The sequence below is a fragment of the Telopea speciosissima genome, chromosome 2, assembly GCF_018873765.1.
Source record: "Telopea speciosissima isolate NSW1024214 ecotype Mountain lineage chromosome 2, Tspe_v1, whole genome shotgun sequence".
NCBI lineage: Eukaryota > Viridiplantae > Streptophyta > Magnoliopsida > Proteales > Proteaceae > Telopea > Telopea speciosissima.
In genome coordinates this window covers 51,614,657-51,686,745 of record NC_057917.1, presented here as the reverse complement: position 1 = coordinate 51,686,745, position 72,089 = coordinate 51,614,657, and the positions used below count along the sequence as shown (strand labels likewise).

Sequence of the window (72,089 nt, the reverse complement as noted above, 5' to 3'; positions counted from 1 at the left end):
AAATCGCACTATATAAAAACGATGCGATTATGATTTCATAGGTTCTATTACCAGTTCAATTCAAAACCGAAAAGCCGTCGGTTAACTGAATAGAAACCGGGTAGAAAACCGAGATTAGAAATATTGAGATTTGTTTAAGAATGAGATTAAGCACTCTAAAATAGTTGGACTCCTTACTTAGATTTTTTGAATTTCAGTTTGAGCGCCATATTCATGAAGGGACGGAATGTTTTAGTAATCACTCTAAATTTCATTGCAACACGCATGTCTTAGTGGACTTTGTCAATGAATTGAGGGGGGTATGGATTGGTGATGTCCTCAAGTTGACTTCCGATACCTCGTGGCTTTGAGTAATCACTTAAAAGTATCATTGCAACTATAATGTTTAAGTGAGCTTTGCCTAGAGTTAGATGCATATGAAACAATATAATTTTTCCCGCATAACAAGAATATGGAAAATAAAATTACATGATACAAAGATGAAACCGGTATTACAAACCGTATATAAATCGGATAACGAAAACGAATAGAAATCGTTAAAACCGCATGATAAAACGATTCTAATTTTAGATGATTTTTATCTGATGCGGTTTTGATTTCTACCTTGCAAAATGTGCACCAAACCAGAACCGCACTGCATAATCAAAACCGCATCGTTTGATACCCGTAGTTAGGGGTGTCAATACCCAACCCGAACCGATGAAACCGGCCCGAACCAGCCCAGACGAGCCCGGACCACACCGGATCGAACTCTTAATGGTTCGGTTCGATTTGTGGATCCAAAAGGCAAACGGTTTGGTTTGGTTTGGGCTAGACCCAGATTGCCCCTAAATGTGTTGTAATAGTTTCCTCACCCTTTATCTCATATCCTTTGTTAGTGATTACCCAACCAATTGTATCCATAGGCCATAGGACATAGGATACAAAGATGCATTGTATTTGAAATATTTTATGTACTTAGAAGAGAAAGAGAAGAAAAATTAGCACTAACCGGACCTTACTAGTTATATAAAACCGGTACCAAATCGAATCCAAACCAATATCAACCCGTTATCATAAACCAAAACCGACACGAAACCAAACCGCACCGAAACCGAAACCGCATCAAAACCGAATATTTCTTAATGGTTTGGTTTCGGTTTCTATAAAAGTCACACCGAAACCGAAAAGCCCGAACCGGCCCGTTGACACCCCTATCCGTAGTGTAGCAATCCAATGTTTCGGTCCGGTTTTTGAATGTATGATGGATCAAACCGTTAAGCCAAAGTTAAGATTCAGGTTCAGTTTTGTCTTTTGCCGGGTTGGCTTAATGCCCTGCCAGCAAATATTCAATTAATTATTGATGTATTAGTTAACGTAATAATTATTACTGTATTAATTAATATTTTTCCTTTGGCTTGTTTTCGTCCAGGAAGTTAATTGGCGCAAAATACTTCAATAAAGGCTACGCAGCGGTCGTGGGCCCATTAGACTCATCCAACGCCACCGCGCGCGACAGTGATGGCCATGGAACCCACACCCTATCGACGGCGGGAGGCGACTTCGTCTCAGGTGCCAACGTCTTTGGATACGGCAATGGCACGGCCAAGGGAGGATCGCCCAAGGCCCGAGTGGCGGCTTATAAGGTGTGCTGGCCACCCGTCAATGGCAACGAATGCTTAGATGCTGATATCATTGCGGCCTTCGACGCCGCCATCCAAGATGGTGTTGACGTGATCTCCGTGTCCTTGGGCGGCGACCCCTCCGATTATTTCACCGATGGCATCGCTATCGGCTCATTCCATGCTGTCAAGCAGGGGATCGTCGTTGTAACCTCGGCGGGCAACTCCGGCCCGACCGACGGCTCTGTCTCCAACGTTGCTCCCTGGTTGATCACTGTCGGCGCCAGTACCATGGACCGCGAGTTCCCGGCCTACGTGGACCTGGGCAACGGCACGAAGTTGATCGGTCAGAGCCTCTCCCCCGATTCTCTTCCAACCGGAAAGATGTATCCTCTGGTGAGCGCCGCCGACGCGAGAGCGTCAAACACTTCGGCCGAAATTGCCCTGCTATGCGAGTCCGGTACGCTGGACCCGAACAAGGTGAAGGGGAAGATATTAGTGTGCGTGCGGGGTGTAAACGCGAGGGTGGACAAGGGAGAGCAGGCGCTCTTGGCAGGGGCTGTGGGGATGATTTTGGCCAACGATGAGGCAAGCGGTAATGAAGTGATCGCTGATGCTCACCTGCTGCCCGCATCCCATCTAACGTACAGCGACAGTCTTACGGTGTTTGCCTACATAAACTCAACGGGATCACCCACGGCTTACATCACCCGCCCCACTACGCTGCTGGGCACGAAGCCGGCACCTTTTATGGCTTCTTTCTCCTCAATAGGTCCTAATACCGTGACGCCTGAGATTCTCAAGCCCGACATCACCGCACCAGGGGTGAGCGTCATCGCCGCCTACACCAACGCATCTGGGCCCAGTGGTATGCCATACGACAATCGACGGGTTGCCTTCAACTCCGAATCAGGAACCTCAATGTCCTGCCCTCACGTTTCTGGTATTTCCGGCCTCCTCAAGACACTCTACCCCAGTTGGAGTCCCGCCGCCATCAAATCTGCCATCATGACCACCGGTCAGCTTCCCTTTTCTTTTTGATTATTCCATACTGAAATGCATATCACCTGTTTGATAATTTGTTTGTGTGGTGCAGCTAGAACAAGGGACAATAATATGGAACCAATACTGAACGCATCGTTCGTGAAGGCAACACCATTCAGTTATGGAGCCGGACACGTCTTTCCTAACCGTGCCGCAGACCCTGGCTTGGTCTATGACTTAACCACCAATGATTACTTAAACTTCCTTTGTGCTATTGGCTACAATGACACCCGAATCAGTCTCTTCTCCGACTCGCCAGTCCCTTACAAATGCCCCAAGTCCGCCAATCTCTTGGACTTCAACTACCCTTCCATCACTGTCCCCAGCCTCTCCGGCACCGCCACTATTACTCGGACCTTGAAGAATGTAGGCACTCCAGCTACATACAAAGCCTATGTTCATGCACCTTCAGGAATTTCAGTTACAGTCGAGCCATCGAACTTGACATTCAACTCTATCAACGATGAGAAATCTTTCAAAGTCACACTTAGCTCCAATGGTGCCGCTAAAGACTACGTGTTTGGTCAGCTTTTATGGTCAGATGGTACACACTACGTGAGAAGTCCCATTGTGGTTAAGGTTGCAGCATAAGCATGGAGCATTGAAAGAGAAAGCTATCAAACAAAGTAAACAAAATCAGTTAACTTGCATTAGTTCTTAGCCAAGACAGGAATCAACCCTCTCAAAAGCAGAGAAATTAAAGGGATCAGTTTTTTAAGTCATATAAATGATTTTTACCAGCTGAAATAGTGTAATTTCATTTGTCATTTGATTGAATAAATTCCATTTGACGTTCCTTTCAGTCTTGATGGTTGATAGTACCACCAAGAATGACCGTAATGATTGTTCTGTTGATGCTCCCCCAAAGTTTGAGCATGTATAGACTGGGGGAGTGAATGTAATTAATTGAATTATGTTCTAAAATTTGACGTGTGGTTAATAAAGAACATGGCACTTCTCTATTCAATGGTCAAAACTATCACACCATTCTTTCACTTGACAAAAGAAAATCAGTGGCTAACCCTACAAGGGTAGCTCAGTTGGCAAAGACCAACAACTTAAAAGTAAAGGGTCATAAGTTTGACTCTCCATGGGGGCTTATCTAAAAAGAAAAGTGAGTACTTTAAGTTGGCATTTCTCATTAGGCTGCACCAAGGCCTTTTTTGTGAGTTCGGTTCCTCTCCATGTACCAACAGGTGAACGTATATGTGAGAGCCAACTATCTCTCTTATTTTTGCCATTTATAAGGGGAGGATGGGTTATGGAAATAAAATTAAAATGTGATTGGCTCTCACATGTACGTTCGGTCACGTATTAGTACGTGCAGATGATCCATCCTCCTTTTTTGTGGTATTGTTACTTGTTAGTAAGGGGGAGTGATCCTCCCTCATTTTTTCTTTTGATTAAAAATCCCTAATAAATAAGAAATTAATGAATTAAAGCATAAATGAAGAATGTGAACATTAGGGGCTCATGTTCTCTGTGCGCAGCGCAAGCTGCGCCCAGACACATGGGCCTGCCACTCAGGGGGCAGGGTGGTCATTGCACCCACCCCCATGTGTTTGGGTGTAGCCTATGCCCCAGGCACAGAGAACATTCTCCCAAAAAAAAATATAACTTCTAAAGTTAAACAAGTAGTCGATGACAACCAAAACGAATGTGAAGAAGAAACTCTTGACAATCTTTTAGGATCTATAAAAAATGTAGTGATTCAAAAGATGTTCTAAAGTTTGTAAAGAAGGATTACTCCCTCCAAAATTCTTTGTATATACTAAACAATCCATCCATGAGGGTTGCTAACAATGAATCTTTGAATATAAATTTCAGATTCTCTTTGTACGTTTATGCAATAATCCTACTTGTTTAAATACTCCATTTATTTGTTACCAAAAAAAAACTCCATTTATTGTAATTAAAAAAATCTTAGGCAAGATATAATCTTAGAACATCCCTTTAATGAAAAGATACAACCATTATATGTACAAACTTAGGTATACATACAAAAAACAGATAATTCAAAAATAAATTTTAAAAAAACAAATTATTTCAAGTAGAAATTAAATTTCTCAATTTTTATATCTCTCATGATACAATATATCCATAAGATAGGACAATTTAGTTCATTGATAATTTTGGCGAAGAAATTACTGATATACAACAACTTCAATGATTTCTTAGTTGTTTAAATTATGTTTTTATTTTCAATAAAAATTTAGCTTTTGATATAAATCTTCTTATTCTACATTTACCGAAAATCCTCCTCTATGGACCTCTACTCAAAGTCAAGCAATTCGAAGAATCAAATCTCATGTCAAAACCCTCCTTGCCCGTTCCTTCCTATTCTTACCCTTCTTAAAGTCATTTAAACCAACGCTTATGATATCGATTATGGTGTTGTTCTCAGACAATTTTCCTATGAAGAGAGAGTAAAGTGGTAAAGTAAAAAAAAAAAAAAAAAAAAAGAGAGAGAGATAGTACAGTTCATTTCAAAGCTTTAGAATTTGCTAAACAAAAATATTCTATTCTAGAATGAATTTCTGCAATAGTTCTTGCTCTACTAAAATCTTAAACTGATATTATTTCAAATAAATATATTATAATTGATTATAAATCAACTAAATTTGTTCTTTAAAAATATGTTAAAATTTTGGTTTCAGTTTTTTTTTTATTTTTTGCTACATGAAAAGTTTTACTTTCAACTTTTAAATTTGAAATTTAACACGTAAATAGTTTTAAAATTTTCTTGAACTAATTGTCACCAAAGAATTCTTGTAGGCAGATGGTCACAAGCCAAATACCTTCGTTCTCCAAAGGAAAACCTCCCCAACAAAGTATGAACTATATTTCAATCCACCTTTACTTCCTACACCTTTTCCTTCACCATCTCAATCTCCTACATTTTTCCAATTAAAAGTCCAACCTCAGAACAAAGCTATTTATTTTGTTATGAAACCTTGAATATTTTGAAACTTTATTGTCACCAAATTGTATTGAAAATATTATCTCTCACCTAAAGATTTATATTTCAGAATTACTAATGACATCCCTAAACTTATTATATATGAAACCTAAAATGTCCAGTTTGATCACATGTACAAAAAGATTGGTGAAACTGATGATTGGGCATATTTCTCTTTCAAAACCTTTCAAACTCACTACGCAATGAGGTACAAATGTTTATGAGAATAAAATGATAATAAAAAAGTCATCAGTTCATTGAAAGACTTTTCAATTATTGGGACTATGTTAGAGCTTGGCAATTAACATTTTATGATTTTTATCTACACTTTTGAGATTGATGATATTTTTGGATTAATAAAATTCAATAAGAGGATTATTTGGTTTCTAGCATGGTTCTATGACTGGTGGACAATGTTTGACCTTAGTCCATAAATTTTCCCTTAAGATCTCCAATTTGATTTCACCAAATTTCTGTAACATTATCAAAACATATCTATTGCTCTCTTTAACTTGTGTTCTAATCTTAATGTGTCTTGGATTAAACAATGGCAATTCAAGGTGGTCATAGATGAATATCCATCTTTTATTCAAGAAATTAACTTATAATTGGTGGTAAGACAAATATGATATTTCGACATTCTTCATCAATTACTGGAGCCATCATCTTCACCAAAGAATTCAAAGGCCTTCAATGATTATTACGACTCTGTTTCTAATGTTTTTCATTCAATAATTCAAAGGAATCATCATGAGTGATCTCCTCCACAAAGTAATAGGCAGATAAAAAAAATATTTAAAGAATGTTTTTATTCTCAAAATACGACTGACGACAAAGAAAGTGATGAAGCCAACAATGTCTTTGTATCTTTTATGATTCAAGGCAATGATTTTGAAGACAAATGAATATTAGCTTGTATATAAAAAAAAAAACACGGTCACTACTTGTCACCATTCTCACACTAACATGTATCATCACGTGACAACAACAAAGAATCTTCTAAAAAAACCAAATGTCATCACTGTCTACTTTTTTAAAAAGCAACTATTTTCTCCGAAGTAGGTTACCATTTTCCTCACACTACTAACCAAATGGCAAAATCTCCACACACAAAAATTCTCACCCAACAAGTGAGTTGTCCACCATCACCAAAAAAGATTCTCTCATCTAATTATGAGCTAGCCAGCATCACCAAAGAAGAATCCCATCCATCTGTGGGATAAATTTTTCAATCACATCCGGTTTATTATTTATTGGAGCGTTTAGATATTTTGGTTTAATATAATCACATGTGATATAAACTTTTTGAGCATTATGTGTCTTTAAGTTTACACTTAAAAATGGTAGTCATGACTAGGGTTTGGGTTGGACACCCTTATCATACGGTCATCGCATTGGGTACGCCTACACATTTGATCTAGGGTACGAATGTGAATACACATATTGATGTGTAATGGCAAAGAATCTAATTATGTCGATTCCCTTATGTGTTATTGCTAAATGTAAGTTTAGGATAGATATGTGTTACCGAGACCTAGAACCTGAGAGGGTCTTGTCATTGCAAAATGTGAACGCATTATTTGATTTATTAATGACTGAGGTTTATAGAACCAAAGCCGATATTCTTGGAATGTGCAGACTTTTTCTGAGTGAAAGAGTCACTCAACATGGTCTCTATTGCCGATTGGAGAACATCAAAGAGAGGTTGTTGTGGATGGTCCGATGAGAATCAGGATCCTATACCGTTTTGAAAATGATTTGTAAAACTTATTTTCACATAAAATTATAGAATATATGTACATTTTTTATTATATATTTAATCGTATTTTGTGGATTTCGATCATGTACACAGACGCTTTTATATGCACATGTACTATGGAATGGGGTTTGTAGTATTTGTATACATGCCTAGATTCCATAATGACGATGCTGATTATGGAGGGTTGGTATATAATAAGATGTTATTATGTAAGGATATTTTTTGGGATTTGTTAATAAAATCATTTTATTAATTTAATGGATATGATGTAATTATTTAATTATCCATTTAAGTTAAATAATTATTTATTTACTTTCTCTTTAAGATTTTGCTTCTTCACCAATTAGAAACACACTGGGAATAGAAAGTGGAATTAAAGTCAACTTGGAGGAGTAGACTCTCACAAGGAATACAATAAGAGCCCCGCCTATTTAAACCAACTGGGGGGGAGTTGGCCAAGAAGCTTGGCCTAATTTTCTCTCTCCCATCCCCTTGGTCGAACTTCACTCTCTCTCCTCTCTCTTATCTCTTATTGCTATCTTTCTCTTGAGAACTAGGGTTTGTTGAAACCCTAGGTATTTTTTAAGTTTTTGAAAAGATCTGTTATTGGCTTAGAGAACCTTGGCTACACTAAGAAGGTTCATGATTGTCTTACCTGGTGTGCTTGTTAGAGGGAGAACCACTATCTGGAGGATGAGCAACACTTGAGGCTCTTCAAATTAGCAAATCTAATCAACTCTTTCGTAGTTAATATTATATGATTTGATATTCATGGAATGCGAAAGAAATCCGAATCGATCTTTTTTCGTTGTGCATTCGGGTGTAGGATGTTTTCCTCTCTTCCATGGGATGGTTGAAGAGATGTTTTTCTTTTATTGTATTTTTCCTAATTCTTATGGGACAAGAAAGATATTTGGTTTTGGTAAATATTAAAACAAAAAACCAAAATTTCTTGTGATTGATTTCCTATGGGATTCAATTGAGATGATCCCACGGCTTCCAGCATCATCTAATTAGTTGTCCACCTTTTTCTCGAAACATATACAAGCTACTTTTTTATATGTATATACAAACTACCTAAATAGTCTATGAATAAAGAAACTCTTCCCCAAGCATCAACATAAAAAAATAGAGCTAAAGCAAAGTTTGTACTCTAGTTCTTCCCTTTAACAATGTTCTCTTTTTTTACTTCCTTTGTTGTCGTTCATCTGTAATAGTTTTCTTTCTTAGTAAATGCTGATTTTTAAGTATATTGTATTACTATATCATTGACTATTCAGTGAGACTCCGATTGTTTATAGGATTACGGTGGATTGAAATTTAAGGAATGAGAAACTTATAATTATTGTCTCATTTTTAAGAGAAAGTGACGTGTTTAGTTATGGGGTGGAAAAGTTACCAGACAAACTTTTTTTCTTATCTGTTGATGTGTCCTTTATTCCACCTCTTTCCAAAGTCACACCAAATTGGTGAGATTTTTGGGCTATTCACGAAATGAAAAAGTCTATTTTATGTGCTCCATAATACTCCCTCTCCCCATAGAGCCAACCAAAATTTGCATTGTTTATGGGAATGAAAATGTCTACTAGTCCTCCTACTTTTCATTCATGTCTTTCATCTCACCAACAGATGAGACCGATTTGTCAAGTTTTCTCATTCTATAATCATTATAAAAAAAGGGACCATGGGTATTTTATTCAATACCATAAACTTCTTTCATCCTTTGGTGTGTGCTAACACTTTTGTATCAAAGTATTTTACATAAAATATTTGTTATTATATTTTTAATTATTTTCTTTGTAATTTATAGTTGGAGAGAGGTTCCCCACGATGCCAAAGTGCAGTTTTGCACCAATAGGGGGTGGCTGATGAATCGTTCAATAAGGAGGCATTTACTGAGAAAATAGGGTATGAGATCCACTTGTGGGATGTGTGCAAGAACCTACACACTGATGTCGTGCACTTTTTTATTCTTTTGTATTTTATATTTTATTGTAAGTCTTTGATGTTGAATATTTTCAGTCATTAAAATAAATTTGTATCTCTTTTTTTTATTCTTTTGATATCTTTCACTAATAGTTTGTTCTATATATCTCATGGGTGCACAGTCTTATGTAGATAAGCATCTTCTTTATGTAAAGAATCTACTAGAAAAATATTATAACATCATTGGTTGGAACCTAGTAGGTGTACCTTCGATTTATGTACAGTTTCGTGTAGATGGACTTTGATACCAAATTCTCTTATAATATTTTTACAGTTTCATATAAATAGGCTCTGATACCAAAATTCTCTTCATGATATCTTTAGATTAAAAGAAATAGCTTTAATAAATATAGGTGTTGATTTTTTATATAGTTCAAAAATAACTCTCCAATTAAGGTCAAAATTGAACCAGAATCGAGTACCGAAACTAGAACCAGAATCGATCGTTTATGATCGAACGAAAGTGCAACACAAAAAAATGATCCGATTTTGATTTCATAGGTTCTCTTACTGGTATAGTTTTGGTTTATACCGCAAAACCAATGGTTTTAAACCGAATTGGAATTGGAAAAATCAAATAGAAACTGGTACCTCTTACTCGAATACTAACCCATACATCAATTAGATTAATTAATAAAATAACAATTAATTTAGTGAATAACAATTGTTGCATCATATGTGAAACATAAAATAAGTAAAATATCTTAGGACTAACTATATAATATATATGTTCAAGTACATATTAAAAATGATTGGGTCATGTTAAAATGAATTAACAAAATCCTACTTGTTTATCATGTGACAGTGAATGGGGAAATAGGATGAGTGGGGAGACTAGGAGCGAATGGGAAAACGCGAAAATATATGGGGTTTGAAAAGCAGAAGTTGTCTTTGTTACCGTTTCCCAAAATTGATACTAGAAACTACATGTAAACCGATTGTGAACCAGAGAACACAAACTTAATAGAAACTGGTAAAACTGGACTAATGCAAAATGATTATTATTTTGGTTGATTCGTATCCGATTCAATTTTGATTTCACCTTGTCAAAATGTAAACTGCACCGATTGACAACTTTTATCTCCAATATATATAAAGTAAACTACCAATGGAAGATACCAAAAGATAGAAAAGAGAGACATATATTCTATTTTATTGATTGAAAATATTTAATATAAAAGACTTACAATAAAAAGAAAAAGGGTAAAAGATTTACAGACATTCATGTTTAAATGAATTTGCATGCCAAAACACATAAATGTATTGGTGGACATGTGTCATCAAAGTGGGCTCACTACATTGACTAGGCATGGACGTGATAGTTTGAATTCAAACTTGCATGTCCCATATGGAGGGGATTTGATCCCCACCACTTTTAAGTGGTTATATTGAAGGAAAATTGATCCCCAACAAAGAAGAATAGAGTTGGTGTATTTAGGGAACTTGTCACCTCCCTCCCTTATTGTTAGGATTAAACTCCTATTTGAGATTTAATCTTAATATTCTTGTTAGACGGGCAAGTAGACTCTCTCTCTCTCTCTCTCTCTCTCTCTCTCATCTAAAAGTGAAAATAATTCTCACTTCATCTTCTCCAGTGAACTTAAAGAATGGATTTTGATCCATGATAGCAGGAATTGAATATAAAACCAACTCATTGTCATGGAGGGTAAACTTGCTAGAGAAGGGCTAAGTCCACACGGAGGATTTGTGACAACAAAGTTAAAGATAACCTCCATTTTCCTCTGTTAATGTTTGAATGATCATCCCCACCAGTGGGTCGATCCCGCCTCAAGACTGACAAATGGTATTAGAGCCTCCCTACTAGTGGGGAGACTTTCAAATTAATTTTTAATGTTTTTATGTGTTTGGTCCAATTTTTTTATTTCATAATATATATATATATTTTGACTATAAGCTCAAAAGAGGGCCTACAACAATGATGCACATATTGTATACATGTATAGTTCTTGTTCAACCTGCTCTGAATAGGTTACTTAAGAAAAAATAGCCTACCCACATGTAGGCAAGACAATAGGCCCACCTGCATGCAGGCATGATTTCCATACATGCACGCACCCAGGTTCATCATGCACCCACATAGATTTGGTACCACACGCACCCATGCCTGCACATGCAGGTACCTCAAGCACCCATAGAATAGTACTCGCACAAGCAGGTGCTTTGCGCACCAAAGACCAACAGCCCTCTCGGCTGCACATGAAAACCCCCACTAGCCATCGCGGCAGTACCCCTAGGTAGCTTTGTGGTTGCTTCACACCCAACGCCCATAATGTCCCTACCCACATAGCCCTCCATCTCAAAATCAATGGCCTCAAGTTTCGAGGCCAACCTGCAGCAACAGCAGGGCAGCCACTACCCATGGGCATGCGATGCCCCTGTTCAAGCGATTGGCTGCGGCTAGTTGTGGCCGACTGCTACTGGCCTTGGCCGAAAACAACCAATCATGGTTAGGCCAACAAAATTTAAAAAAAAAAAAAAAAAATGTAATTGTTGCAAAAGTTAAAGTTTTGTGCGGCCAAGGAGGAGGAAGATGATAGGATTAGGGTTATTTTGTTTTAAATGTGAAATGGCGTTATTGCCCCTGTGACTTAAGTCGTGGGCTTATTTTATGGATTATGCTTCCTATCATTAAATGTTAATGTTTTACGGACCCTCAATACAATTTTGACTCATGTGGGCTTGAAGTTTTTGTGGGGGTTGTTAATATAATGGTGCATTTAATATGAATTTAAAATCTAGTGTATGGTGACAGCCCAAGTAGGACTTTTGCATAAAGGGTTGTGCATTGGTTTTATAACATTGATTATGTACTCTTGGGTTTGAGAAAACCATTATGGACCCAACGTTTTATGATGTCTGATTATATTGAAAATGGTTTAATGTTGGGGGACATTGTGTGCATATATACATGAGATGTATATATGAGATAAATTGCATATATAATATGTACATGAGATGTACATTGGTCTTTTGGGTATTAAATGGGCATACACATGAGATGTGCACATGTTATATATGTTAATATGCATTGCTTGATTAAATGTTAGTTATATCATAGTTTATAGATACAAACTAAGATTTAATATATTGATCCTTGGGTTGTTCTCTCTCTCTCTCTCTCTCTCTCTCTAATAAAGCTTAAGTTGTTGTTGTTGTTGTTGCCGTTGCTTACCAATGGAGTCCAACATGAACACCACCGAGGTTCATCATGTTCTTATACTCTTGCATTGTTATGGATAAATATAGGCTTACTCTTGAGGAAGTCAATAGGTTGCCTATGAGTTGTTCGATGAAATGCTAACATGCATTCTAAAATTGAGAATGCAATATAGCCAACATGTGTCTAAATAGTGTTTTCATTCTTAGTCAAGAATGCATTCTGCAATCCAAGAATGAAAATGCATACTAAACATAGCTTAAGATTGAAGTTATTACCCTTTTGATCGATGACTCAAATAGAGGAGTTGATCTGCAATGTTGCGTTGTCGATATTGTCGCTGTCAGAGTAGAAAGATGTGGGGAGATGTTAGTAAAAAATGGTATGTATCGCATCTTCTTCTTTGTGGCCGGATCAAGTGATTCTTCGATTTATAAATTGCTTTTTGGAGGAGATAAACAATAATCCATAAGGCACTAAGAGAATTTGTTTCCGAATAGCTTACCAACTTGGGTGGAGAAGGACATTAGCCTTTACCTAGACCCATCACTCCATGGGTGGCATTAAAGCTCTCACCTAGAATACTCATGCCAGAGACGTGAAACACACACCCAAAAAGGAGGCTTTTAAGCTTAGTTGCTCATTCCAAGCTCATGTTTAATGTGGTGGCTTCTCTAAATAAAAAAGGGTGCTCTTTCACAAGTCCAGATCAGCTCCCCACGCAGGGAGAGGAATTATCCTCCCAATATGGGAGCCCACCGCCCATTGGGTGACTGGACCAAGAGTGTTTTGGAGAGCAATTAATGCACCATTGACTCGGGGTCTGATATCATATGAATGGTGAGATCCGATGCAGGGAGGTCACCACATGGGGAGAGGAAAACAATTAGATTTAGGACTCCAAACAATGCAATCTTTCCATTAAGGAAGGCAATTAGATTTAAGATTTCACTTATTAACTTAACTATTATGAAATAATAAATAATTAGTTAGAATCCAAGCTAGTAAATCAAATCTATGAGATATTTGGTAGGTCAATAGCTACTTAATTTATCATGTGGACCATATTAATAGGATAAAATCCCTATAAGTTCCAATAAACTTGTCAGAACAACCCAAGTTTCTACCATGTGGCAGATTAGATGAGTCTCAGAATTTATAGACAAGTATACATCAAGGTTCTCATAAATATTTTCAACCTAGTAGTAAAGTGAAGTTGTTAATATCAAAAGGACCGAGTTTCCCTCCACCCATGGTGAATGGTATCCCATTCACCGAGGGTCTGGAGAGGGCAGGTATGGGTATCAAGACTGTATTTTGGAACATACGAAAACCCCCTGTCCTTTATGGGTGGAGGGAAACTTTGTCCTTACAAAAAAAAAAAAGGTGAAGTTATGAAAATATAGGGACTACATGGGCTATTGGGAAGGGAGACACTAGAGACAGTCCTAACCTTAAGCCTTTTTTTGTGTGCAAAGTGGCCGCATTCATGATTAAAACTTGTGCATTTGCCCTGACAACTTGAACCTTTTATCATTACTCCAAGCAATGGCCCTTGGGTACACATGCATATACAGATGGCTGAAAAATACAAGATGTGTACGAATACAACAGGAGGTTATTTAATTGATGGAGAACAATTCTCTATGGGGGAGTGTCCTGCCCACACCCAGACACAGTGGGGGGAAATGACCTCCCCACCCCTTGTGAAAGGCAAAAATCATGTCCCCAAGATGCCTCTGCGCCCCCTCTCATTGGTCCTTGTGCGCACACAGAGGCCATGCTCCCCCACAGAGAACGGTCTTCCTTGATTGAATTGGGACCTGCAATTTGACATATGATTAACCAATCCTGGATTTATCTATTTAATGATTAGAATTATCGCATTATCCCACCATGAAGTTAAAATTTGGTGAGCCACCCCGATAAACTTATCATCATACTTGTTTCACCATGCACAGAATTGGGGGAGCTGCGTGTTGTATTCCGTGATTCCATCTTGTTGAGTTGCTCCTTCTATCGGTCTATTTCTCTTTTGGAAAAGAGTTTCTGTCCGGGAGCACCGCCCCTGTGTTAGCATGGAGGCCAATGGGAGTGCGTGAGAAGGCATCAACGTGGGTGGGATTTCTGTCTTTCATGGGGAGGGGGCATTCATTTCTGGCCATATTGTCTGTGCGCAGGAGCTACACTCCCAGATTAACCCTTTTCCCCTTCTCTTTTATTCGCTGTTTTCTTTGAAATTCCAAGCCATTGGTTGGGAGTAGGTATGTAAATAGATAACCAAAAATCCGAATTTGATCTGCAACCATATCCGTTTAGGGACATCTGTATTTGTTTATAAATATCCAAAAAAATTCCGAATACTTCGAAAAAAATCCGCCCGAAAAAAAATCCTAATACTTAATAATAAAAAAATAAGTAAATAATGATCTTGAGGGTTTTTGGATCCATTTAGGGACATCCGTACTCTTTTAGAGATATTTGAGAAAAAAATCCGAATACTTAAGAATAAAAAATTAAATAAATAATGATCTTGAGGGTTTTTTAAGATTCAACAGATTCTAGAATATGAGGAAAAGAGAATCATGATGTTGCGTCAAGAAATCGCTCAGCGGTCCTTCGAATGCCGTAACCTGCAAAAGACCCTGGGTGACAAAGGAGAACCGGTGTGGTTCCGGCCTAGGACTCTCCGATGCCTAAGTTAGATCTCTCTGAGCAAACAGATGAATAGTAGTATTCAATATGAGTTTAGACGTCCCCTGATGGGGCTGTGTACCTTGCCTTTTATAGTAGAGCATGGCGGTGTGGAGAGTCCCAGTTGATGTAGAGTGTTTACCGTAGGTGATAGAGTCCCTGAGTAGCAGGGCTTATCCTTGATAGGTTGTCTTCCCATGAGACGTGGTGTCACGGTAGACCTAGTAGTCGTCTTCCTATAAGAAGTAGTGTCATGATAGACTTAGCATCCTTGGTGGATAGACCTCATCTACGTGGTAGATGAGGTTCCTAGTATATGAGTCCGTTCAGACTACTTGACTTGATAGGTGGTGGCCTAGAGTCCTTGGTGATGCGATCCGTGTCTTGTTGATGGCCGTGGTGACTGCCGTGTTTGAGGGAGACTGTGCCTGGGGATGACGTGTTCGGGGAATCCAATTCCTGGGGTCTTCGCCCAAGGGGGTTGGCGCCCAAGGAGGTCCAAGCCCCAAGGGGGGTTGGCGCCCAGGGAGGTCCGCGCCCCCAAGGGGGTTAGCACCCAAGGGTGGCCACGCCCGATGAGGTTGGCACCCGTGGGCGTTGGTGGTCAGCGTCTGTGGCCGGTCCTTCTCGACTCTGTGTTGGCCCACATTCCTGGGTCGTGCCACATGGCGACCTCTGATTGGTTGGTGTGAATTTGGGTTCATCATTTGCCCCCCACTCTCTTGGAACGGAGTGCTCAAGAGAGTATCTCTTCATTCTTGTCTCAATTAGGGGGTCCCCTACGAATAGTTTCTTCTATGAGAGTGTGCTTGTAAATAACTTGGTGAGGGAGAGGTTATGGGTTCAAACCTCTCCTCTCCCATTTTTGTCTCTTTTTCTCTTTCCCTTCTTTTTGGAGATATATGCCCTTGTCTCATTCTCCCTTTTCACTTCTCCCTTTTTCACTTCTCTTCCTCTCTCTCTTGGTTTTGCCCTCTTGTTTTTGCTCTCTTTCATTTTTACTTGGCTTTGAATTTTGTCACTATTCCTTATGCCCCCCATGTGTTTGTTCTTGGGTCACAACGAGAAGTAGTGTTCTCCCTTTGCTTGCTTAACACCTCTTGGCTACCCGCTTTGACTTGGCTTGCTTCGACGTGCATGGCTTAGTACTTGGCCTTGGTTGATGCTCGTCCCTTGCTCGCCATCCACAATCTACACCCGTCGATCGATGCTCATTTCGATCTGCGTAGAGCTCTGATTCGCGCCCATCACAATCCGGGCCCATCACGATCGACGCCCGCCTCGACCCGCACCCAACTTTGATCAGTGCCCTTCTGGTTCGCGTCAAGCCTGGTCTGCGCCCTTCTCGATCCATGCTTCTCTAAGTCCGTGCCCTTTCTTGATCTGCGCCCTTCCTGGTCTGCGCCCTTCTCGATCCGCGCCCTTTCTTGATCCACGCCCTTCCTGGTTCGTGCCCTTCTCGATTCGTGCCCCCTGGTTCACGCCCTTCTTGATCCGCACCCTTTTGGTTACGCCCTTCTCAATCCGTGCCCCTCTTAGTCTGCGCCCTTCTTGATCCGTGCCCTTTTGGTTCGCGCCCTTCTGGTTTGCGCCCTTCTGATTCGCGCCTTTCTGGTCTGTGCCCTTCTGATTCGCACCCTTCGATCGGCGCCTGGTATGTTCCTTTCTTTCTCTTCTCTCTTTTTTTTTATTTTTTTTTTATTGAACCCGCATTGTTGGTTGCAGGTTGGCCTCCCTCACTTCTCCTTGGTTGCCTTGCTTTGGGAGACCGTCATTCTGAGTAAGTAGCTAGTAGCTAGTCCGCTTCCTTGTTTATCCATGTCTTCATCTGATGACTCTGATCTGACTATGGTCGTTGTTGGATCTGCTGAGGAGTCTTCTTCGGGGTCGTCATCCCCCGCAGATACTTCCTCTTCGTTGCCTTCCCCTGTTGCTAGTGATGGGGAGGAGGAGGTTTTTGGAGGTCCAGCCCCTAGCAGGGGTCGTAAGGCCTCCAGAGCTTTTACTTCAGTTGGTGACCCAAGGTGTTATACCCGTACCCCGGGATATAATTAAATATCATTTCTTCTCGTGACGTGTAGATACCGCTGCCATGTATGCTGGTGACCTGTTCTCCATGATGGTCAAACCTAGCTACAAAATCGTTGACCACAGCACGGGTTTGCCTGTGGAGGAAAGATTCCTCAACCGCCAGTGGGGAAAGTTCGTTGACGGCGACTTCGTCGATTACCCTCCAAGTACCAGCCCGGGAAGCGAGGAGTTCAGGAAAGAGCATCCTGGACCGTCACCTCAGTTGGATATTTCGTTCGGTGATGAGCTTAGCATTGCCGTGGCGAGGCTGTTCGGGGTCATGGGTAATAAACCATGACAGGGGGAAAAGTAAGTTCTAGCCTCAAGACTTATTAATTATTCTTCCCTTGGTAACCTCGAAGTGCGGGTCCGGGCTTGAACCGCTCGAGCTATTTCATGAGAGAAGGGAATAATTTAAGTTCGGGTCCCGCGTACCTTTAGGAAGTACATTGGGGACTTAAACCCATCTCATATGAACCCATCTAAGAATGGGCTTTTCCCTAATTGAGGTTGTGGGCAGGCCCATTTAACCTATTGACCCAATGATGGGTTATTCCATCCACTTACCCACATAGGACTAATGGGTTGACCCATTAGGCCTCATGACCCATTTGACTAGAGGTACCCAAAGACCCATTTATTATAAATGAGTCCATGAGGGAGAGAGAGAACATCACTTCTCCTTCAACATCCTCTTCTACCCTAAATCGTGGAGGAGAGAAAGAGGAGAGAAAGAGGAGAGAAAGAGAAAGAGGAAGGAGAGAGAGGCTTGGAGGAAGGTGGAGACCCCATCTCTTGGGCTAGAAATCGTGGAGCTCTCATCTTGGGGGAAGGTAAGCTATTGAACCTTCTTCTTTCTTCTATTTTGGATTTCAAAAAGGGGTTGGGTAATGGGAGAGATTGACCTAGATCTCTCTTGGAACCTAGGGAGTAGATGGAGCTTTAAAGCCAAGCTATGGTGGAGTTAGTTCACTCCATTATGAGCTCTAATGTGAGGGTTCTCATTGCCATTTGAGAGATTTAAGGTTGGACCCTAATGAGCTTAGGATGGAGTTTTCTTGAAGTCCTTGTGCTTTAAAAACCACTTGAAATGGGGTCCTTGGAGGGGAATCCTTCGGATTTTGGACCTGAAGGTGTGAGGGTTTACATGTGGGTTCAGACCTGCAAGAAACCACCCTGAAATTACCTTCCCGAGATGGATTCTGTGAAGGTCGGATTTACACTCGGATTCAGTTTTTCTGAAACCACATCTGCATCCGACCTTGACAAAAATTGTCCTGAGCCCCTGTGAAGCTCGGATTTACACTCGGATTCAGTTTTTCTGAAACCACATCTGCATCCGACCTTGACTAAAACTGTCCCGAACCCCCGGTTTCCTAGGATTTACATGTGGTTGTAGAATTTGGGCATGAAACCACTCCTGCAACCACTTCGTCTCTGAAACCTTATACTTAAGTGTTTATGGGAGACCTTTTTGGGGATCCGTTCCTTTCGCTCGTGTAACCTTATTCCACTCTTTGTATAGGTTAAAATATACACTTTTGTGGCTTATTGCTTGATCGAGGCGACAACTGATAATCGTGGTGCTTGGCGTATACGTTGTGAGTGGGTTGGTTGTTTGGGCTTGTTATTATTATTGCATTATATATTATGTAATCATTATAATTAATAAGCATGTTTGCGCATATTGCATAATTTTATATCTATTTGTTATAATGTTGATTGGTAATGTTGTATCTTGATGGGTCTCGGTGCTGGTGGTACCGTGCTTAACCCCGAACTCTATAAACATTTATGAAGAAATTATGTTGAATGTCATGTTGAATCGATGCGCCGTGTCGTCTGGTAACCGGGCACTAAACCGGATGAAAAGTTGATGCGCCCGGATTACCTCTCGGGACGATAGGACTTGCATGTAGTATATTGTGGCTAGGATTTCACACCCTTATGCTACGACCCTTACCAACAGGGGTTTAGGTGTTGGGTAATCAGTACACCGGATTCTGTGGAGGTGGGAGAGGCCAGTCATGGTAGTATTGGTTATCAGGGGTCTGCCACTGAGTGGTCTTGGAGGCTTCGATCGGCGTAGGTCCCACGTGACAATTGAGGTTTCATTGTGGCGATAAGTTAAGTGACCCACAGTGTCTCCCATTGTCACAGTAGCATATGCCATTGACTTAGTTGTTTGATAGGTGGAAAAATGAACTTAACATGTGCATGCATCATTGGACTATGTGAATTGCGTGTTTGTGCATTCCCATCCCCTCACTGGCTCAGTGGAGCTAACCCCCTCGTGCGCACATTTTTTTTAGATTATGGTGCAGGTGACGGATATCTCGCGGGACTTGGAGTTCAGCCCTCGGGATACGATGAGATCGGTGAGGAGGAACCGGAGGCCGTGATTGAGGAACATGGCGACGGGTGTCCTTGCGATGATTGTGCCTACGGGCCGTGAGGATATTCGGGACTCGATCCCTTTTGATTACTTTTGAGGCTAAGGCCTATGGTGAAATACTTACTGTAATACCATTTTTGATAGTTATTAGATGATCATTGGAAATGTAACTAATTACTGTATTTATCATCTAGCTTTGAACATCTTGTAACTATTCGATTTATACGCTTCCGCAATACTACTGATCATTGGAATGTAATATTCCTCTTTTCTGCATTCTAATATTATATTGTGTTAATATTGGATATGACTGTGCGTTGGGACACTGTGTCAGTGATCCGGGCGGTTTAGTAGGATGACACGCGTCGTCCTAGTCACCCTTTATATGATATTATATCCCTTGTTGGGATGGGGGCGTGACAGCGTGGTATCAGAGCGAGATGCTCTGCACCAGCCACAGTCTAGCGGATTTGTGATTTACTCTCCACAATAGGTTGCTAAGTTAAAAGCTTCCAACAATGCATAATTGGAATGTGTGTGAATGCTAGGGAGAAGACTAGCTTAGGGAGAAAGCCGAAGACAATAGCAAATAATAGACAACAGTGGAAGGAAAGACATGTGTATATATTTATATATATATTCCTTAATTCCAGCTGTGAATACATTTTCCATAAGCCAAACGAGTGATTACAACAAAATTCAGCTGAACTGTAGACTTCAAATTCTTACAACCAAGAAAAAGAAAAATAAATTTGCTGCATGGTAAGACAAAATGCTAGGGGTCCATTGAGAGTATGGTGGGAATGGACAGGAGGTCTACTGCTCCATCTCATCATCACTACTGGGCTCGTCCTCTGTGCCCTCATCATGGAGGTAGGAGTGCAAGTCCTCCATCTGCTGCTCGAGGCTCTCCATGCGTCTGTCTGATGCATCGAGCCTAGTGTTCACTCCTTCAAACCCCTGAGCCATGCTGGTGCTCATCTGGCCCAGAGTTGCAAGAATCCTGTCGATGTCAGACCCACTAGGAGCAGTGCCGGATGAAGAGGCCGCATGCACAGCCGGCTGAGGAGGAGGCTCCTGTACCTGAGGCTCAGGCCCGTGACCCTCTGCTGGGACCAATGGCTCCCCATCACTATATGCATCCATCGCAATTCGCATCCTCGCCACTGCGTTACGATCTAGAGGTGGATCTTCGGTTAAGTCTTGATCCTCCTCACTCAAGTCAACTCCAAAATGCTGGAAAATAGTAGTGAGCTGCTGCGGTCGAGAGCTCATCTAGAATTCGTGCCCTAGAGGAGGAGCTTCGCGCTTTGAGGCTTAGTCATGAGGTTGAGGTGTCCGAGGCCCGGGAGCGAGCAGTGGCAGCTTATCGGGCATCTCCTAAGATCACTACGTACTTCTACAAGTACAACCCGGATATATATGATATCGGCATCCGAGACTTGGCGGTCTACATTCTGGAGATGACCCCCGACTATGATTTCTCAGGATTTTCGGAGGTCACCATGTTGTTGCCCACGACTGCTGTTGTGGCTCGTGCTTCTCTGGAGGGCGACGCTATGGCTACGGAGGAGGGGGTGGTCTTGCCAGAGGAGAGTATTGCTCGTGCTGCTGAGGCTGATATGATGTCCCCCGCTGGGTTGGATGCCGCCCCTCCGTCTGATGCACCCTGAGTTGATAAGTGTTTTTTGGATGTTGAACTTTGGATTGTGATCTCTTTTGGATTGTATGCATTAGACTTTTTTATCTTCTTCAATGTGGATGTTGCATATATGTGATCTTTGTTGCATTGATGGTTCTCTTACCTTTGTAATCCTCGGTGGTATGTAGTCCTTAGTGATGTTCACGTCTTGGCGGTCTACGGACCCAGGTGGCCAATGGGCCTTGGTGGCATAACGCCTTGGTGGTCAACAGACCTTGGTGGCCAATGGGCCTTGGTGGTCAGTGGACCTTGGTGGCCAACGGGCCTTGGTGGCATAACGCCTTAGTGGTCTACGGACCTTGGTGGCCAACGGGCCTTGGTGGTCAACGGACCTTGGTGGCCAAAGGGCCTTGGTGGTCAACGGACCTTGGTGGCATAACGCCTTGGTAGTCTACGGACCTTGGTGGCCAACAGGCCTTGGTGGCATAACGCCTTGGTGGTCAATGAACCTTGGTGGCCAACGGGCCTTGGTGGCATACCGCCTTGGTGGTCAACGGACCTTGGTGGCCAACAGGCCTTGGTGGGGTGGCAGTGATCCGATCGAGTAGTAGAAGATGAGTATTTTCGAAACCAACTCTTTACTAAAAAATTTCAAATTGTTCTTGAAACAGTGATGCCATCTACTGCTACTGCTACTACTACTGTTTCCACTACCACTACTATTTTACTGCTACTGTTGGTGGTGGTGCTGCTCTGCTACTATTGCTTCTACTGATAGTACTTCTTCAGGTGTTCTGAGTTCTAGGTACGGTCTACCTTCTTGCCTCTTGGAGTTTTTAAGCGGTATGTCCCTAGACGTATCTGCTTGGAAACTATGTAGGGTCCTTACCAGTTGGCATATAGCTTCCCTTCCTTCCACGGCTGCGATGCACTTGCCCTCCTTAGTACTAGGTCCCCCTGATGAAATAACCTTTCTCACACCCTGGCGTTGTAGTACTTGGCTGTTCGCTGCTAGTATGCCACGTTCTTCAGTAATGCCTTCTCTCGTACCTCATCCAGGAAGTCCAGGTTTGCTCGCAGTCCATCTGTGTATGTCCTCTCATTGAAGTGCAACACTCTATGGGACATGGCGAGGACCTCTACTGGTGCCAATGCTTCTGTGCCATATGCCAAGCAGAATGGGCTTTCACCTGTGGGTGTTCTTATTGTGGTACGGTATGCCCACAGGACATTCAGTAGTTCTTCGACCCACTTCCCTTTGGCTCCTTCTAGTTTTTTCTTTATGCCATCCAGTAGGGTGCGGTTTGTGACCTCCACCTGACCATTGGCCTGTGGGTATGCTACCGAAACAGGCCAATAGTCAATGTTGTAGCTTTGGCCGAAGGCTTTGAACTTGGGGTTGTTGAATTGCTTCCCATTGTCGGAGACTATGATTTTTGGTACCCCGAACTTGTAGATGATGTCATCACGGACGAACTTCTCCATTTCATTCTCTGTAATCTTGGCCAATGGCTTGGCCTCTACCCACTTGGTAAAGTAGTTGATGGCGACCATCAAGTACTTGCGGTTGCCTGATGCTGTTGTGAAGTCTCCCAAGATGTCTACCCCCCACATGACAAAGGGAATAGGGTTGAGGATCGATTTTAGTTTGGTGGCGAGTAGATGGGGTACTGGGGCGAACAATTGGCATTACTCGCAAGCCTTGACATATTGTATTACTTCCTCTTGCATTCTCGGCCAGTAGAGTCCTTGTCGAAGGATTTTGTAGGCTAGATGTCATCCTCCCATGTGGCTTCCACAGATCCCCTCATGTACTTCTGCCAGGGCATATTGGGCTCCCTTGGGTCCTAGGCACCGAAGTAGTGGTGTTGTAGCCCCCCTCTTGTACAGTACTCCATTCAGGGCGATGTACTTTGCAGCTCTCATCCTTCTCTTCCTTGCTTTGACCTTGTCTTCTGGTAAGACATCGTTCTGTAGGTAGTTGAATATAGGGTCCATCCAGCTAGAGCCTTCCTAAATTTCGTTGACTTGCTTCTCCTGGTATATTGGTTCATGCAATAATTGCACGTATGCTGCACTGGCCAGGTTTCTGAGTTCATCATTGGCTAGCCTAGACAGTGCATCGATGGTGGCGTTTTCTACCCTGGGAACTCAAACCATTTCGAACTTCAGGAACCCTTCGATCAATTCCTGAGCACATGATAGATATGACGCCATTCGCTCGACCTTCGCCTCATACTCTCCATTCACCTGGTTCACCACTAGCTAGGAGTCACTCCGGATGGATAGGTGTGTGACTTGAATGGCTTTAGCCACCCGGAGTCTAGACAGTAGTGCTTCGTACTCTGCTTCATTGTTGGATGCTGGGAAGGCAAACCTGAGAGCATACTGGATTCGAAATCCTTCGGGGCTGGTGAGTATGAAACCATCTCCGCTTCCTGTGGTGTTACTCAAACCATCCATGAACATCTCCCATGATCCTCGGTTTTGGTTCTCTGGTTCCTCTGCTTCTACCTCAGTCTGGGGTAGGGTGCATTCGGCGATGAAGTCCGTTAGAGCTTGGCCTTTAATAGCCATCCTAGGTTGGTACTTGATGTCGTGTTCGCTCAGTTCAATAGCCCAGGCTATCAACTGTCCGGAGATGTCTGGCTTGTGCAGTACCTTCTTTAATGGTAAGTTGGTGAGGACTGTGATGGTATGGGCTTAGAAGTAAGGTTTGAGCTTCCTAGCCGCGATCACCAGTGCATATGCAACCTTCTCAATCCTTGTGTACCTGGTCTCTGCCTCAATCAAGACATGACTAACATAATAGATGGGACTCTGTATCTCACCCTCTTCTTTTAGTAGCACTGTGCTCACTGCGATGGGTGTCGCCGCCAAGTAGATCTGCAACTCTGTGTTGGGTTCTGGGCGCCCAAGCAATGGTGGATTTTTGAGGTACACCTTCAGCTCTTTAAATGTTTTTTGGCACTCCTCTGTCCATGCAAAGTCTTTAGCACTGCGGAGGTTCTTCAATGTTTTGAAAAATGGTAGGCACTTATCTCCTGACCGTGACATGAACCTTGAAAGGACAGCGATCCTTCCATTCAATCTCTGTATTTCTCTGACTGTCCGAGGTGGTGCCATCTCTTGGATGGCCTTGATCTTGGATGGGTTGGCTTCTATTCCCCATACTGAGACCATGAACCTCAAGAATTTTCCTGACGTCACCCCGAAGGCGCACTTCGCAGGGTTTAGCTTCATCTGGTTCCTTCTCAGCACGACGAACACTTCTTCCAGGTCGGTCAGGTGTTGGTGGGCTTGGACGCTTTTCACGAGCATGTCATCTACGTATACCTCCATGTTGCGCCCAATCTGTTCCTCGAACATCCTGTTGACCATCCTTTGGTAGGTGGCCTCTGCATTCTTCAATCCGAACGGCATGACATGATAGCAATAGTTCTCCTTGTCCGTTCGGAAGGCGGTGTAAGACTCGTCATCCTCATGCATGAGGATCTGATTGTAGCCAGAATAGGCATCCATAAAACTCAGCATCTCATGTCTGGCAGTGGCGTCGATCAGCAGATCGATCTTGGGTAGTGGGTACTCGTCTTTTGGGCACACCTTGTTCAAGTCAATGTAGTCGACGCACATTCTCCACTTCCCATTAGGCTTGGGTACCATGACCACGTTCACGAGCCTGGTAGGGAACTTCTCTTCCTTGATGAACCCTGCTCGGCTCAACTTCTCGACTTCTTCTTTGATGGTTGCCTGTCGATCGAGGGTAAAATTTCTTCTCTTCTACTGGACGGGCTTCCTGGTTGGGTCTACATGCAATCTGTGCTCTGCCATGGATCTAGGTATACCTGGCATGTCTGTAGTTGACCATGCGAAGACATCCATGTTAGTCTGGAGGAGATGCCCCAGCTCTTCTTTCTGTTCATCGCTCAATAATGAGCCAACCTGTACGACCTTAGAAGGGTCGTCTTTGCTGAGTGGCCAGGGGATGAGGTCCTCCATCGGTCTTCCTCTTTTTTCTGTCATTTCATCTCATTGGTCACTGACTAGGTTCTCTACGCATAGTGCCATCTCCCGTGTGTTGCCATTGTTCTTCTTCATGAAGGTGGCATAGCAGTCTTTGGCCTTCTTCTGATCACCTCGAACTTCCCCCACTCCGTTGCCAGTGGGGAACTTCATCTTCAGGTCGAGTGGAGACACCACACCTCTAAGGGCTATCAGGGAAGGTCGCCCTAGGAGGTCATTGAACGACACCACCGACCATGAAGTTTACCATGATGGTCACCTGTCGAGGGTGCTCTCCAAAGGTGATGGGTAGCTCTATGATGCCTCTGATGGAGGCTGTGGCGCCCGAGAATCCATGGAGGTAGGTGGGCTCTGGCTTAAGTTAATCGTCTCCGAATCCGAACTTGCAACAGACTTCCAGTGAGAGTACATCCACGGATGCCCCTGTGTCTATCAACACCATGTGCACGGGTCGGTTGGCTATCTCCACCTGTACTACCAGGGCATCCTCATGTGGAAAGCTCACACCTTCCAAGTCATCATCCGAGAAGGAGATCACCGTCTCGATCTTGGTCATCTTGCTTGGCTTCTCTACTACTCCCGAGAACCTGGCATAGGCTTTGGCCTTCCTGGTTGATTGTTGGCCCGGTCCTCCAAGTATGGTGAGGATGGGGGCTCCCTTGGTGCCGCTGGGCTCTGCTACATCTCTTCTTTCATCAGTGCGGTCTCTTTCCCTATCTTAGTCCGCTCTTCTTTCTTCCCTCCTTGGTTCTCTTTCTCCGTCACGTCCTCGATCTCCTTGGCCCGAACGGCCATCACGTCTCCCCTTCACGTACTTGTTCAAGCTCCCTGCTTTCACAAGGCCTTCTATCTCCCTCTTCAGTTGGTCTTTCGTGTCATGCCCATAATCCTTGTGGAAGAGACAGTACTTGTTGGGATTGCGCTTCTCAGGTTCTGCTAGCATGAGTCTTGGCCATCGAATTAGGTCACGGTCCTAGATCTACATGAGGATTTGGGACTTGGTGGTGTTCAACGGTGTGAACTTTGGACTGCCTGCTCTTTCACTCCTCTCTGGGTGACGGTCACTTCTTCCTGTTGGGCGATCACCCTTCTCTTGTCGACGCTCAGTCCTCGACCTCTTACTCTCTTTATGGTCATCTGGTGCTGACCTCTTGCTGTCCTATGGCTTGGCTTCAATTGCCTTCTTCCGAGCTTGTACTATCTCGACCATGTTGGCAAACTCGTTGCATCGCTCCAGGAGCTCCTTCATAGTCCTGGTCTCATGACGCACCAGGTCCTTGATAAACTCCATGTCTCGGATACCCCCTGCCAAGGCGGCATGCTAGGACTGATCGTCTAGGTCTCTGACTTCTAAGGACTCCTTGGTGAACTTGCTGACATACTCCCTGAGGGACTCCTCAGGATTTTGTATCACGTTCAGTAGATTGACCGTGGTCTTCTTTTGGTTGACGCTGCTATGGAAGCTGGTCACAAACTGTTCGCATAGCTCTGCAAACGACCCAATCGACGGTGGTCGTAGTCTGGAGAACCATGAGGTCGCTGCACCCTTGAGGGATGCAGGGAATGCTCGACAGGATACCACATCCGATCCACCATATAGCGTCATCATGCCATTGAAATAGTTGATGGGGTCATTAGGGTCGGTGGTACCACTATAGAGTTCAAAGGTGAGTAGCCTGAACCTGGATGGGAGTGAGGTTGACATGATCCCTTCTGAGAAGGGGTGTTGTCCAGGGATTGAGTGTGTCTCACCGTTGATCTGCTTCTTCAACCCTTCCAGCTTCTCGTCCAACTCTCGGAGTCTCTTGTCTAGCTCTTCATCCCACGTTTGCCCTTCACGTCTGACTGGTCGTTCGTTGCGAGCTCGTTCCCGTCCTCTCCTGGAAGTCCCCTCCCGTCTCAACTGTTGGCGAGATGGTGAAGGGTCACGTCGTGATGAATCTTGTCTTGACCTCGAGAGGCTTACTTCACGGTAAGTCCAGCTTTGCTCTAGCGCATAGCTTCCTCCTAGTTGACCATCAAACACCGACCTCCGGATGGACCCTTCAGGATTAGGTACCACAGATCAGTGTGATGGTGTTCTCCCTTGATTCGACCGTGCTGGAGGATCTGTCGATCTCCCCCTAGGTTGGGAAGGCTCTCCCCGCTACCTGGTTTGCCTCTTTGATCTGTCACCCCTGGGAGGGGTCCTCCTGGGGCTCTGTTCCCGTCGAGGGTCCGTCCTGCGACGGTGTGATGTCGCACGCTGCCTCAGGTAGTCACGGAAGAGTTGTTGATCCTCGAGGATCTCTCGCTGTAGGTCATTGATTTGACCCATAGTTGCTGGGGCATTGGGGTCAGGTATTACCTCCACCACCACTTCGTTGTTGGGTTCGACCACTGCAACTTGATCACCGTCTGGGATCTCTCTCTCCAGAGAGACATGGTCCTGGTTATTGACTCTGTGACGTGAGCTCTCTGGAGGAGGTGATCCATTCCCCTCCCTCGGGGCATTGTTGGTGGAGGGAGCGGTCTTCTTGCCTCATGGTGCCATGGTATGAACAGTTATGGAAACAAGTTATTAAAGGTGATGGCTAGCGTCGTTCCCACAAACGGCACCAATCTATTGCGTCAAGAAATCGCTCAGCGGTCCTTCGAATGCCGTAACCTGCAAAAGACCCTTGGTGACAAAGGAAAACCAGTGTGGTTTCGGCTTAGGACTCTCCAATGCCTAAGTTAGATCTCTCTGAGCAAACAGATGAATAGTAATATTCAATATGAGTTTAGATGTCCCCTGATGGGGCTGTGTATCTTGCCTTTTATAGTAGAGCATGACGATGTGGAGAGTCCCAGTTGATGTAGAGTGTTTACCGTAGGTGATAGAGTCCCTGAGTAGCAGGACTTATCCTTGATAGGTTGTCTTCCCGTGAGACGTGGTTTCACGGTAGACCTAGTAGTCGTCTTCCTATAAGAAGTAGTGTCATGATAGACTTCGCATCCTTGGTGGATAGATCTCATCTACGTGGTAGATGAGGTTCCTCGTATATGAGTCCGTTCAGACTACGTGACTCGATAGGCGGTGGCTTAGAGTCCTTGGTGATGCGATCCGTGTCTTGTTGATGGCGGTGGCGACTGCCGTGTTCTAGGGAGACTGTGCCCGGGGATGACGTGTTCGGGGAATCCATGACCCGGGGTGTTTGCCCAAGGGGGTTGGCGTCCAAGAAGGTCCACGCCCCAAAGGGGGTTGGCGCCCAGGGAGGTCCGCGCCCCCAAGGGGGTTGGCACCCAAGGGTGCCCGCGCCTGATGGGGTTGGCACCCGTGGGCGTTGGTGGTTGGCGTCTGCGATCGGTCCTTCCCCGGCTCTGTCTTGGCCCACATTCCTAGGTCGTGCCACGTGACGACCTCTGATTGGTTGGTGTGAATTTGGGTTCATCACATGATCTAAGAGATATGGAGTGAGAGTGAATTGTATCAGCTTGGGGGAGGAAAGTTTGAGTTACATAAGACAGAGATGTAAACGGATGGTCAAAAATCCAAATTCGATCCGCATCCGTATTCGATCCGAGGTATCCGTATTCGGCCATGGAATATCTGGATCCGATCATACCTGATCCGTATGTGAGTCTAATTGGGGACACGATTCTAAGTTTCGTTATCATATCAGGTTATCGACCGACTTGTATTGGTATTACCAAAGCTCGTTGGGCAAAAAGTGGTTCAATGTTGACATTACGTCCAATACGGACTTGATTCGGCCGATTATAGCCGACCCATATCGGTAACGGGCGAGACTGATACAACACCGATGCTGATACAGTGATACCTATTTTGGGTGCGGTTTGATGTTTCAAACTACAAAATTCATCAGATCTCAAGTCGTGAATCCCTCGGCGAAAGACTCCTTCTTTTCCTCTCCTCTCTCTCCGTCTTCCCTCTTTGCTCCAAGAGTTGGATTTGATTAGAGATCTCTGTTTCAGTGCTTCATTTCGCACCGATTAAGATTCTTACTTTTTTCTATTTCCCTTTCCCATGGCTTCCGCCGGGAATCCAAATCAACCTTCAAACTTCGACATGCAGAAGTTCTTCAACCCCTCGACAAACCCTTCTTCCCCAAACCCTGGTAATCCGAACTCGTCACAATTCCCACCGTCCTCTTATCCTCCGCCCTCTGGCCCTTTCTCCTACCCACCTCAGACTACTCCATTCCATCATCCACACTACCTCCCTTCTTATACACAGGAGCAGCTCTCAGGGGTACACCATCAGAGGCCCATTTCCTATGCCACACCTTCTCTCCAGCCACCTCCTCACCTTGCATCTCCCAATCCCAACCACGGTGCGAGACTGATGGCTCTACTGGGTACCAGCGGTCCATCCAACATGGAATCGCCGACTCCTGCAATGCCGTCGACGTCTGCCCCGTCTTCAGTGGCTATTGCATCAGAATTCCCCTTGCTCACCAACCCTCCCATCTTGCATTCGTTGCCGTCTGCGCCGCCGGTCAACATGGCGGTCTCTCAGCCGTCCCCAATGAGGTTACCAAGCAGCAAGCTCCCCAAGGGGCGACATTTGATTGGCGAACACGTAGTGTATGATGTCGGCGTTAGGTTGCAGGGCGAGGTCCAGCCCCAGCTCGAGGTCACCCCAATCACCAAGTATGTATCGGATCCGGGACTTGTTGTCGGCCGTCAGATTGCAGTAAACAGGACCTATATTTGTTATGGATTGAAGTTGGGGGCTATCAGGGTCCTTAATATAAACACTGCCTTGAGATCTTTGCTTCGAGGTCACACTCAGGTTGGCTGTTCTCAAGAACTGTTTTTTGTTACTGTTACTGAGTTAAATCCCAACATATCAGTCTATATGGCTTGCATTTTAGTTAGCCGAGTACAATCTAGCCATATTTTTTCGTTAATGACTGGAACTGGTAACCCAAATTTATGCTAACAATTTTTCTACATTATTTCCCAACTCCCAATGTTGACCTCATGAACATTTTTTTTAATAAAATTCTGCTACTGATGTTTTGATCAGCAAGTCCAGTTCCATCCTAAAGTATGGCACATGATTCTACATCATATAAGCTTATGTCACAATATTCAACTTCACTTAAGCCCATTGTTATTGGCATTTAACCGCTTCTGATTTGTTGATGTTGTACACTTGAGGCCCATGTGCATTTTGGATTTCAATTTGAAAGAGCAAAGAGTGTGTCTTTCATATAAAGAATGCCTCTATAAGAGATTGCAGTGAAATTGAATTCAATTATTGCTCCTTATGATTGCTAGAACCTATAACAAGGCATGTAATAGGTCTTATGAGTATAGATTTGCACTTGATTAATCTCTTCAACCATTAAGTGAACACAGTTCCCTAAATTTGGATAAGGGTTCTAGATTAACAGATAGTACTGTTCTTTATAAAGTGAGCTGTTAAACGGAAGTGAATTACCTTGACGTGGCACACAAAATTATATCAGTAGTTCCTTATCTTGGATATTTGAAGTGCATCAAGTCTAAAGGTTTCATCCAATGTATACACATCGAGAACTGAGCTGAAATATGTACCATTAATTTGTGGTCAGAACAGTTTGGGTCAGCCGCAGGAATTTTCTACTTAAGCGACCATGTCTACTTGATGCAGATCCAAGCATCCGCAAGATCTAATATCTAGCTAGGACGACATTAATACTCCATACTTTTCAATTGTCCCACCAGTTAATGCTGCATCAAATAGAGCCAATACCATATTACTATTATTACAGATCCCCCACCCTCTGCTTCTTAAAAATTTTGGTCTCATGGATTCTGGATTCTATTGAAATTTTTTTTTTTCTTCTTTTTATCAACAGTTGATAGTCGATCCCAGAATTCCAATAATTAGAAACAATGTGCAAAACTGGAAGTTAACTTTATTACTATAGTTTATGCGAATATGCTTTGGGGGCTTTGACTTCTGGATTTCTATGGCTTCCACTTCCCTTATGAATCCAACTTCATTTTTCATTTAACTAAGAATCAGTTGATTCTAACCTCCTTGGATCCCATATGTAAAAATACATCATATTTGGTACCTTTAATATATATATATTTGCGGGCTTTTTAGAGGAATTCGATCTGTTGCCTTTTAAAGGTAGATAGGGACATTTTAGGCTAAACGTCCTTTGTTCAGTGCCCGGAAGGGATGAGTTGCCAAACCGACCGAGAATCATCCATTGGTACATCCGTTCCAGATGGACGCTTACTCGCAGACTCGCGACTAGCGAACGGTATCCTTATCTAAGTCATTCTAACGACAAGTAGGCATCTGCCAAGGCAAAGTACAACTCACTTCGCCTACGGGGACTATTACTGGGAGACTGATCATCCAGAGGTGTGTCAACGGCTATACTATAGAGTTCCGGTTTCTTCACTATATATATATATATATAGTGTGCAATGGGCAACACTTCATTGCCTACACTGGTTTTTGGACTTCTTATGTTACGTGCATAAATGAGGTGGATAATTATTTAGATTAGTTATTATGTAGTTATTTATTTTGTGGTTATTATGTGTAGTTATAATAGGAGTTATATTGTAAGTGGGAAATGATGTATGTGGGAGGGGAGAAGTTATAGGAGGAGTGATAACTACTTGTAAGCCTATAAAATAGGCAAATATCAAAGGGATGGGGATAGATTGGATGTTGATACAATTTCTCTGTTGAGAGAGAAGAGGTCGGCTACCTCCTAATAGGCCAAGATGCCAGGCTTTGTACGTAAAGCCAACCTTATCTCTTATTTTCTATTTTCTATGTTTGTTTCCCTATTTTTTCTCTAGTGCATTCGTATATGTATCATCTACTTTATGTAAATTTGCATCATGTTGAAAGCTGTTAGTAATTTTTGGATATTGTAAATTTGCATCATTATTTATGGCCTATACACTGTACAATTACTTCCTTTGCATTCATTTGGTCATTATGGTCCTCAAGGAAAAAGTGTATGATCGTCCAGTTAAGGGCTTAGGTTAAGACTCCTAGTCATAGTTGTCAAGGTATTGCGTAGGCGTTCAGGCACCCTTTGCTGGAAGGGCGCCTTGGTTGCCTAGGTGTCGCCTAGATGCTTTGTTTCCTAATTTATTTCCTCCTCCAACGTCTAGGATTGCCTAGATGGAAGGGTGCCTTGGTTGCCTAGGTGTCGTGTAGATGCATTGTTTCCTTATTTTTTCCCTCCTCTAATGCCTAGGATTGCCTAGACGCCGTGCCAATTATGTTCCTAGTTCCTAGCTAGGTTTAGTAGTCAATGCAGATGATTTTACTATTTTCTTATGATTCATTTTCTCATTGAAGTTCATTGTTTCTACTGGCATAATCTTGTATCATATTTTTGGTCGTTTAATAATATCATCTATCACTTTCATGTAACATTGTTTAGGTTTGTGGACGATGTACGTACATGCTGGATTCTGATTTCACGTTGAGTATTGTTTTATTGCTTTGACCTGTGCTATGTTTAACTCAAGGTTCTAAATCTTGGTTTCGAGGCCGGTTTCGACCCTGGCTGAAACCGAGATTTCCCAGGTTTCGACTGAAACCTGGTTATTTCTGGGCAAAACTCAACATGTCATGGGCTGGTCGAAACTACTGAAACTGGTCAAAATTGGTCGAAACTTGGTATTTTTTCGGTCGAAACTGGTCGACTGAGATTAAGAACTATACTTTTACTGGGTTCACCATTTTTAAAACTGTTCTTTTTCAGATTTTTTTTTCTCCGAAAAAAATTGTTAATTATTTTTTATCCTGTCTTTTTCCATCAGAGGGTCACAGACATGGCTTTCTTTGCTGATGAAGTTCACCTTTTAGCCAGGTTACTTATTGTTTTAACTCTTCATTTTGTTGAGCTGGTTATCATTGGAGAGGTGCTAACTTGCGCTTGCGTGCAGTGCAAGCATAGATGGGAGGGTTTTTGTATGGAAGATTAATGAAGGTCCAGATGAAGAAGATAAGCCACAGATTACAGGAAAAATTGTTATTGCAATTCAGATAATTGGAGAGGGGGATTCAGTACATCCACGAGTCTGTTGGCACTCTCATAAACAAGTAAGGGAAAATTATTAATCATTTTTTTTAACAGTACTTTTTTTTAATGAAAATGTGAGGTCGTATGTTAGTTCTGAAATAGAGTAACAATATATATGCAAACATGTGTTTACAGGAGATTCTGGTAGTAGGTATTGGAAAACTTGTGCTGAAAATTGATACAACAAAGGTTGTAAAAGGTCAAGTTTTTTCAGCGGAAGAGCCTCTCAGGTGTCCTATTGATAGGCTGATTGAGGGTGTCCAGCTTGTTGGTAAACATGACGAGGAAGTGACTGAGTTGTCAATGTGCCAGTGGATGACCAGCCGCTTAGCTTCTGCATCAACAGATGGCACGGTTTGGACTTTCCCTGATTGTTCTATTCTTCATGGTGCTTCCTAGTTGATTTATTGATTGAATTAAGTTCTCAGAATAATTACGTGGATGTAATTATAAATTTATCCCTTTTTTTGGTAGGCAAAGAAAAAGTGTAAAATATCATTAATGTGAACAGAATATTTACAGGACAGTTCATCAAAACAATTGTCCAAGATTGCTAAATTGAGCACGTGATGTGCATAGTCTTAAGTCCAAGAGCGGGACAGAAGAGCGGGTTGTCTCCTCTTCTTAATGTCATCTACTTCCTTGCCTCCCCCTTTTCAGATATTTCCCTGTTCTTGTGTTGTTGCGGTTAGTGGCTTAGGGATTCCGCCAGGATAGTGACTTCTGGGCGCAGTTTACTTCGATGAATAGAAAGAAAAAAGTAGTTATCGAGTGGGGAAAAGTTAGGAGAGAAGATAGGAGAGAATAAGATGCAATGTAATGTAGTACTGTGTTTGATGATCAAAACAGTACCAATAACAAGATTGAAATACAGAGAATAAAATTCAGATCTAGGAAAAATCAAATAGAACAAAGATGGTCAGAATGACCCAAAACCCAGGTCGAGTTCAGTTATGAGGGTACAGAACTACAGATGACTTGCTGAAAACCTCAACTCAATCCAAGGGTCAGATCAGAAATTAAGAGCTAATCCTAGTGGAACTAGGAGAGGGGTAAAACAGTAAATTCACTACTCAAAATAGAAATCAGAGTATAGGAACAATATGAGCAATCGATGTGTTCAGTGAGCATAAAATCAGCAAGAACAGATTGTTAAAAGCCAGTAAATCAATTCAATCTTCAGACACACAGAACAGTGTTTGAAGTATGAGGGTAAAATTGGAAATCAGAAATTAAACCAGATCTGCAGGTATGATCTGCCTGAAATTCTGATCAAGTACCTTGTCTATGATGAAGAACAAAACTTCAAAATCTGAGAGTGATCTGATGGTCAGGTTCTCTCAATTGAAATTCATGCAAAAAAAACTTGTATATGAATTCCTATTTAGAGTAGGAAGTGCAGGAGATTTCAGAAGCAATACTTGTTAATGGAGAAGAAGTGATGCAGGTGCCCTGCCTTGGGCCGACCCAAACTCATTTGGGTATCCAGGTGAAGATGAACCGGGTCCAACTGGGTCTTTGGGTTCAGTAGGGTATTTAATTTATTTATTTAATAGGGTTTTATTAGTGAGTTTATCATGTAATTTTCTGTTTTAGTTTTAATAGGTTATTTAGTGGTAGAGTCTATCTAGGATTTTTTAAAGTTATGAATCCATTAGAGTTGAGGTTAATTTCAGTTTTAGAGTTTAATTAGGAGTCTTTAATTGTTTTTCTTTAAATATCAGTGTCATCATACAATAATCTGATTTGATGAATAAAATTTTTAATGAGTTGTTTATGGTGCCGGCTTGGTCACATAGCAATGAGCGTGTGACCTCTTCCTCCATCTCTTTCCTTCTTCTTCTTCTTCGTTTCTGGTTTCTCCCCTGTTTCTGGCGGTAACAGAAGGTCCTGTTTTGAGCCTTCATTATCTCTCCACTCTCTTCTTTTTCTCCTTGAGATTTGTGTCGAAGGTAACCCTACCCTGGGCAATCCTTACCTGAAGCTTCATACCCTAGAGCTTTCCTTGATATCAGATTCGAACTTTGGAAGAAACCTGCAACTACAGAATTCGCCAGATCTGATTTCAGAGAAGTTTTGCTTGATGAATCAACGCTGTATCATCAGGATAGCACCTGAGTTTCATAGAGCTTTGTTTAACGATTCTGTTCCCAGACTCTTGGTTTGTTTGGGCTTATCGTGTGGAAGCTCTTCCAAAATTACTGCTGCTGCCTTTGCCGTCATAGCCAATTCACATCCAGCGTAAGTGATGCAGATTCATCATCAAATAGGGCTTGTTTCATTGGGAATAAGTCTAGGGTTGGGTTACATACATGTTGGGCCTTTGATCCCATGGGTTTCTAATGTAAATAGGCCACTTTTATGGGCCTAAAATATGGGTATATAGGTTGCATACGGGATTAGCCCAATACTTAGTTTATTTTTATGTTTTTAAATTGAACCGGTTCAAATTGGTTGCATCCAATTGGTTCAATTTAAGTGATCATGTGACTTGGTTAAGTGGTCATGTGATGTAAGTTGGGTTGGATTAGGACTCTATAAGTCCAGCCATGTTTTGAGTCTATTTCTTTTAGTATTTTAGTTTCCTAGTTGGTTTAAGTTACCTAATAGGTTAGGGATAGGGTTAGGCCATTCCTTTTTAGTGTCTAAGTCTATTTTTGAGTCTTCTATATAAGTTTGTAAGGGAGACCAGCATTACATACGAATTTGATTAATAAAAACTAGCTTTATGCTTGCTGCCATTGCTGCTGCTCTTTGTGAGTGTATATCCTTGTGGATCTCCAGGTGGTAAAGGGTAGGTGGACTCTTGCGACTCCTTGCATTGTGAAGATCGGGAGGCTCTTTCAAATCATCAAGCTGCTGCCATTGTCCTCCAATTATAGTAAGTTTGAACCTGCACCTTGTTTAAAAACCTTCTTCTACCCAGCCATTATCCTTCCCTTAGATCTAATCCACCTTCCCCTTCCATCCATCAAACCCTAATCTCCATTAAACCTGCAACTCCTACTTCAACTAGGACTCCCTTATAACTCCAGATTTAGCCATCAATTTCGAACCCTACTTCCAGCCTATATTCCCCAAACATCTCCCTACAATCAACCTTAACTCTAGCCCCTAGTCTCTACTATAACCCCTCCATTCCTCCACTCCATTAAAACCCAAAATCTGCAATTCAATTCTGTCCAGAATTGCAGAATTTTAAAACCTTCCCAAATCCTATTATTTTTATACCATATTGACCCCCTAGACCTGCCCATTAAAGCGATATAAGACCCATTCCCAAATTCTCATCCTAAACCCTAGAATTAACCTAAAACCTAGTGCTGTCCATTCGAACCAGCAACCCCTTTTACTATTGATCCTGTTATCTGGCTCCTAGTAGGTCTCTTACCTATCTAGGACTACATCAAGTGGTATTAGAGCCATGGCTGAACATGGCACCCCTGCTGTGGACCCCACACAACCACCCTCACTTGATTCCCTTGCTTCAATCATGACTATGTTACAGAAAATTTCAATAGAACAGCAAGCTCTTGGTGATCGAATGTTGGTAATGGAATAAAGGCAAGCTGTGCCTCTTGTAAACAACCCTCTATATGTTGAGGAGGACAGATTACAAGTTCACTCTGAGGTACATGGAACTCTGGGAAGGGTTGAACATCATAGAGATCATCCGAGACGTCACAGGGACCACAGAGATCATTCCAGACACGACAGAGATTACAGAGATCGACGTAGACCTGACAGAGAAGGGTACAGAGATCATAGTGAAGATAGGAACACAGGATACAAAGACTATAGGAGACGCCATAGACCTCCAGAGGCGTATGAGTTGAGAGACTTTGATGGCAGACCAGATCCACAGGTATTTTGTGATTGGTTAACTGCTTTAGATGATTATTTTAATTGGTATGATTTGCCTGAGCATAGAAAAATGAGACTAGCACATACCAAGCTAGTGGGACCAGCACATAATTGGTGGAGAACCCAGATGGATTATCCTGACTACCGTGGTAGATAACCTGTTACATGGGCAGAGATGAAAGAAGATCTGAGTAAGAAATATTTCCCACGAACGTTCAGAGCTCTACAACAACGTAACTTAAATTCCCATCGACAACATCACCACCAAAAGGCCTTCAAATCTGAAGACAACTTGAAGCCTCCATCAATGAGATTCCATTTGCAAGTTGAAGAGTGTGGGAAATCTAACTTCACTAGTATTAAAACAACGGCTGAATACAAATTTCCATTACCGAAGGAAGTTGAGAGAGCACAAGTTAAAGATAAAGCTGAAGTGGCAGTGAATTGTGATGAAGAGAAAGAGACAACCCCTATAGCTTCGAAGATGGAAAGTCGACATGTAGAAGACCTTACTGAAGTGGTCAATGTCGAAGAAACCAAAGTAGAAAAAGATGAAACAGCAGAAGATGAAGAGGTGGTTGAGAGCACTCCACAAGAAATTTTTGGCATTGCAGATGCTGTTTTTGAAGGGGTGAAGCTTGTGTCTCAAGTATTAGATGCGAAGGTTGCTAACACTGAAGACTCTATGGACAGGACATTCACAGTTGCTGTTGATTCAGAAAATGAACACATAGAGTTTGTTATGCCACCATGGTTCTTCGAAGAGAAAGCTCCACGCCTTGGAGATTTTATCCCCAATGTTCCTGCTTTACCGGAATTCTGTTTGAGGATGGTCAAAGCTGCCGATCACATGTTGATTCCCCATCATTACTACAAAATTCGTCCTTTTTTCAAGTTGGGGAGAGTTGATGCAGATTCATCACCAAATAGGGCTTGTTTCATTGGGAATAAGTCTAGGGTTGGGTTACATACATGTTGGGCCTTTGATCCCATGAGTTTCTAATGTAATAGGCCACTTTTATGGGCCTAAAATATGGGTATATAGGTTGCATACGGGATTAGCCCAATACTTAGTTTATTTTTATGTTTTTTAATTGAACCGGTTCAAATTGGTTGCATCCAATTGGTTCAATTTAAGTGATCATGTGACTTGGTTAAGTGGTCATGTGATGTAAGTTGGGTTGGATTAGGACTCTATAAGTCCAACCATGTTTTGAGTCTATTTCTTTTAGTATTTTAGTTTCCTAGTTGGTTTAAGTTACCTAATAGGTTAGGGATAGGGTTAGGCCATTCCTTTTTAGTGTCTAAGTCTATTTTTGAGTCTTCTATATAAGTTTGTAAGGGAGACCAGCATTACATACGAATTTGATTAATAAAAATTAGCTTTATGCTTGCTACCATTGCTGCTGCTCTTTGTGAGTGTATATCCTTGTGGATCTCAAGGTGGTAAAGGGTAGGTGGACTCTTGCGACTCCTTGCATTGTGAAGATCGGGAGGCTCTTTCAAATCATCAAGCTGTTGCCATTGTCCTGCAATTACAGTAAGTTTGAACCTGCACCTTGTTTAAAAACCTTCTTCTACCCAGCCATTATCCTTCCCTTAGATCTAATCCACCTTCCCCTTCCATCCATCAAACCCTAATCTCCATTAAACCTGCAACTCCTACTTCAACTAGGCCTCCCTTATAACTCCAGATTTAGCCATCAATTTCGAACCCTACTTCCAGCCTGTATTCACCAAACATCTCCCTACAATCGACCTTAACCCTAGCCCTTAGTCTCCACTAACCCCTTCATTCCTCCACTCCATTAAAACCCAAAATCTGCAACTCAATTCTATCCAGAATTGCAGAATTTTAAAACCTTCCCAAATCCTATTATTTTTATACCATATTGACCCCCTAGACCTGCCCATTAAAGCGATATAAGACCCATTCCCAAATTCTCATCCTAAACCCTAGAATTAACCTAAAACCTAGTGCTGTCCATTTGAACCAGCAACCCCTTTTGCTATTGATCCTGTTATCTGGCTCTTAGTAGGTCTCCTACCTATCTAGGACTACATCAGTAAGGTTGAAGAAGATAGCCATTTCCACGATTCTTTTAACTCCTTTTTCTTTTCTCTTTTCACGATAGTTTAGGACACTTTGGGTTTGTTTTACTTTTTGTCATCCTTACGGACCTTACCTTCTCACCCCACTTTCCATAATTATCCCTTCTTTTACCTTTTATCCCCTCAAGTCCCATGTCTTAACTTTGCTTCCAAGTTTGGCACTTAAATCTAATCCCTATCAGGTTCTATCTTCTTTACCTACCAATTTACTCTTTAGAAAATCCGGTTATTTACAATTGTGCCATTGCACCTTGGATTTGAGTGTTTCCTTGATTGAGTGGGCCCGTAAGCAACCCAATAAGGGTTATTCCAACCCGGGTTTGCATCAAGAAGGTTAAGGAAGAAGAAGATAGTAAAAGAAAACACCTGGGCTTCACACCTCAAGGTGGTTTGGAAGGATCGAACACCAACCAGCCTTAATCAAACGCAAGGTTCTTTGATCGAACACAAGGGATTTCTTTACGCAAGGAAGAGAAGAGCATCAAAAGCTTTTCATTAATCAAAATTCGTGTACAATGCTGGCCTCCCTTACAAACTTATATAGAAGACTCAAAAACTTACCCCTACACTAAAAAGGAAAGACCTCTAAACTGACTAGGCAACTAAAATAATAAAGAAAACTGACTCAAAACAGGACTGGTCTTATAGAATCCTAATACTAAAATAAAGAAATAGAGACACTTAACCAACTAATCCCTTGGGCCTAGCCTACAACCCGTATTATAGGCCCATTACAATGAAAAGCCATTGGACTAAAGGCCCAACACATATATAACTAACCTAAGGCTTATTTCCATTAAAATAAGCCTATTTAGGTAAGCTAACTGCATTGATGGATATTTAGTAGGAGATAAAGTAGAGATATCATGTCCTAAAATATGGGATCTAGAACTTTCAATCGATGGGAGGCAAAAGGAGGTTACAAAAAACTGTTGATGGGTACAGAAAAGAGAGAGATTCTGCTGAGGCTGTCAGGGGAGAAATTAAGGGGAAAATAAGGTAATAAGAGAAGAAGAGAGAATCTCCAGCCGAGGGATAGGAAAGAAGGGAGGACAGCTGAGCCCAGAAGGCAAATAAAAAAAGAACTGATCCATTCAATTCCAAATATATATATATATATATATATATATTTTGGGTGGGGGGGGGGGTTGGTTACATATTTATAGACCAAAAAAAAAAAGAGGAACTAAAAGTAAAACAAACTCCACTACAGACTCATATTTCTTTGATTGAATTATCCTAAAATTGGAAACTACAATAGGGCTCTTAATAATAGAAACAACAAACTTATAGCCTACGACTTACCAAAGCAATGGAACTACTAAACACCTAAATCGTTATCTACAAATGCCCCCCCGTCCCCCCCAACTATAAAACTATTTAAGACTTACTAATATAAATATTATCCTATGCTATTATGACCATATTGTTACATTGCTCCATATAATACAGTACAGATCAAATACCCAAATTGAAAGATCAAGCCATCTCAAAGTGTTGAGATCATGCTCCTGCATTAGATAGAAACACCTCAGATCTCCACTTCTTCAAGCCAACAGCAAGAATAGGTGATGAGCTAATTCTTCTTCTTATTGCAGTATCAACACAGCAATGGTCTTCTAACCTAAACGTCTGCTTGAGTTGTGCCAACATTGCAATTTATCCCCTAATAGAATCCATGTAAAATTTTTACCCTTGGTGGAGCACCTCTCACCCAATTTTCCTTCTCCTTTTTGACAAAACTTCGTGTAATAAGACCTTACAAATTCTTAAAGATGAATATTCCTCAGTTTTTAGACTGACTAGGAAAGGGTATCGACTGAATTATTTGGGTACTTAATTTTTCTCGAATGATTTGTGATCTTACGAACTAGTCTGACTCGTCAATGATGTTTAGGGGTTCACAATTCAGGGATGGTGACTTATTTTGTTTAAATTCAGTTCCAAAACCTGGTTTTCATTGCTTGCTTTTCTGATGTAGGCATTGGATTGGGAAGCCCCTATTATGCCTGTGGGTAATGGGCACAGAGGAATTAGAAGGAGAAAAGCCCAATACAGCTCTACACAAGAAGTAATTAAGGAGAAGAAAAGAACACCAGAATTAGTGAAATGGAATCGCATGAAAAAGTAGCTGCAAGCAAGAAAACAAAACTAGTAGTGCAGATTTGATCAGAACTGACGGATCTGATTGGCTTGCCAGTAATGGGCTCACTAATGGAATGGAAGTGATCCCCGTTCTGATGGCTAGATGTAGGTCGGATCTGATCTCAAAATTAACGGTCAGATTTTCGACAGAATAATTACTAGATTTCAAAGATAATTTTCAGAAATAAGATAGAATTTAGCTACCCCAATTAATGGAGATAGATGTGGTGCAATTGAGAGGAGAGAGAGAGAGATGATAGTAGTAAAAGTAAGGAAATAGATAATAATGTGAGAGAAATTGGGGAGAATAAGGAAGTTGCGATGGGAATGAAGGAGATTAAATCTGCTTTATAAATAGGGATCTGAAACTGAACAAGTAATTGAAGAGAGAGGAGCAGAAATAGGGGAAGAAAATCATTAACCAGGGGGAAGGATCGATAAAAGATAAGAAAGTGAGAGGGAGATCTCTTACCTAGGGATGAGAGAGAATCAGCTAATGAGAGAAGGGAAAACGTGAGGGAGAAATAAGAAATAAAGAGAAGAGAGAGAAGGGAGAGAGCTAGCATGGGAAGGAGAGAGAATACTCTTCAATCATCAATGGCAACAACCAAACCAAACCAATTCATTCCATTCAAAACCATAAATCGTGGGGGTGGGGGGTGGGGGTTGGTTACATATATATAGAGAACCCAAAAACAGAAATAAACTCCGCTAAGGACTCTTAACTTGCCTAATAGGTTAAACTATCTTAGTAGACTTTGACTAAAATAAATAACCTTATCAACTACTAAAACTAAAAGAAGACTCTAGTAACTAACCTTGTCAACTACTAGCATGGGACCCACTAAAATAAAATAATAATTTTCATCAAAGTTGTCATGGCATCTATGTGACCCAAAGCGTTGGAGGGGGCCCTGGATGCAAGGCGCCCTCGATAAGGCGACCAAGGCATCCAAGGTGCCCGCCTAGAGGACCAAGGTACCTGGACACCTAGGCAATGCCTTGGCAACTATGATTTTCACGTAACCCCTTAAAACCCCCACTCTTTGCCTTATAAATTAGGCTCATTACAATGATAAAACCCAAAGATTAAGGTTCGACCCAAACTAATACTAAAACCTGGCCCAAATTTTTAACTGGGCCTGCATTAACCAGCATATAGGAAGCAATTCAACCAGGCTGCCTGATGCAGATTTGAAGACTTGTATTCGAAAGAAGAAGAAGTGAAGAAGTCAAAATTGTCCAAGTAGTTATTTTTCTTAGTCTTATTTGATGTAATAACTAATAAGTCATGTGACTACTTAAGTGGTCACATTACCCTTTTTTATTTAAAGTTAGTTATTTGTTTTTTTTTTTTTTTTGTTGTAATGTGTCCTTTTTAAGTTTTCACATGACAGCTCCTAGAATCAGCTAGGCTAGTTTAGGAGTCATGTGACTACTTAAAAGTCACATGACCTCTTATTTTTGTTGATAATGTAAGAGTCAGCCAAGGGGTTCCCCTCTCCTAGGCTGAATAGGAAAAAGGCTTTTAAACCCAATATAAATAAAGGCATGATGGGAGGCTCTTCTTTACCTCTCATTATTTTGAATAACTCAATCAAGTTTGCTGTTCTGCAACTTTCTCTTCATTGCTGAAGATTTTGTCTTGTGTTTGATCAAGGCTGGTGGAATTGGTGTTTGATCCAATCGACACCGTGCGGTGTGAAGCCTGGGTGGTTCGTTCTAGCTCTTTTGTTACTCAACACTGTTCAAGTTCTGGTTTTTATTCAAGGATCTTAATTCAAGCAAGCTGCTGTCCAAGTACTACTTCAACAACAGTAAGGTTGAACCATCCCAAACCCTAGCAATTCTTCTTCTAATCCTCTAACCTTAGAATCCCCTCCATTTTTAACCCTTTTCCATAGTCCCTTCACTGCCCAGAACAAACCAGCCATTGAAACAGCAGCACAATTGGATCGAACTCTACTCTCACCCTATAGGAAACTTGATCCAAGTTGCACCCCCATCTGACCACTCAAACCCTAAATATCCACATAATTTCCTTGTCAAAAACCTAACTCTAACCCAACCAAACTTGCTGCTGATTTTGTTTAGCAACCCTAGACTAGTTGAAACTTAACGAGAACTTCACTAGAAGACTCCCCTACATCAACTTACCCTAACCCTACCATCAAGCCCTGAACCCCACTAAACCCTAACCCTAATTTGACCAAAATCACTTATTTTGACCTAACCGAACTACCTGTTCAGTTCAGATCCTGGTTATTGCTCCTAGTTTGATTACTCAAACCTAGGACTACATTACTACCACCCCGGGAATATTGCAAGAAAGAGTCACCATGAGTTTATCAATGCATATTCAACTCAGTCCGCTACCGAAAATCTATTCAGATATGCTGGTGGCAATTATATTTATAAGTGATTATCAGAACCTTGCATACCTACACGGAATTTGACATTTGACTCTTAGCCACTGCTCTACCCAAACTTTTCTGGTTCACCCAACATTACCCACCTGTCCGAATGTTGCTGAGCAGTTTTTGGATATTAAAGGACCTCCCCAAAAGGTAGGTTTAATGTGGCTGATTTACTCTCTTTTGCAATCAATTTCGCTACGGCACCCGCTCCTCTAGCTGATCCATCCTTTCCAAGTGTGATTTCTATGTTATGTATGGCCGTGCGTAAGGGCATATTTGTTGAAGTAGATTCTTCTTTTTGATCAATCAAAAGCCCTAACTAGAAATCTCAAAACAACTAGGAAACTAATATTCTTCAATTGTAAAGATTCCTAATATACTCAACTCAACTCAGCCTTATCCCAACTAAATGGGTCAGCGACATGGATCTTAATGCATAGAACTACTAATTAAAGAAATATAATTAATAAAAAATCTCCCGTGAATCCTCAACCCCTTTCGTAATAAAGAAGGGAGAGATCTTACAATTAACCATCTCCTGTGAGTCCTCAACACCTTTCCTAATAAAATAGAACCACTAATTGAAGAAATATATTTGAAATAAAACTCTTAATCCAATTATACTTCCTAGAATAGAATCATGTCATAGTCTCACAGATATGCACCTCATCAGTATATTGTTCATAACTTCTTCAAAACAACTCAAAACTGCAAGATTTTGGTCTCGTTGGATAGGTGACTCAATAACATTTCTAACACCACAATATCATGCGAAACTAATAAGTTTTAACCATCCAAATTAAGCTATAAGAAAAGTGATGGAAATAACCTAATCTCCTGATCTGCAATTTTCCCAACCACCAAAAAGTAAGGCAATGCTTTGTGGAGCATATCCACACCACTCAATTTGGCCATTGGGATGCTCCTGCATTATTTTCCTTCTGTTATTCATTATTTTGGTAAGTAGTATTGCGTTCCTCTTATGTGTTGGCATCTACTGTCTTATAACATGTTTCAGTGCGTATTTTTAGTATTTATAACTTTAAATTTTGTGTTACTGTCCCTAAATTTAAAGATCAACATCTTGCTTTTGTTGTTGTCTAGTAATCAGCTAGGCATCATCTAGTCAATCCTTTGCCTAGAGAGGGCCAAGCTTAGGCTTCAACTTTGCTGGTTTGTCAACCTACCTTGGCCTGTATTCCTGTCATAATATTTGGACCCACCTGGTTTCCATTTGGACATGCCTTGCACAGTCTGTGACTTTGTAATAATAAACTCTTTTTATTGGTTAGCAAAGAAAATTCAACATTATTGGCTTATGTACTGAAAATTTTCTTTCAATCTCATTTAAATTTATAGTCATCATCATTTTCTTATTTCTCCTCATGATATGGAATTAGACCCACAAAACTCGAATCTATTGTTTATGATGCAGAAGGGCATCTGTTATTTGTAAATTTAGTTAAAACAGATTTGTGATGTTTGACAAAATATACCTTTCATAGCATAGTGTAATTCATGGTACTTTCTTCATTTTAGGATGTTAGGCATTTCCCTGTTTGAATTTTTTTTTTGATTTCCTAAGATATATAAAGCTACACTAATGTTTGTGGACTTTCTTTATTGATATTTTCCTTTTGATTTTCTCCCAACTTTTGCTACTTGTCATTTATTGCAAATTCTTGTTTAGTTCAAAACCATCTAGTAATTTTTTTAATTGCCTTGGTGATATTCATGCTGCAACAGGTTAAGATATGGGAAGACCGTAAGGCACTGCCCCTTGCGGTATTGAGGCCATATGACGGTCAGCCTGTTAACTCGGTTACATTCTTAACTGCACCTAGCCGCCCTGATCACATTAATCTTATCACGGCGGTGCGTGCTCCCTTACTCTTTCCTGTTTATAAACTATAGTTTCTGATTCTTCTCCCCCCTCCCCCCACCCCCCACCCCAAAAAAAGATGTACGGTCTCTGATCAACATGGCTTTTGTGGTATTATATTTTTTTTGGGAGAGTATTTTACTTAATGGGGCATGTCCACAAATGGTTTTCGATCAAACTTCTAATATTATCATATTGAAATGGTTTTCCTTACTGAGCCCGACTAGGGAGGAATCTTTTGCTGGGCACTCTGGGTGCTTTTGTGTGCCATGTGTCAGGCACTATTTTGAAAAGAGGTTGTCAACATCACCCTTAATTCATGTATTAAGTTTCAGCCAAAATCACTGGATGATGTTGTGCCATGATGAGCACATGGCAAGTCATATAATTGAGTTGGGCTTTGGAATTTGACAGAGGGTTTACCATGTGATTCCCTATTTATTCAAAGGATAAAGCTGCCGTATTAGTATATTACCCCTCCACTGATTTGTTCAGTTGAAAATACATTAACACAAAGCAGTAAAAATCTACTACATCGAGGAACATACTGATGAGATGTATCATGACACTTGATATATAGAAAATCCTAAGGGTGTTATATCTATTTGTCGGTCAGATTGTTGAAATCTGCCCTCTAATGTCAGGCAAACTGTTCACATAGAGATTTCCTCTGTTTGTCCACAAACTTAAGGAAATCTTTGCCATATCATATTGTAGTGTCCAAGGACTAAATATTGCACTGTGTTGATATCTATGACTGCAATGACTGGATGATTCTTTGAATATAATTTCTTTGCAGGGGCCACTTAATCGGGAAGTGAAGATATGGGCTTCAGCAAGCGAAGAAGGTTGGCTGTTACCTAGTGATGCTGAATCATGGCGGTGTACTCAGACATTGGAGTTAACGAGTTCTGAGGAACCTCGAATTGAGGAGGCATTCTTTAATCAAGTTGTAGCCTTGCCACGTGCAGGCCTCATTCTTCTTGCAAATGCCAAGAAAAATGCTATTTATGCCATACACATAGAGTATGGTCCCAACCCGATCTCAACTCGTCTGAATTATATTGCAGAGTTTACTGTCACAATGCCTATTTTGAGTCTTACTGGTACAAGTGACTACATATCTGAAGGAGAGCATGTGGTTCAGGTTTACTGTGTCCAGACACAGGCTATTCAACAGTATGCACTGGATCTTTCTCAATGCCTGCCACCACCACTAGAGAATACAGGATTAGAAAAAACAGAGTCCAGTGCATCTCGTGCTCTAGATGCAACTAGTTCAGATGGATTGGCTACTTCAGAGCCATCTAATCTGGATACAACTAATGAGATGCCTGTAGGAAATGCTTCACCCAAACCAACTGTATTAGTGAGCAATTCTGAGAGTGTACCTGCTGCCAGGTATCCTGTAATCTCAGATTCTGATGAGGTTCCTAGCTTACATGAATTGGTGACATCAAGTATTGAATCTAAACCAAATGCTTTGCCACCAGCAACTTCTGATGCCGATAATATCCATCTTGCGTCACCAACTCTTCCTTTGAGTCCAAGGCTGTCAGGAAAACTATCTGGTTTTAGAACTCCATCAAATAGCTTTGATCCAGGTCCCCAACTAGGTGATCGTGGCGGTGACCAGCCAGTTCATGATTATTCAGTTGATAGGAGAGTAGACAATGTTCTTACACACTTACCAGATATTCCTTCCTTGGATGGAAGCTCTAGGAAAGATGAAAGCAAAGTTACACCTGTGATATTCAAACATCCAACCCATTTGGTAACTCCTTCAGAGATATTATCATTGTCTGTTACATCCTCTGAAAATAGTCAGGTCAATCAAGGTATGAAAAGGGGTGAGGTGAAGGCACAAGATGTGGTTGTCAACAATAATACAGAGAGCATCGAGGTAGAGGTTAAAGTTGTTGGTGAGTCCGGGTCAAGTCAGAATGATGAGTTTAATTCCCAGAAAGAACCACACATTCTAATTGCAGAGAAAAAGAAGATATCCTTTTGCTCCCAGGCTTCAGATCTTAGCATGGAGATGACCAGAGACTGCTGCGAAACTTTTGGTGTAGAGGAGACTCGGCAAGTTGATGATTCTTGTGTAACTGAAGTGCTAGAGCAGCCTCCGAATGCTGGCGAGGAAGAAGTGCAAGATTCCTCAAAAGATGCACATGGAAAGGTTTCGGAGTCTACTGCAGTTACAACGGTTTCACACTCTCCCGCACCAGCTATGAAAGGGAAGAAACAGAAAAGTAAAAACTCTCTAGTATCAGGTCCTTCTTCCCCATCTCCAAGCCCTTTCAATTCCACGGATTCTTTCAATGAGCCGGGTATCAGTTCTGGTGTCCCTTCTACAGAGGCTGCTTTTGCACAAATCGTTTCTATGCAAGAAATGCTGAACCAGGTGACTGTTTTGTGTCAGTTATGGGCTTTCTCTCTTCACACATAAATGATCAGTGTGTCGAGTATTGTGCTTGAACTTAACTGGCAGTAGGGGTGTTTAAATTATGCTAATTAACATGACAATATGTTGAATGCTCTCTTGAAAAATTTGGGGCACCCCATTATATTCTGGTTTTTTGTTTAAAGAGTGTTGTCGGTGGATCTCATGTTCTCATGCTTATAATATGCCAGTTCTGTTCACTTCCTTTGAAGTTGAAAATAAGCATGCAATTCTTTGTATTGTGGGGTTTTGCATTCAACCTGATTATAGTGGAATTTTTAGTTTCATATATTGATGATGCTAGTACTTATGTTTGCAACAGAACAACTACTGAAGTGCTAAAGAAATGGAGCTTTTTGAGTTCTACATAGCTTAACTGTAGTCTTATTTTCTTCCAAGTTTTGAAAGTAGAAGTGTGTCCTGGTATTGCTTTTCTATCAATTAATTGGGTCTTTTTATGATCAATGGTTCAAAATTTTTTTTATGAAGAACTTACATATACACATTTGAGCAAGTTAGAGAAATTTAAGACTAAAAATGTCCAAGTTTGTGAGGAGAAAATGCACTTGCCGGATTTTTATGGAAGCAGAAAAGGTTATTAATCTCTATGACAGTTTCACCTGGTCTGTTATTGGGAGGGGGGTGCGTTGTTTTTGGTACAGGGCAGCTCCCTACCATCACTGAATGCAGAAATCTTACCTGTCCCACACTGCCAATCAGCTGGGGCATCTGCTAATTTTATGTTGTAAACCCTGGGGAGGAAGGGAAGAAGGTAGGCCCAGGGAGAGGCGGCAACGCAGTGCAGGCCCACCTTTGCCCACTCCCTTTCCCTATTGTCATCCCTAATCTGCTGAGTATGTTGAAATGAACAATAAAATGGTAGTGGACGGGCAAAATACCATGCCACTTGTTTCCCTTTGGTCCTCTCTAGCTTTATCTTGAGTGCAAAATATGAAATAAGCTTGTCTTTCTATGACGGTTTCTAAATTCTCATAGAATTTCTAGTCTATGTTCTATTTGTCTATTTTGTAGAATGCTGTGTTTGAGGTTTGAACATCCTTTTCCCATAACTTTGTTTGTTATATTTGCAGCTAATGACCATGCAAAGAGAAATGCAGAAGCAATTGTCTGTGATGGTGGCTGTTCCAGTCAACAAAGAAGGCAGAAGACTTGAGGCAGCTCTAGGCAGGAGCATGGAAAAAGTTGTTAAGGCCAACAATGATGCTTTGTGGATTCGGCTTCAAGAAGAGAATGCAAAGCATGAGAAATTAGAGCGTGACCGTACACAACAGATGAATAGTGTCATCACCAACTATATGAACAAAGACTTGCCGGCCATGCTGGAGAAAACGTTGAAGAAGGAAATGGCTTCTGTTGGACCGGCTGTAGCTCGTGCTATTACTCCGGTTGTGGAGAAAACACTTTCTTCAGTTGTTGCAGAGACATTCCAGGTTCAATCTTTTAGTGAATAATCTCTCTTACTAGTTACTAGTTTTATAGGGTACTCCCAGCTGAGGGGCTTCCAGGAACTTAATGAAGTGTAGGATGATGTTTAAAAACTACTAACAATCAGTATCACTATGTGGATGGTTTTCAATTTATGCAATACTGTATCTCTATAGATCCAAATTCAATACTTTAAACTGATAATAAGTAATTACAATCAATGTACGGTTGGCATATACAGTGTGCAAAAATATACTGTATGTATACATTGGGATTAACCACTTATCTTGAAGGCTCCATTTGTTTGCCACAATGATATGAACAAAGGAATGCTGGATAAATGGTTAAATGGTTAACAATGAGATGTTTAGAGTTGCACCAAACAGGTTGAAACGTCATATGGAACTCTCAGACAGAGTGATTGAGCGCATAGACTACTACTTGAAGGTAGAGGAAATCATTTGGGCTTTATATTAGGTAGATTAACAGCGGAAGCTGTTATGCTACCTAGGCAATTAGTGAGGAAGTTCAGAAAGACGGAGATGTTCATGTTGTAGAGGACCCCTTATGTTAGGAAGGTGCTCAATCTACTTAACTGTTTCTAGAGTATGGGTGGCTGTGACTGTGTCATTTTTAGGTAGTGATGGTGATGTTGTGGGGTTCTACTTGGATTGTGTTGCCAATGGTTTACAATGGGTTTCAAATTGAGACTTTGTGGATTGTTGGGTGTTGGTCTTATTATTATCTTATATGAGTTATTATATTTCTTCTCTTAGTAAGTAACAATTTATTGATGTTATAAAAAATAGAATGAGGCAAAGCCATAATATACAACACCAACAATAACTACAAGGAACAGTCCAAGAGAAACTCAACCCAAGGAGCTAACCATAAGACGGAAATCTCTTAAGACCCTGCTACAGGTTATTTTTGAGCATATCTATTTTGGTGCTTATAATCAACATGCAACATATAGTACCATCTTGTAGGATAGTCATCTATGTTACCCCTCTATGTAACATCAGACAGAATACCCACCTCGATAGAATCAGGTCGAAAGTAGCTAACTTCTTTGTTGCTGATATGAGTGCCTTTGATTTTTCAGATTTTTTCTCTTCTTCCCCTCCCCAGGATGCCCCACAAACTAATCCCCCCTTTGAATATTCTCCGTCCTTTTGGAATCTCATTAAAGCTTGTTTGCAGAGAGGGGTTGGAGATAAGGCTGTGAGTCAGTTGGAAAAATCAGTTCATTTGAAACTTGAAGCTACAGTGGCTAGGCAAATCCAAGCTCAATTCCAAACTTCTGGAAAGCAAGCTCTTCAGGTTGTTCCTTTCTCAACTCATTAGGTCTCTTGCATAAAATTTATCTTGTATAATTTTCACTTTGGCTGGGACTCTTCCTTGGATTTTGAGTATCAGCTGTTTGAACAGTCACAATCATGGTTCGTAATCTTGGATTGGATCGGCCAATATGGGCCGGATTGGATCAGTATCGGTTGAGGCCGTTCTCAAGATTACACCGATATGTCAAGGTTTGATTGGATCGTTCCCTGGATCGGCCAGTCCGATCCGACTGAATATTTTTCGGATTTTTTCAGAGTTTTTAAGTTGTTTTTTTTTTTTTTAAATTTTATATTATCTTGATTGATACTGACCGATACCAACCGATATTGACCGATCCGATCCCAAGATCACAACACCCACCAACTCTAGCCGATACATGACCCGATCCATAAAAAAACAATTTTGGGGGGTTTTTTGACCGATCCGATCCCGCTCCGGAAAGGTTTTGGCCATGACCGATACCGAGTCCGATACCTGGATTTTGAACCTTGGTCACAATGGCATTGCTTTTTATTTTAACCTGGATTGTCTTCCCTAATGGATTTCAAAAGAACTAGTGGCAACCACCATCTTTTGTTGAGTACCTGTTTTGTCTTACAAATGCATCAACTTGAGGAGTAGGGAACATGTTGGTTCCTCTGAATTTTCATTAGTTGCTCTACCTGGAACTGAGATATGATTTGAGTTTATTTATTAAACTTTTAGTAGTTCATTTCTAAAAGTGGTCATCAGCCCCTGTTTCCATTCAGTGTCTTTAGAAATCATCAGTTACTGCCTGAGAATTGATTGATACCTGAAAAAAATATTGTTTTCTTTTTAATAACGTATATTTAAATGTTTGGAGTATCACTTGAAGAACTAATAATCGTGATGAATCTAATGTTCTTGATGATGGAAACATGCAGGATGCATTAAGGTCTAGCTTCGAAGCTTCAGTAATTCCAGGATTTGAGATGTCATGCAAAACCATGTTTGAGCAAGTTGATGCTGCATTTCAGAAAGGGATGGTCGAACATGCAGCTGCAGTTCAGCAGCAGTTTGAGTCTGCACATTCTCCATTGGCTATTGCTTTGAGGGTATGTACACAAATATGCACAATAGCTTTATTGGGTTAACTCTCACTTTGTGATTTGTATCTCATTTTGCTGAGGAGTTCTCAAGATAAAGGTGTTTCTTTCATACCCATTGTAACAGATTATTTATTTCTAGTAATGGCCTCTGTATCTCAGATATATACTAGAGATATTTTCTCTAGTCTAGGGTCCTCTTAACTCACATTTACCTCATGAATAGGCAAGTTAGTGTATTTACTTAGCTTAGCTTAAGCTTAGATTGGAGAGCTAAGTGTTGAGGACAAGAGGTTTGGTGCCTACTATTTGATGGGTCTCAATCTAGATATTAATCACAAGAAAAACCAGCTGATGATCTTTTTTTCATATCCTATTTTCTCTGTTCGTTTAAATAGTATGACCAGGCTTCGAAATTAAGTAATAGATCAGATGGCTTCCTGCTGATTTTTGGTGTATCCAGTCTTTTGTTTGAGTGTCTGGATGTAGAATAAAGAGATATTACCTGGAGAAATCAAAGGAATTAACACAATGTTGGTTTAAAATCCTGTCCTCATTCATAGTTGATGAGTACAGAGGCCCTTGACAAGAAAACCGAAGCAGGAATTACAATGAGATTCCCTAGGCTAGGGTAGCTGATTGATCTATTGTCACCCAAGTGTATGTGTTAATACTTGATAAACGTAAGGGATTTGACAAGCACAGGCTAAATTGGCCAATAAGTAAAGAAATGGTTCATGTGGTGGACTCACAGCTGACAAAATGATAAAGATCCATAATGAAGAACACAACAAAAGAGATGCTAGCTTTCTCAAAATGGGCACATCCAATGGAATATTCAGCTAAACATCATGATGTTTCTGCTTACATAAAAAATTAAAAGAATGATGATGAGAATACAACCACAAACTCAGCCTTATCCTAACTTAATGGGGTCGGCTACATGGATCCAAACAAAACAGAGTAGGGAAAACTGAGGTCTAAACAAAAAAGAGGGGGAAAGCGACGAGAAATGCAAAATGGAAAATGACAAATGAAAGACGTGAAATAAAAAGAAAAGGGAAAAAAGAAAAATGAAGGATGAAAGATGAAAGTAAGAGGAAAGAGGCACAGCCCAGCAAGTCAGGAGAATCTCAGCTAAATTGGGTCTGGTACATGGATCCTAGCCCTTGAATAGCCTGTATCCGAGGTCATACTAGGTGCAAGATCTAGACTATGCATGTCCTTCCTCACAACTTCTCCTATGGTCATTCTAGGCCTGCCCCTAGCTCTTTTAGCTCCTTCAATCAGGATCATATCACTCCTCCTTACTGGGGCGTCCGTTAGAAGAAGAAATTGGGTGTCAAACTTACTGGAGATTCCACTGGCGGCAGCAGCTTGAACAGATGTGAAGGATAGAACCACCTTCGAATTGAAGAAGATCCTCCCAGCCGTCACGGCGTAAGGAGTCAACCGGAGTCCACCGATCCCTTTCCACCTTGAGATTCACAAGGATGCACACTCACAAGGAGCAACAGCAACAACAAAGGCAGCAAGCATAAAGCTGAGTTTTTATTAATCAAAATTCGTATTCCATGCTGGCCTCCCTTACAAACTTATATAGAAGACTCAAAAATAGACTTAGACACTAAAAAGGAATGGCCTAACCCTATCCCTAACTTATTAGGTAACTTAAACTGACTAGGAAACTAGAATACTAAGGGAAATAGACTCAAAACATGGCTGGACTTATAGAGTCCTAATCCAGCTCAACTTACATCACATGACCACTTAAGTTGTCACATGACCACTTAACCAAGTCACATGATCACTTAAATTGAACCAATTGGATGCAACCAATTTGAACCGGTTCAATTAAAAAAACATAAAAATAAACTAAGTATTGGGCTAATCCCGTATGCAACCTATGTACCCCTAGTTTAGGCTCATTACAACAAGGTTCGAAAACTCGGGTCTCGGAGCCATCTCGGCCCAACAAAAAACCGAGTTGGGCCGAGATCTCGCTGAGTTTGTGCATTTTTTTCTGACTCGGAATCCCATCTCGGTGGGTTTTAGACATCTTTTGGGTCTGAAAATCGGTAAACAGCTTATTTTAGGCCATTTAAACACAATGACATTATTAGATTTTGCAAAAACAAAGTCCAAATAGGAGTTTCAGTTAGTGGGAAAGCAGGACAGACACTTATTCTAGAAACCAGGATAGACACAAGACAAACAGTCTTATTTATGCCTAAATAACTCCTTCAATATAAATCAGATTTAAGCAATCTTGGACTTGTTGGAAAGCTTTCAAAACATAGCTTTCCAACAAGTCCAAGATTGCTAAAATCTGATTTATATTGAAAGAGTTATGTACTGGTCGAACTTAATTCGATGTGCGCGAATGCTATCGAAATCGTTCTGAATGAAAATAATTTTTTGGACATCAAAACAAATGAATATTTACTTTTGGTTTTTAGCAATGTTTTACCATAATAAGATTTATGGAATTTTTAGATTTGAGAAAAACCCCAGCATTAGAAAGTTGAAAATTGCACCTATCGCCGAAAATTCAGTTTTTGTTTTTGAACTAGGGGGTTGACTTTTTTTCCTTTTGGAATTTGATTTTTTAACTATTTTTATTGGATTCAAATGGGGGTATTTGCTTATTTATGAATAATATCTTAAGTAAATGAAATACAAATACAAAAGCATTTACTTAAATGATATTAGGCATAAATAAGTGTCTGTCTTCTCTGTCTTGGTTCCTAGCATAGATAGGTGTCTGTAAACCAAGAATTTTCAGTAAGATCTCGAGATCTGGCACTCATATAAAGGACCTACATGGGCATTTTCCTATGTCAATCCGAGATCTTGCCGAAATCTCAGATCTCGGAGAGATTTCGGCGAGATCTTGGAGAGATATTGGCATTTTAAGTTTTGTAGGCCATCTCGACTCGGGAAATTGGAAAACCAAGAATCTCGGCGAGATCTCGCGAGATTTCGGACTATGTATTAAAGTGGCCTAATACATAGAAAACCCTTGGGAACAAAGGCCCAACATATATATAACCCAACCCTAGGCCTATTTCTAAAGAAATAAGCCAATTTCTATGATGAACTTGCATCACTAGGCCTCCGTTGAACATGACCATACCACCTCAAACGACTCTCTCGGAGCTTATTATTAATCGGGCCAACTCCCAAGTCAGATCTAATGTGTCATTCTTTACTTTATCCTTCCTAGTTTTTCCGCACATCCATCTTAACATCCTCATGATTAGAATGCTCAAGAAAATCAAGCATTAGGGGTTAAAAATAATATTATGAGTGCTACCAAGCTTGAAGTTAGCACATCCTATTCTAGAATTTTCTTCCTTTTTCCCCCTTTTGATGACTTTTTGACCTAACTTTATTCGTGCCTTTTTGTTAGATTATTGAGATAATAGTTGATAAGTTTTCTAGGCGACTCTAGATATATATATATATATATATATATATATATATATATATGTGATATGATGAAAGCATTATATGTAGTATACCCATAATAATATGATTTAATTGGCTTGTAATGACCTAATATGAAAAAGTAAACATATAATAGACAAAGTGATACAGTTACATATAGAGATTTTATTAATTGCTTAAGGCTATTTTCGTAATTTTTTCTTTATTTATTTAATTCATGTTGATAGAATCACAGGAGATAGAGTTGAGTTACGAATTTGTTTTAGTTTCACGATACGGTTAGGAGTTTAGAAGATTGGGAGTCTTTTATCCTCTTTATATGCATTCATGTAGCCCACGATTAAGGAGGTTGAATTGAAATTCATATTTGGGTTTTTACCTGCTGGTTATTGGCTGTGTGCTGGTTCTCTGTTTCTCTTCCATCTCTGCTCGATTGAGGCTCGATCCCTTCTTTCCAGGTTTGATTCAATTGTTCCTATCCCTTCTTTGTTATTAATCACATCTTTGAAATCTTTGTTGCAAATTGCAATAGCTTATTAAAACCAGGCTCAAACCCTGTTTCTGGGCTGTAATTGCAGGCTTGCAGCCCCTTACAGTTGGATCGATCTCCATCGATGCAACTCCTTTCCATCTAAGATTCTGGGCGTAGGTTGCCTACCCATGGGCATATCAGACCCTAGAGTTTTGGTTCCAAAGACTCTTTCAGTAGTGGAAACCAAACCTGCATTTACTGTGCTTCTGAGTTCTCCCCCCAGAGTTAAATTCAGCAACTTAACTTCACTCAATAATTGATTAACAGGTCTGAGTATCACTTGCATTCAAGAGGTTTGCTAGTTCAGAATCTCCCTTCAAAATTTCAGATCGATTGAACCCTTTAGAGGGAGTTCAATCAATTTTTCTCTAACCTGGTTCTATCGTGACTGGTTGCAGTTCCAGTTACAAGGTAGAAGTTACACAAAGTCCATCTTCTTCAAAGTTCCTATTGTTTTGTCCCATACTTGTTTAAAATTCCAGAATCATCCTTTTCCGTAAATTTTATTTATTTATTTGTCCCAGCTCCCATCTCTTCCGAAAGAGTCTTAAGCTGTTCTGCATTTTTATGGAACTGCCACTAATTCAGTTTGAGATATTGGTCACGTGTACCCATAGCGAACCCATATCAGGGTTATTCTACTCGGGATCACATCCCAAAGCATAGGATATGATATAAGCATATTCATTAAAAAAAAAGCAATAAAAGTAAGTCAACGTGAAGTGTCAAAAACTCAGATTATATAAGCGTATTTATTATATGTTCCTCAGTAGATCAGTGGTAAACTTGAACTTGGAAATGCGTGATTGTTTGCACAGTTCATCACTTCCATATAGAGCCACCTGTAATTTCAATGCAAGAAATCAAGTAAATACCTTCTATCATCTATATACTATAGAATTTAATAAGATTCAACTACAGTTTATCTCAAAAGACATAGGATCACAATCATAGTAGAATGAAAACTAAAAAATTGGTTGAAAGAGTATCCATTTTTCAGAGATTTCACCTTAAAGAAATGATCTATTCCAGCAACAACCATTTGCGTTCAACGGGGGAAATTAAATTAAGATTATGAGAAAACAAAAAGAAGAGGAAGAACCAAAGAAGAAATACCTGTCACCGAAGATTCAATGGAGTTGTCGGAGTATCGGAATGCCGTTGGAATCATAGTGATGCAGAAGGATTGGCACTAGAGTCCCAGAATGCCATTGTGAGCGTTTAGAGTTTCACCGTTTCAGACTTAGTGATCGTGAAAAGAGTCAAGACTTGAACTCAATAGCGTCTCCTCTTTTCCTCTTTTCATTGTTTTTTACATGCTTATTCCATGCATCTCACCTACACCAGACCCTGTATACAACTCAATATGAGGGTTAGAAACAAAATTAGTAAAATGAAATATAAGACAATAAGGATAACGCTCAAGTCACCAGGTGATCCAGTTAGGCGTGGGGTTATTTAGGGATTAGTTGTATTTTTTATTTTGTTCATGTTATTAGAATCATAGGAGGGTGAGAGTCCAATTTTATTTGATTTTGTCTTCTGTTTTAGATTAGATAGAGACAGAGTTAGAGTCAAGTTATGATTTCAGCTTTATAATAGGATTAGGATTTATGTTGCTTTAATCTATATATAAGGCATGTAAACCAACGATTTGAGTTGGATTTTGGAATTGAATGAAAAGTTTACCTCGTTGCTGCCAGAGCTGTGTGCACAGATTTCTTCTCTCTCACGTTTTTCTCAATCTGATCGAAGCCTTCTTCTCTCGGTGAGTTCCTCTCTCTTCCTCTTCCCTGTTTTCCCTTGTTCTCCCTGTTATTTTCCTTCTTATAGGCATAAATATTGGGATATGACGTGGTAAAGGAAAATACATTTTATTCACTGAAGAATGACTAGATGACTTATTTTGAAAAGTTATGTACAAATAATAGTCTCAATTGGTTCAACTAAGCTTTTCCCAACCAATTTTTGGCTGATTCCTTAAGAATCGATGCTTATCTATTTATGGATGATACTAACATCATGACCTAGCAAGAAGGATCTCCCTATGGTCTTTATTGACCTGGAGAAAGCCTATGACAGAATCCCTAGAGATTTAATCCGGCATGTTCTTGCGAAGAGAGGGGTGTCGAGTAAATATGTATAGGTAATTAAAGATACGTATGAGGGTGTGGTGATTAGTGTGAGATCTGTGGGAGGCCAGGGCAAGGAATTCCCAAGTACGATTGGGTTACATCAAGGATCAGCCCTAAGCCCTTATTTGTTTGCGCTTATTATGGATGAGTTAACCCAGAACATCCAAGACGAGGTACCATGGTGTATGCGCTTCGCCGATGATATCGTTTTGGTGGATGAGACAAAGAAGGTATTAACGCTAAGTTAGAAATGTCGACTTTAAGATTAGTAGATCAAAGACGGAGTATATGATGTGTAACTTTAGTCACACGATGATGGATGATGACATAGTGAAAATTGAGGAGAGAAATACACCACCAAGTGACTATTTCAGATATCTAGGTTCTATCATACACAAAAGAAGGTGACATAGTTGATGATGTTTCGCAAAGAATTAAAGTAGGATGGATATAATCCTAGTTGTCACGGCGTCACGGCGATCCAAGTCGGTGGAGGGGTGTCACGTCGGTATATCGACATGTAACGCCATGGCGAGCATGTCGACCATGTTTTATTTTTTATTTTCTCTATTTTTAATGTTTTAATAGATGTATACTCAAGCCATGTTTTATTTTTTCTCTATTGTTTCTCAAGTTTTAAGAAGAAAATTTAGAAATCGAAGAGGGAAAGAAGAAATCGAAAGAAATCGAAGAGGGAAAGAAGACAGGAAGAAGAAATCGAAGAGGGAAAGAAGAAATCGAAAGAAATCGAAGAAGGAAAGAAGAAATCGAAGAGGGAAAGAGAGACAGGAAGAAGAAATCAAAGAGGGACGCCATGGTGTAGGTCGCCATGCAACCTTCTCCAGCGCCAGGGCGTCATGGCTATGGATATAATGGAGAAGTGCGATCAGAGTACTGTGTGATCGACACATTCCTTTAAAGCTTCAAGGAAAGTTCTACAGGACTGTTGTTCAACCTGCTATGTTGTATGGGGTGGAATGTTGGGCAGTTAAGAAGTGTCACATAGCGAAGCTATGTGTTGCAGAGATGAGGATGTTAAAATGGATGTGCGGCAAAACTAGGAAGGATAAAGTGAGGAACGAATGTATTAGAGCTGATGTGGGAGTTGCCCCGATCAGCAACAAGCTCCGAGAATGTTGTCCGAGGTGGTTTGGCCATGTGCAACGAAGGCCTAGGAACGTCCCAGTAAGGAGGAGGGATCTGATTCCGATTGAAGGAGCTAAAACAGCTAGGGGCTGGCCTAAAATGACATGCATAGTCAGGATCTTATACCAAGTATGACCTCAGATAGAGCCTATTGGAGGGCAAGGATCCATGTTGTCGACACCATGTAGCTTTCCTGATTTCCTGGGCTATCCTCTTTCCTCTTTCATTTTTCATTTTCCATTTCTCACTTTTCTTATCTCATTTCTTCATTCCTCTTACTCTCCTTTCCTTGTCTGGGGATCTCAGTTGTTCCTACTTTATTTTGAAAGGATCCATGTAGCCGATCCCATTTAGTTGGGATAAGGCTGAGTTGTTTTGCTAACATCATGACCATATTGGACCGGCGATTAGATTTGCATGGGACTCAAATTGCTGGATTTGCCTCCTGAATTATGTACCAAACTTCTAGATTCAGCTCCTGAAACCTTTTTGGTCATGCTGCTGTCTTTTGACCTACTTTTCTACATTTTCCTGAGCTGAGGATCAAGCTCCAGTCGGACATGTCTTTTCATACTAGTTTCAGATGTACATTAAGTTTGGTCTTACTTCTCAGCCATATAAACAGATGAAATTCACCAAAGAGATAGGCTAACTACATAAAACCGTATCAACTCAGAACTAGGGTTTTGAACTAGGATTTCATGAGTTTGGTCATACAGTTTTGGAATAGTTTGCACCCTCAGATCAGTGCTAGATTGGCTTCCAGCCCACTGCCTACAATGGAGGACGCTGTATAATTAGCGTATCAGGTAGAAGAGAGTCTGAAGAAGCCTTACAATTGAAGGAACTTCCCAGACATTTCTCCAAGGGTGATAGTACGAGTAGGCATCCGCATCAACCGGAGAATTCATTCAATTATAAACCACAAGTAAGCAGTTCTTTTATGGCATCATCATGGCCAAACCACACTTGTTCTCCACCTCATGGTCAAGGTTCTGATAAACCTCCTTTGAAGCCACAGGCTGAGATTCAGTGCTTCATGTGCAAGGGATACAAACATTTTTCTGCTCAGTGTTTTAATCGTCTAGTCACCTTTGTCGATAAGGATGATCTCATAGCTATTGCTTAGGAAGAGCAACGAAACAACAAGCTTGTATATTTGGAAGCAGAGCGTGAACCTAGTGAGGTCAACGGCAGTGACAGTGATAGAGAGCAGCAGCAATCTTGCTAGGTTCTTTGTCCACTTTTGGCTACACAAGATTTTTGAAGGGGAGGATTCCCCATCACAACATTTCCTAGACTAGGGTGAGATGCAATGGCCCTAGTGGTCATGGGTTTGAGTCGGGAAACAGCCTCTCCATGAAGCGGGGGTAAGTCTGCATACATTATGACTCTCCTAAGACCCTGCAATGGCGGGAGCCTCGTGTACTGGGTACGCCCTTTTTTTAGGGTGAGATGCAACAACAGTCTGAACTATGGTATTTGATGGCGGTAGTTCTACTAACGTCATTTCTAAAGGCGCCATTCGTAAGCTTGGATTGATGGTTTGAGCCACATCCCAATCCTTACGAGGTTGTGTGGGTAAACAACACCAATTTCAAAATCAATGTTTGGTGTTTGCTCACATACTCTATTGGTAGGCTGATAGATACGGTACAATGTAACATTTTCCTCTGAAAGTTTGTTACATTCTTGGGTGACCATAGCTGTTCAACAAAAGGGTGCAACATTGTGGGCATAAGAATACCTATTCCTTCATGCATAGTGGCCTACAAATGAAACTTCTACCTGGGAAAGGCCTCTTAGCCATTAAGCTCAAGCGGACAGTGTGATCGCTTCTCCTTTAGCAAGTTGACTCAAATGGTATCCTTGCTCCCCAAACTAACTTGATGGAGTCTTCTTTTCAGAGGGGAAGAATTGATGCAGTAGCATTATCATGGCTGGGCCAGCATGACCCAATCTGGAAACTCAAACCGAGGCGAACCTGGCCTAAATCGGGATTTTGGTCTACTAAGGGTTGGTAGGGTATGATATTGTAATTTTTATTTTATATTATATTAGGTAAGTAGATACGTATGAGAGTTCTATTTTAGTGTTAGTTTCCTAATTGAGTTCTAGCTCTGTAAGTAGGCATCTTAATCTTTGTATATGCATGTAACACTATGATGGAAATTAGAGATTTGGAATGAAAATTTGAGTTGGATTAGCCTCACGGCTGTGGAGTTGTGCATGACCAGGTTGATCGAGTGCCTTCTTCTCCTTATTTTCTAATCCAAAAATCAATTAACCTGCGCATTCTCTTGTTTCAGTTTCTGGTTCTTACCTTAATCGATTGCCGTGCTTGTCCTCCCTTTCCTTTTTATTTTATCTCTTCTTTTCTTCTTCCTCTTATTTCCTGTACTCTGTTGGCTACAAGAACTAGAAAAGTGGATCAGTCTCTCTTGATCACTGCTCTTTCAGCCTGAGATTCTAGGCATCAGTTGTCCTGCCCTAGGCAACTTGATCCCTAGAATTTTATCTCCAACAAACCCCTCTGCTGTGAGATCGAAATCCATACAATACTTGGTTGCTAAAGCACCTCCTGGTACTGTTTCATTCTTTCAGAGTAGTTATTTCAGCTTTTAGGCTGCTGGTTTGGTGGATTATTGGTTGGGGATTAGAGACCAGTGGGTTATCAACTCGCTCCTGAAGTTTCAAAACCATTGGGGTTGTATCGATTGAATCTTCCCCAGCCGGAATCCATTTATGTTACTGCTGGCTTACTGCTTTCATTATGAGGAAGAAGTCTTCTTCTATTTGTTATTAAAGATATATTTTCCTGGTATTAACAATTGTTGTCCTTTATTAAGTTGGATTTCATTATTCCAGTCTTCTGAAATTCCAGAATACTGCTGCATTTTCAACTCTAATTACCAGTTAGTCCTAATTACTGTCCTCCCTTGTTTCAAAGATTCTGAACTTCAGAATAATTACAGAGTTACTGCTACTTCCTTGTAATTGGATTTTACTTGCTTTGGTGGGTCCATAGTGATTCAGAACTAAGGTTTTGGAAGTCAGCTTCTAGGGATTTATCAAGAATTGAAAAGGGGATGGGCACAAAAACATTTTGTTTGGAATCTTTACTGCGAGAAGCTCAAAAATTCCTAGATGTGGGGGGAAAGGGTGCTTTTCAGGCTTCTCTTGCTGCTGGTAGTAAAGATTCGAAAGAAATGTTTTCTTTGGCCACCCCTTTTTTAACACCTATCTATAATCCCCAGAGCCGGCTTCTAGAAACAAAGTAGTAGTAGCCTCAAGAAGCTTGGTCAGATATCCTGAACCTGAACTGCATTTTTCTTGCCTATTATAGAACAGCTGCAATTATATCATATACCCATGCAATGAAATTCTAAGGGTAGTTGTAGTGCATGGATGATGCTTACTGTGGATGATGTGCCAGGTGTTGTAAATGATGCTCCAGAGGTACTGGTGCCTTGGTTCATATTTCATTCAGACTAGGTGACGACTGTGGATTCTTTTAGCAGATGCACCTCAGTTGGCCTTAGTCCACAATTCATCTATAGTTTAGGAAATTGGTGGACCGGTGGACTAGCTTTTTGTCTTTGCATTTCACATATCCTTGAATTCTTTTCTGTTACTGTTCTTCGAATTATCATATGATTGATTGTTTAATAAAGGAATGGGTGAGGATCCCACTCAAACATGTAAAGGAGGCTATGCATCTCATTCTTTTATTTTCTTTTTTCCTTTTAATAATAATCGTAAAATGATGTTGCAGGATGCAATTAATTCAGCATCATCAGTTACTCAAACCTTGACTGGAGAGATTGCTGATGGCCAGCGTAAGCTTTTAGCTCTTGCAGCTGCAGGAGCAAACTCAAAGGCAGTAAATCCTTTGGTTACACAAATAAGCAACGGTTCTTTAGGTGGTCACCATGAGATGGTTTGTTCTCTTCTCTTGATTGTTTTCCTTGTATAGTGATTTCTTACAGCAAGATGTATTCAGCAAACCATTTCTGTACAACAGGTTGAGGCACCTTTGGATCCTACCAAAGAGCTATCGAGATTGATATCTGAACGCAAATTTGAGGAAGCATTCACTGCAGCTTTGCAAAGAAGTGATGTTTCTATTGTATCATGGCTATGTTCTCAGGTGTGCCTTGCATCCATGATCATATATTATAGATAGGGCAGTGATTATTTCACCCATGGTCGAGCTAGCATGATTATATCACATGGTGGAAGAAGTATCTAGATGTATTTGCATAAGTACATGGGATTTGTTAATGTAATTACTAGAATAAGCTTTAGATACTTTTTCTGCTTGTGAAATTGGTCGAGTGAATCACACTGGGTGAGGGGATCACTTTCTTTGCAAAGTCTGTGTGTGTGTGTGGATGAGTGAAGAAGCTTTATATACTTTTTCTGCTTGTGAAGGAAATAATAGTCTATAAGATGAAAAGAGAATGCAAAACCTTTTTTGGCCCAGCATCATCATCAATAATATTGCTGGGAGGCCTCTAAGAAAGCACCGGAGTTCATATTATATTTGCCTAGAAATTGCTAGATTACTGTAACTTAAGGATTCAATATCATCTATGTCGATTTCAATTTTTTTATTGTACAGAAGTAGAACATTGTGATAGTTTGTGAAGTCTCTGGTCAATTGCATTTTGAGTCAGGTTGCATGTACAATTCTTCTGACTATTAATTTCCATCTTCCTTCACCCACCTTTTCTTTTTCTATTTTGTTTTATAACTAGTCAGTGTTTTGACATATCATGTAAACAATAAATGCTACAATTACTGTGGTAATTTGATGTTTTTTTTTTTCTTTTAATCTTGATGCTGCTTCACCTCCCCATCTGTTTGGGCACCTGCTGGTACTATTAGATTATCTTACAGTGTTTCAGTTTCTGTTATATGCTTTCTGTCTCCTGATTACAGCTACTACTGCTAATGGAACAACCATTTTGATTGTGTTTTCTGGCTTCTAATTTGATGTTACTGGTTCTACTCTACCCTCTCTTCAGGTTGATTTAGAAGCCATCTTGTCAATGGTGCCTCAGCCTCTGAGTCAAAGAGTTCTTCTTTCCCTTCTCCAGCAGTTAGCCTATGATATCAGCAAGGAAACATCACGGAAACTGGCATGGATGACATATGTAGCTGTTGCCATTAATCCCGCAGACTCGATGGTTGCAATCCACGTGAGGCCCATTTTAGAGCAGGTTTATCAAATACTCGCCCATAACATCACCTTACCGACTGCGACTCCAAATGATGTTACAAGCATGCACATTGTCATGCATATCATCAACTCTTTGTTGATGGCCTGTAAATGATTCCTTTACATCTGAAGTGTGCAGGATTCTTTAGGACTTTTTTTTTTTAAGTTATAATTGGGGGTGTGTAGCGGGTTTGTATAGCAAAATATTATGTGGTAATTTCTTCAGTAGGTACTTTTACTGCATAGTCTAAAATATCTTGTGATTATGTAAAGTAGATTTGTTTTAAGATTTCTTGGTGGTTAAGCCTTCATTTTTCATCAGTTCTTTCACATTATTTTCTTTTCTATAACAATTTGAAAAAGAGAATCCCTGCCTAATACTGGATGTCTTTTCTCTCCCCTTTGCTGACTAAGAACAACCACTGCTGCCGCCATTTTTTTTTTCTTCTTTCAAATCCAGTGGGGAAAAAATGAACTACCTTAATTTTCCTCCATCAGTGCAATCCTGTTCTTGCTTGATTTGGTAACATTTCAAAGTTTTAACATAGGTGGAATTGATACTTCGGAACTGTTGGGTTATGCCCCAAATTTTGCTAGCAAAGTGTATATGGAAACCAACATTGCTGTTTTGATCGGTCTGGTCTGGAATTCAGTTGGTTCTTTGACTATGAGGTTGATATTTAAAATTATATTTTGAAAGGGAAAATTTGCCCTTTTCTTATATTTGTATGGATTTTATAAATATATAATTTGGATGCAGTTATGCCGCCTGTTTGTGTTTGTCCCTGTGCATGTGTGGAGTGGAGTGTAGAGTGTGGTGTCGGCAAAGGTTACTGTATTTGTGTGTTGACTGAAGTGCTGGGAAAGTCTATTGCATGTGGGTGTGTGTGGAGTCGACCGAGGCGTCGGCAAAAGTTTATTTGTGTGTTGGGGCCGGGGTTGTCCGGGTGTGGGTGGTTGTCCGGGTGTGGGGTTCTGAACTCTGAAGTCTATTGCGTCCGATGAGAATATGAGATGATGGCAAGGTGGCTTGGTGAAAGAAATCAAAGAAAAGAGAAATGTCGGCAAAGTCTATTGTGGAAAGAAAAAGAAAGATCGAGTCTTGGCACTGTCCCACGAGTCCTCTTTAAAGAAAGGGTTCTTTCGGTGCATGTTTGATCTCCTTTTATCGGTTCTCTATTGCAAATTGCTGTACTGCAATTCTTCCGGTACCTCCAGACCCCACCACCTAACCAGCATTAAAAATAAGTTTTGGGCTTAACCGAGTATGAAAATCCAACAGTCGCTTTTGCAAAGCTAAGGAAGGGCTGAACAAGGTATTCATGATAAGTTGTTTCGTGAATTCTTAATCTTAAAATTTTCAGAGAAAAAATAACAAACATATAACAGTTAAACCCTAAAACCCTATACCTCAATCCTTAATCATGCAACCCTAAACCTTGTGATATAAATAATGAATCCCTTAATCTTAAAATTATGGCCCAAACTTGACATAGGGGAGCCACTAAACCCTAAAGTGAAATTTCTACAAAAAAAAAACAACACAGCTAAAGAGGGGGATCATTGTCGTGACACCACCATTGTTGAGCTAACTCATCATCATTGAGTCAATGAGTCTTAGAAGTTGCTGGTGATACAGCCTTTTCGGTCACCAATTCCTATTTTCATAATGTTGCTCGCTATTTCTAATGTATGATACAGTTTTGTTTTTACATCATTGGTGTACTCGTCTATTCCTCTTGCTCTGAAAACCCTCTCCCACACTTAACATAGTCAAAAATTTGGAGAAAAAAGAACTCTGTCCGAGAGTTTGGTCTACACCAGATCTTAACATAGCAAAAAAACTTAAGAGAAAAATAACTGTGTTCGAGAGTGTGGTCTACACCAGTGTTCCCAGGTATCTATCTTTCTCTTCCCCATGTGAATAGATATGCCCCTAGTTAAGGGTGTCAAAACCAAATAGAAACCATGAAATCATTTAATAAATGGTGGTACGATTATGAATTTTAAAATTGAGGCCGTTTAGTTAAACGGTTTGAATTGAACCAAACCGTTTAACACTCTTAAATGTACATATATGTGCCAGAAGCAAATAGAAACCGTTTACCAAACTGTTTAAAACCAAAACGTGAAATCATTTAATAAATTATTCGATTATGAGTTCAAAATTGAGACCATTTAACTAAACGATTTGAACCAAACTGAGTCGATGACACCGAAACCAAACCGATTAACACCCTTACCCCTAGCTTGCTGGAGAGAGAGAAAGACAATACTTCCCGAACTTAAAGTAGCCAACCCTGGTAGAGTAGAATGGTAGTTGTTGATCTTTTTGGACCCGGAATCTTATCCTAGATTGGCAGGGTATCTGTCTCTGCGTCCAATGTTATGTCTATCCTCTCCTCTCCTTTTCCAAATATCAATAGATTAGAAGAACGTCTGTATCAAGGAAGGAAAATTATATTTCACTACTTATTTTTTTAACAATTTTCATGTCCAGAGGTTTTTCAATGTTTAATAATTTCTCTGTTTTTTATGTGAAAACATGGAAATGGGATCAAATGGTCCGTCAATGATTCCCATATCTGTCTTAACTCAGGAGAATTGACCAATTAACAACCCCAACCCCCAACCCCCACCCCTCTCTCTCCATAAAATGAAAAAAAAAAAGAAAAAGAAGAAGAATCTACCACTGATTTTGATTTGAAAATTAAAAAAGAAAATGGGAATAGAAAGACAGATCTTTTAATGGTGTTTTCCTTTTTGGGGGATGAATGATAGATAGGAACAGTCAAAAATTGATGAACCAAATAAGTGCCTGAGAATGTTGAACATAGAATAACAGATTCAGTTTTACATCCCCAAAGGGCCCCAAAAATATTTGATATGGTTCAGAAAAAAGAAGGGTAGATGATCTCGTGCCACGTCATTCGATATTTGTACAAGTGGCAGGGCATCGTCAGTAGGATCCAGACACGTGTAAGCCGTGTGGTGAATCACAGATCAAACCGTGTAAAGTAAGATGGTCATGCACCGATTTACCAGCTACCAGCACTGGTCGGTTTCCCACCTTCTAGTCCGACCGACGACGAAACCAGAACGTGTACCGCCGCCAGCGCCGCCTGAGGCGGAGGAGGAGCTGAAGCTGAAATGTCTTCGACCGCCGATTGAGAGATCGTAACGAGCCCTAGCCGTAGGATCTGACAAAGTGGCGTAAGCGTTATGGATCTCTATGAAATCGCGAGCATCGGAGCCCGACGTCGCCGCGTCCGGATGATGAAGTTTAGCCAAGCTGCGGTAAGCGCTTTTGATCTCAACCTGAGAGGCGGTTTCCTTGACGCACAAGACCTCGTAAAGGTTCGTCGCCATTGGTTTCATCGCCTCGATTCTTGTCCTTGAACTGCTGCTGCTTCCGGTGGTGGTTTCCGCAAAGGCTTCTATGGTAAACCTATACGGACAACTAGATCTGCCGGCACCGGTGAAAGACATGCTACCACCACTCGATGAAGATCTAGAGGTTCCTTCGAATGACAAACGAGTTCCTGACAAGAACTGTGTTGTGGTACCAGTTGCGATTGCGCAGCTTCCGAACATTGAATTATATCTTGATTCGAATTCAATTACAAAGTGCGATCGAAGAAAATGAGAAATAGCGTTTGGGACTTTTTTTTTGCCTGAGGGGAGAAAACAGAAGAGGAGTGGTGTGAAATGGATTGACGGAGAGAAAGAGGGGAGTGTGGTTTGATTTTATAAGGTTAAGTATGGCCCAAAATGTCCTCCGAAGAGAATATATCTGTTCTTTGATTTCTTTGTATGGACTCATTGAGAGACATAAAGTGAGAGAGAGAGAGAGAGAGAGAGAGAGAGAGAGAGAGACCAATGGGCGCTCGCCTACTGGTTCACGTTCAGCGCGCTGTTTGGGCAAAACCGCGTCGCCTTTTGTCCCACTTGAACTGTGCGAACTCTGACGGTACAAGCGAGCGGAGCTAATACCACAAGTACTCTTCCTTTCTACTGCTGACGTGGTCTTCTTCTAGAAACTCTTATCCCCCCCCCCCCCCCACAAAAAAGTCTTTTCTTCTAGAAACCTTTCACTCCAAGGCAATTGTAAAGGTGTAAATTGGTCTACAATTGAGTATTCGGTTTGGTTTGGTTTAGTTCTAAGAAGTAATTGGTATAATTCTAAATTGGACCAAATCTTGTCTCGAATATGTTTGGTATCGGTTCCTATTTGGTTCTTACATGGTTTGGTTTCGATTCTTTTACTTGGTTTATAATATATATGGGCAAAAAATCTACTTGGTTGCATGGTCTCTACAAGTAGAGATCTTGTAGAGACGAGATTTCAAAGTGCCCTACGAGAGGTCATAGGAAACACCATCAAGTAGAGATCTTTATCTCTCTCTATATATATTTATTGGAGGAGCATTCTCTGTGAGGGAGTGCAAGGGCAGGGCCGGGCCACATGCGCACAATGGCCAATGAGAACTTGCATACTAGCATTTGGAGGCGAGATTTTCGCCTTTCATGGAGATAGGGTGGGATAAAACGCCCCCCACTATGTTTGGGCTTGGCTTGCGCACTCTTACAAAGAACATTTTGATTCTAATTGTCGGTTCTTATGTTGGATCCAGAACTGGGCTGAGTCCCACCTAGATTCTTTTTCCCAATTTTGGATTGTACCAAATTCTAGGCTAAGCGTAGACATGTTTATAAACGGTATGCAAAGAAAGGGGGTGAGCGGGACTTTGGCGAAATGTTCTTCTTTTGTTTCGAAGCGTTTTGCCAAGAGAGCGAGGGCGTACTTCTAGGATGGGGGCATTGCACGAAACCAAGCACCCTCCTCCCGATCAAGTACCAGTTGCTTCGCTAGTAGGTCCACTTAGATTAGGGGGCATTGTTCCTCAATTCCTATCAACCTCTGGTGTGTAATCGACATGTTGCTAGCTGATTATCTGTCGAATAAAAATCATTGATTCCCTCTGCTGTCCATTTCTTATTCATTGAAAATTAATCAATAAATTAGAAATATTCAATCAGGGTCAAGTTATTGATGGGCCCTACCAGTTGAGCCAGCTTTTAACATCCCTAAAGACGAAAAATTGTTTCAACCTCCAGCTACAAGCACAAATGACCCAAATCCCGGTCTGGGTCATTTTTAGTAAAGGATTAATGCGTCGGATAACGGTTGGCAGTTTGATAGGGTTGGACCGGGAGTCTTCCTAAAATATATCGACATTCAAATATCAACGGCGTGGGAAGATTGGCGACCTTCGTCAACCAATCCCACCAATTGTACTCTTTTCATTACCAAGTGCTGATCCCTATCCGGTGAACGGTCCTTTCTTTCTGTTTTCTGTTTACGTGGCTTTTAGATTCTAGAAGCTCTTCCTTGCGCGACACGTGTTTTTTTTTTCCTTCCTTTGTTTAATTTTTTATAATAATTTTATAACGAAAAATTAAAAAAAAAAAAAAAAAAAAAGTTTTAGTGGTCCACAGTTCACAGTAGAAAATGAGTACTACATCGTTGAGGTTGACATCCACGTTACTTTTGAGGAAAGTGAAACTGTGGCACGTGCCGGGCTTCTAGAAGCTAAATTCTTTTCTTTTTGGATATAAAAATTGCTAGTCTTCTAGAAACTAAAGTTTCTACTTAGAAAGGTGTAAGTTTGACCCTCCTCTGAATAGGGCTTGTACTGAGATACATGGTGTGAGTCACAGAGTTGAGATCTCAAATTCATCGATCGTGTTTTAAGTTATATTATAAAATATATATTGATATAAAATATATAATATATAAAAATTTAAGTGATAATATATTTTATTATAATATTATTTTATGTAAAATTGATAATTTTCTCTCGACCCATGATAATTTTCTTCCGATCCAATCCAATTCAATCTAGTTCATGCATCTCTCCCTTTTCCCACTCCATGATCAAGATCAATTAGTATCAATCGGACCTAACCCTGAGGACGGATCAGGATTAGATTTTCCAAGCCTTGAGTCAGGGTCAAGGGGACTCAGATTTGGGTTGGGATATTAAAAAACACAACCCAATCTGATCCTATTGCAACCCTAGATGAGAGCCTATGACCCCATGAACACGTGGTTTGGTTTTGGAATTGATTTATAGATCCATAAGAAGGGTGTCTGTACAAGAATTGGTTTAATCTTGATCTGTAGAATTGTAATCAGCATGAATCAACAACAGGGTTTTAAGAATCGGAAATCAAATCAATGAATCAGCCATTATTGATCCTGATTTCCACCAATCTGACATGATTGATTCACATCTAAAAACTTTAAAAATTCTGTTTTTAAATTGGAAAATCGATTCTAAAGAGTGTATAGACCACGCTCTCGAACATAGTTTTTTTTTACTAAAACCAAAATATCTATTTCAGGAGAGTACTAGGTGGTCTCATTTCCTTCTTTTTTTTTTTATAAATTATTTCGTCCTTTCTTTCCATTATTTTTCCCACTTTTATTCCTTTTGTGGTTGTGGTGAAAAGTTGGACATTAGAGAGACCTTCTAGAAAACTTTGTAGCCGTTTGGCTTTCCTACATAGGAGACGACAAAGACTCCTGGGCTACTAAGCAAGAACTAACAAAGCAGTGGGCCCCTCCAGGCTCCAATAGCACTTGCGGGACCCACTTTGGCTTTGATGTGTAACGTGACCGGCTTTAGCCCGAGATTATGGGATTTCATTAAAAAGTTTCTTTTTCATGGTTAGACATTCCCACGTTGGATTTGCTTCTAGAAGGTTTTCGGGATCATTTTATTTTTTAAGGTATGGCATTTGGCATCAATAAGATTTTAATTGGATTGAAGGATCCGACGATTCTATTTCCGCGTGCCTAGTATTGCTGTGTGCACACATAAGCACAGTAAAAAATACCATTTTACTTTTGCTCGGATAAAACGCTCGACCAGAGGTAAAGCGGTACATTCCAGAGCTTGTGTGTGGGGCACACATGGCAATAGGGGCAGGCAAAAGTAGATGAGTCGAATTGTGGATTGAAAGTATCAACTAAAAAATCATCAGTTTTTGAATTTTTTGCTTGATTCAAACCTGATAATAACGGGCTGACACGGTCTAATTCATATTAGTAACATATCGATATCAATAGTGACTGATATGACCACTGATACTGATACCTATAACTTGTTCTTGTTATTTTTTTCTCTCGAAAGAATATACAAAAGAAATGAAAGCCATACAGGTCATGAATTAATGAACAATCAATTTCAATAGATAAGATAAGATTTTGACAAGAAATAAATACTTTTTTATGATAAAACATGGAAAGAAAAAAAAAAAAAACATAAATCAAGTCTACAACACATCAACCTAGCCATCCTTGCTCTCCTATCTAGATGATTCCCTACTAATCCGATCAACCTATCCTTCCTACAAATATTAACATTCTTAAAAACCTATCCCATAAAAAAATGGAAAAGATCCCAATGCCATTTTTTTTGGA

At 40.8% G+C, this 72,089-nt stretch overlaps 3 protein-coding genes across 5 annotated transcripts in view; 2 read left to right on the top strand and 1 right to left on the bottom strand.

Annotated features, from left to right (window-relative positions):
- The window catches only part of LOC122649842 (subtilisin-like protease SBT5.4), an 11,185-nt gene extending 7,930 nt beyond the window's left edge, over positions 1-3,255 (top strand). Inside the window, exons 6-7 of the mRNA XM_043843089.1 lie at positions 1,412-2,619; positions 2,698-3,255. Of these exons, the coding sequence (XP_043699024.1) occupies positions 1,412-2,619; positions 2,698-3,236 (1,747 nt within the window). The 3' untranslated portion in view covers positions 3,237-3,255. The remainder of the gene's footprint in view (positions 1-1,411; positions 2,620-2,697) is intronic.
- A 25,967-nt stretch (positions 3,256-29,222) lies between these two features.
- LOC122650213 (enhancer of mRNA-decapping protein 4-like) lies at positions 29,223-64,918 on the top strand. Of its 3 annotated transcripts, none has more exons than XM_043843554.1 (12): positions 29,223-30,128; positions 33,131-33,180; positions 33,257-33,413; positions 33,529-33,747; positions 45,678-45,806; positions 46,613-48,217; positions 49,348-49,707; positions 50,906-51,025; positions 51,952-52,122; positions 63,152-63,316; positions 63,401-63,526; positions 64,407-64,918. In XM_043843554.1, the coding sequence occupies exons 1-12, from the start codon at positions 29,361-29,363 to the stop codon at positions 64,713-64,715; spliced, it is 4,179 nt and encodes a 1,392-aa protein (XP_043699489.1). In that variant the 5' UTR covers positions 29,223-29,360; the 3' UTR covers positions 64,716-64,918. The 3 variants fall into 3 exon arrangements, with proteins under 3 accessions (XP_043699489.1, XP_043699488.1, XP_043699487.1); XM_043843553.1 differs by having other exon boundaries at positions 63,398-63,526; XM_043843552.1 differs by having other exon boundaries at positions 63,152-63,317; positions 63,384-63,526.
- A 2,727-nt stretch (positions 64,919-67,645) lies between these two features.
- On the bottom strand, positions 67,646-68,194 carry LOC122650831 (chaperone protein dnaJ 11, chloroplastic-like). Its single transcript, XM_043844205.1, has one exon. The coding sequence runs from the start codon at positions 68,192-68,194 to the stop codon at positions 67,646-67,648; it is 549 nt and encodes a 182-aa protein (XP_043700140.1).
- Positions 68,195-72,089: the final 3,895 nt, after the last annotated feature.

Excerpts from the sequence above, each read along its gene's own strand:
- LOC122650213 (XM_043843552.1), top strand. The coding sequence starts at position 29,361 with ATGGCTTCCGCCGGGAATCCAAATCAACCTTCAAACTTCGACATGCAG. Across the intron at positions 33,181-33,256 it reads GAAGTTCACCTTTTAGCCAG|TGCAAGCATAGATGGGAGGG; the intron begins GTTACTTATTGT and ends GCTTGCGTGCAG. Across the intron at positions 48,218-49,347 it reads TGCAAGAAATGCTGAACCAG|CTAATGACCATGCAAAGAGA; the intron begins GTGACTGTTTTG and ends TTATATTTGCAG.
- LOC122650831 (XM_043844205.1), bottom strand. The coding sequence starts at position 68,194 with ATGTTCGGAAGCTGCGCAATCGCAACTGGTACCACAACACAGTTCTTG.